The 72,089-nt window shown below is 31.9% G+C and overlaps 1 protein-coding gene across 1 annotated transcript; it reads right to left on the bottom strand.

The window, feature by feature from the left end:
- Window positions 1–33,837: 33,837 nt before the first annotated feature.
- LOC125833938 (PH, RCC1 and FYVE domains-containing protein 1) lies at window positions 33,838–42,943 on the bottom strand. Its single transcript, XM_049513103.1, has 9 exons — window positions 42,340–42,943; window positions 41,215–41,301; window positions 39,014–39,103; window positions 38,803–38,889; window positions 38,592–38,711; window positions 35,555–37,660; window positions 35,314–35,460; window positions 34,515–35,050; window positions 33,838–34,264 (listed from the first exon to the last, which is right to left on the bottom strand). The coding sequence occupies exons 1-9, from the start codon at window positions 42,385–42,387 to the stop codon at window positions 34,105–34,107; spliced, it is 3,381 nt and encodes a 1,126-aa protein (XP_049369060.1). The 5' UTR covers window positions 42,388–42,943; the 3' UTR covers window positions 33,838–34,104.
- Between the last annotated feature and the right edge of the window lie 29,146 nt (window positions 42,944–72,089).

The raw sequence follows: 72,089 nt of genomic DNA, 5'->3' as shown, positions 1-72,089 counted from the left end.
TTTGAAATTTCAAACTGATTTTGGGGAGAAAATTTGGGAGAAATTGAAGGAAATAGGAGATATAAACGAGAAGAAGAGATTGTATAAAAAGGGAATAACGTCAGTTTTTTTTAACTTATACAAATCGGTGGGGCCCATTAATAGCAAACTAACCAAGACTTTGCTCCTTAAAGGAAATAAATGAAACGATAGCTACTTTATTTATTTCACATTAATAGTTTGCTATTATGTACAATTATCCCTAAATTATATTATAAAATTTAGTGTTAATGCTGAATAGGGAAAATTGTATGAAATAGCAAACTATTAATTTAAATTAAATGTTATACCCATAGTTTATTTTATTTGTAATTCGCAGCAAACATCTCATTTTTTTGCCATTTGGTTCGGTATACAATTACCCATTCGTTATACAAATGTATAAAATGTGTTTGTGTTTGTATAAAGCGAGAGAAAAGTGTATATACAAATACAAATACATATATTTTTGTCCTATACACTTATAATTATACGTACAAATACAAATTTTATTATACAAATTACAATGTATAAATGAATTTATACAAAGTTGAACAATTTGTATAAAATTGGATGTATCTAGCAAATTATACAAATCAAAAGCTCCATAGCAAACATAAAATTTGCTATGGAGCACAATTATACAAACTTAACATACAAATATGATCTTTATGTTTGTTATATGTAAAAGTTGCTCCAATAATAATAGCACAAGAAAACATCTATATTGCACATTGTCTTAACCGAAGAGAAAGGAAAATAGTTTTTTTATTTGACTGTTTTGGTTGTTCTTTCAATAATCCAATTGATTAACATGATTCATTTTATAACGTAAGATGAACTTCTAAGAATAAAACAATTGACAATACTATGAACCAAATTTAATTTAATATTTGTAACAAAAAATATGAAGACGTGACAATTTTTTATATAACGAGAAATTTATTTTTAATATAAATGCGATTGACTAGATTTTATTCTCAATTAGCTACTCGATGCCTGAAAGGTTAATTATCTCCATTTTTTGGTTCCATCTTTCAACGTTTTGTGTAATATTTCTGGTCAAAAAATTATACTCCATGTTTTCTCATTGTCATGTTTGAATTGACTTCTAATCAATTTTAAAATTGGACTAACAATAATGTTTTTGCGTGACAAAGACGATTATATAATTATATTTATATATAGACAAGTTTTCAATATATGGACGTAACCATACAGACATTATTGCTTTCTAATTTCAATTTGTGAGTTTTAGTCTACATAAAAATAGTCAAACCAATAATACTATATGAAGACAAATAAACAAGTTATTGTTCTTCTTTCTAATTTTTAATAGTTCAACATAATTAGAAATTCATTAGTTTGTTTTTAATAAATCAACAAAATCAATGAACCGAATAGTTGGTAAATGTAATTTTTTTCTGTTATTAAATTGCCAAAAGGTTTTCATAACTCCACAACTAGCACGAATACCAAAATTAAATAATTTACAAAAGCACTTATAATGACTAGCATCTTTCTATTGAGCCTAATTAAAATTTCTATTTATACGTTTTCATTTATGGTTCTTATGGAGCTAACATAAAAAAGTTTTTCTTGCATTGTTCAGCGGCGGCTCAATGTCTTTAAAAATGATGCATTCGTCTTAGCCCTCAACTTTGAGGGGCCTATTATTAATAATATAGAATTATTACAAGTCCTTTTTAATAAAAAAAAAAGTTGTATTGAGTCTTTCATTTTATTTGTCATTTTTTTAGTTCATTTTGTTTGGAATAAACCCGCAATAGAAATAATATTTGCGGTAATAAAAAGCAATAAAAGCGGAACACAACAATACGGTTAATCAACAAGAATAAAAAAGAGTAATAATGACACCAAGATTTTACGTGGAAACCCTCTTGAATAAGGAAAAACCACGGCCCCCGAGAGGAGCAACTGATATCACTATAGTAATGATTTTTACACTTGTAGGTCTGAGTAAAAACTCCAAAGACCACTACAGACTCAAAAGAAATAACCCTCATCTGATTTTTCCACCTCACTACAATATCGCTCACACTCTCTATTTTTCCTCATAGACTATTTTCCTTTATGATGCCTCACTCTTCTTTTCTCTCCTTTGTTTTTGGTGCATTTGAGAATGAAGAATGACCCTCCCTTTTATAGATAACAAATGCAGCAACCTCCAAATATGCTAAAGAAGAAAAAAAAATTCTTCTTCACACGTTACCAACATTTGACTTTTGAGGAAAGCTGAAAAATAAATCAGCACGTGTATATCCAAATCTGTCAACCTTTGAAATTGTGAGATTTAACAAAGTTTGGCACATGGGGATGGACCCCACAATCTCCCCCTCCAGACCCATTCGCTTGAAGGAGGTAGCTCTAAGTTTCTAGCTTGAGTGCATGCCGACAAGTTCTTTGCATAGCTCGAACTTGTCTCTTGATACCACCTTGGTTAGCATATCTAAAGGGTTTTCACTAGTAGGGACCTTCATGACCTGCATAGATCCGTCCTCTATCTTTTCACGAATCCAGTGATATCTCACGTCGATATGCTTTGTCCTTGCATGATACATGGTGTTTTTGCTCAAGTCTATTGCACTTTGACTGTCACAATAGACGACATACTCCTTCTGATGCAATCCATGTTCTTGAAGAAATCGTTTCAGCCATGCCATCTTCAGTAGTTGCAATATACTCTGCCTTAGTTGTAGAGAGTGTGACACACTTCTACAATTTTGACTGCCATGATATAGCTCCCCCTGAAAATGTAAACAAATATCTAGTAGTGGATTTTTTGTTATCGAGGTCACCTGTCATATCAGCATATGTATAGCCCTACAAGATTGGATCAGATCCTTCAAAACACAAACAGTCTCTTGTGATGCCTCTTAGGTATCTGAGTAATCCACTTAACTGCCTCCCAGTGTTCATTTCCAGAATTTTTAAGGAATTTGCTAACAACACCAATTGCATGAGCAATATCAGGTCTTGTACACACCATTGCATACATCAAACTCCTCACTGCTAAAAAATAAGGAACTTTGGTCATTCTAATGTACTTCTCTTGAGATAGCCACAACTTTCTTTTTGTTCATTCTCAAATAATTTTCATCCTTAGAATTTGTTGTGCTGGGCCCAAGTCCTTCATGTCAAATGACTTGGACAAATCTCTCTTCAACCTTGCAATCAACTTTTTGTCTTGTCCTACAATTAACATGTCATCCACATACAACAATAAAATAATAAAATTGTTGTCAGAAAATCTTTTGAAGTATACACATGGATTAAAATAGGTCTTTGTGTACGTTTGACTTTTCATGAAAGAGTCAAACATTTTGTACCATTGCCTTGGTGCATGTTTCAACCATAAAGACTCTTATTTAATTTGCACACCATGTATTTCTTTCCAGATACTTCAAATCCCTTTGATTGCTCCATATAAATCTCCTCTTCTAAATCTCCATGAAGAAATGCAATTTTTACGTCCAATTGCTCCACTTCAAGATTTAGGCTAGCTGCTAGGTTCAGAATAGTTCGAATAGAAGTCATTTTGACAACAGGTGAAAAAGATTTCATCAAAATCAATACCTTTCTTTTGTTCGAAGCCTTTTACAACCAATCGAGCTTTGTACCTGACTAACTTGTCATTTCCATCTTTCTTGAGTTTAAAGACCCATTTGCACTTAAGCGGTCTTTGGCCTTTTGGAAGTTCAACTAGCTGGTATGTGCCATTTTTCTGTAGAGATTTCATCTATTCTTGCATGGCTTTCATCCATTGGCTCTTTTCTGGATGAGACAACATCTCTTTAAGACTGTTTGGCTTCCCTTCATCAGTGATGAGGACATACTTTGAGGAAGGGTACTTGGATGACTCTACCCTTTGTCTTTCTGATCTCCACTTGCTCGGTATTATCACCAAGTTTCTCCCCCTGCTCAACAATCTCATTAGGTTGCTCTTTCTGTTCAACAACTTCATCGATCATACTTTCTGCATTTATGGGATGGTTAGAAGTAAAAGGAATGGTAACAAGATTAGGGACTGTATCATTCTTTTTCTTGGCCTTCTCAGATAGATCATCAACAGTCCCACTTCACTTTCTCGAAAAATTACATCTCTGCTTCTGATGACCTTTTTCTTTACAAGATCCCACATTCTGTACACGAACAATTCATCTCCATATTCGATGAATATGCAGGGAATTGATTTATCATCTAGATTGGTTCTCTGTTCCTTCGGTACATGTGCAAAAGTTTTGCAACCGAACACATTTAGGTGTGAGTAAGACATCTCCTTGTTGGTCCAAACTCTCTCCGGAATGTCAAACTCCAACGAAACTGATGGACTACGATTGATAAGATAACATGTTGTCTGAACTGCTTCACCCCAGAATGACTTAGGTAATTTAGCCATTCTAAGCATGCTTCTCACTTTCTCAACAATGGTGTGATTCATTCTCTCAGCTACATCATTGTGTTGTGTGGTTCCATGAACTGTCTTTTCATGTTTGATTCCATGGTTTGAACAATACTCTTCAAATTCTCTTGAAGTGTACTCACCTCCATTGTCAATTCGGAGACGTTTTAGCTTCCGACCCCTCTCTTTCTACCAGACATGAAACTTTTGAATTACTTGAAACACCTGATCTTTGGTTTCAAGATATAAACCCACAATTTTCGTAAAGCATCATCAATAAAAGTAACAAAGTATTTATTACCTCCCATCGATTTTATATTCATTGGACCACAAACATCAGAATATACCAAATCAAGTATATTCAACTTTCTTTCAGATGATGTCTGAAATGAAACTCTATGTTTCTTACCAAATAAACAGTAGTTACAAAGTTTTATCGTTGCACTTTTGGCAAAAGAGATGAGTAATTTTTTGGAAAGAATTTGCAATCCTTTCCCGCTCATATGACCCATTCTTCTATGCCACAAATCTGAATGAATCTCTTCGTGAGCCGTTTTCAATTCACCTTGGTATATTTCTGTATTTGTCTTGTACAACGTGCCACGAGCAACTCCTTTTGCAATCACCAATACCCCTTTGGTGAGTCTTTATTTTTTATTTGTAAAGTAGTTCTCGTTTTCGTCTCGGTCCAAAACAACTCCCGAGATTAAGTTCATCCGCAAATCAGGTACGTGGCGCACATCTTTCAAAACTAATGTGCATCCAATATTTGTCTTTATCCAAACGTCTCCGATCTATGCAATTTTTGAGTAACTTGTGTTACCCATTTTCACATTGACAAAATCACCTGCTACATATTTGCAAAAAAGATCTCTTACCGGTGTGGCATGGTAAGATGTTCCTGTGTTGGCCACCCATTCCGACTCTACACTTGCCAAATGCATGCATTCCTCTTCCTCGTTTATGAGAAGAACAATATTGTCATTATTTTGCACCATGGCAGTTATGTTGTCATCATTCTTATGGCCGCTGCTTTCTCCTTTGCCCATTTTTAGATTTGGGCAATCTCTTTTGAAGTGAGCTGGTTGATTGCAATTGTAGCAATTTCTGGCCTTTGATTTTGTTCAGACCTTGGACTTTCCACGAGCTCCGGATCTACCATAGTCCTTGAGCTTCATTGGTAATTTCAGCCTCTACTTTCTGTGATGAGAGCATGTCTGTGATTTTCAGGCTTTTTTCTCATCTTCTCATTAAGCAGAAGGGATGATGTGACATCCTTCAACTCAATAGAGTCCTTACCATGTAAAATGGTTGTTACCAAATTATCATAGGAAGATGGAAACGAGTTTATGAGCACTATGGCTTTATCTTCCTCCTCGATCTTTACTCCGAGTTTTGCTAGCTGTGTGATTAGTCCATTAAGCACATTTAAATGAGACAAAAAATTGTACCTTCACCCATATGTAGGGCGTATAACTGCTTCTTTAGGTACAATTTATTTGTCAGCATTTTGGACATGTATAGATTTTCTAACTTTGTCCAAATGTCACATCACTCTCTTCATCGATGATGTTATTAATCACAACATCAGTTAAGTGCAACCTGATTGCACTAGCAGCCTTTTCATCCATTTCTTCCCAATCCTCAAGTTTCATAGATTCGGGCTTTTTGGATTTGCCGTCTAGTGCCTTGTGTAAACCCTGTTGGATGAGTAAATCCCTCATCCTTCTCTGCCACATTGAGAAACCGCTATCACCGTTGAATTTTGTTACCTTGTACTTTACTCCAGACATTTTTTTTGTCACTGAGTATAGAACGATACACTGCAAAAATATTTCTGTAAATGAGCAGAACTTGTGCTCTAATACCAATTATTGAGAATAAACCCACAATAGAAATAATATTTACGATAATAAAAGCAATAAAAGCGGAACACAACAATACGGTTAATAAGAATAAAAAAGAGCAATAATGACACCAAGATTTTACGTGGAAACTCTCCTGAATAAGGAAAAAATCACGACCCGAGAGAAGCAACTGATATCACTATAGTAATGATTTTTATACTTGTAGGTCTGAGTAAAAACTCCAAAGACCACTACACACTTTAAATAAATAACCGTCTTTTGATTTTCCCACCTCCCTACAATATTGCTCACACTCTCTATTTTTCCTCACAAACTATTTTCCTCTGTGATGCCTCACTCTTCTTTTCTCTCCTTTGTTTTTGGTGCATTTGAGAATGAAGAATGACCCTCCCTTTTATAGATAACAAATGTAGTAACCTCCAAATATGGTACAGAAGAAAAACAATTTTTTTCTTTTTCACAAGTTACCAACATTTGACTTTTGAGGAAAGCTGAAAAATAAATCAGCACATGTATATCCAAATCTGCCAACCTTTGAAATTGTGAGATTTAACAAAGTTTGGCACATGGGGATGGACCCCACACGTTTCAGAACATTAAAGAATGTTTCTTTCCTTTTTATCAATTTTTACATTTAACTCTACATGACATGCTTAAGATTACAAGATATATATTAAGACCATAGAAAAAATAAAAAATTTCAATTAAAAAAAATAACTTTGCATCTGAAAAAAAGTACAAATAAAAATAATTAAGAGTTAGACCTCCAATTTATTTTTTGTTTTAGCTCACTAATTAGTTTGAACCGTCATTAACATTGTTACCTTTATAATCTAAGGTTTTCTGTTTTACCCTAAGAAATTAAATTTTTTATTTAATTGTAAGAAAATGATAGAGGTTAAAGGTGTATTTATAAGGTTGAATTCGAGGATTTAAATTTTCAGTTGAATTTTAAAATTCAAATGGTATTGGATGAATTGTGAATTGTTAGGTTCAAATTTTGATTGGATGAATTGTGAATTGTTGGGTTTAAATTTTGATTGGATTAGAAGAATTCAAGGATTGAAAACGTTAAACAGACGGTTCAGATTTATAAGTTGAGAAATTCGATTGTTCAAATTTTTATTTGACTGAGGAGTTTGTTGATTTACTTGAAGAAATTAGAAATTTGATTTAAGAAGAAAAATCAGTTTCTCGTTATGACTTAGTCAATAGTATTAGTGAAATTTCAATCCTCTAAGGCTTTAATAATAAGCAAGAAATAATAACAATAAGAAAGATTTCTAAGCAACTTTTGAAGTATTCGACAAACTGTCAATTTGTTTTGACTTAATTCCGTGTATATGAGTCAAACTAATTAATGTTTGAAGTAAATGCAGTTATAGAAACATAATTTTAAAAAAGTAAAATTTGCATATTTAGAATATGATAAGTTATAATAATTAATAGAGAAAATGGTCTAAAACCCCCCCAACCTATACCCGAAATCCCAACTACACACTCCAACTTTACGGGTGTCCTATTACCCACCTGAACTTTATATTTCTCTATTTTTTACACACCTAAATACTGACCTCAACACATAAACCAAATAATTAGGCCTGCGTGATTCCACGCGCTGGGTCCCCCGCCTCTTCAACTCCCATTTCTTGTTTTTCCTCCATTCCCTCCTAAAACGTAAAAGAACAAAAAAAATCCCCTTTTCTCATTTTCAATCCTACTCCATTAGCAATGCATTTCTGGTGATCATCAAACAAATTTGCTATCATCGGACGATTTTGCTGTGTATTGTCAACTTCATTTCGTAGTTTGTTAACTGATTTAGTAAAAAGTTAGTTCTTTATCCCTTATTTCAAGTTTGTGATTTATCCCCTAGGGTTTCTGTTGATTCGTGAAATTAAGAGCAACATTGTGTGAAATCTTATGTGTGGCTTACAATTATAGTGTTAGGTGTTCATTTACACCATATTATACCACATTTTTCATGAAATTAGGTTTTTCCCTTTCTTGTCTAAGTCGCGTAATTTTGTATTATGTTCGTCTTAGTATTATGTCCATGGAGTGTTGTATTTATATTCTTCTTAGTATTATGTTCATAGAGAAGCAGCTAGTCTGCTACTGTGTTGTATTTATGTTCATAGATTATATTCATAGAGAAGCTAAGTACTGTGTTGTATTATGTTCGTTTGCTAATGTGTTGTATTCTGTTCGTTTTTAAGTACTATTCTATTTTTTGAATTGCCCTCAGATTAGAGTATGTCTATAATTACTATTCTGCTTTTTATTTATTGTCTTCAGGTAAGAGATGAATGGGTTTACTTTGATTACTCTAAGGTGGTACCATAGTGGGGTGTTGGATTTAACTAATGGGGAACCAATATATAATGGTGGGAAAGTTACAGAATTTTTGGATGTTGATATAGATAAAATGTCATATTTTGAGTTGAAAGACTATATTAGAGAATTGGATATAGTACAACTTGCACCTTTAGTATTAAAGCACCTAACAGTGGCATTTTGGTAGATGTTAATAATGATAATGATATTTTAGACATGATGTGTTCCTTGGAAGATGGGGATGAAGTGGAGGTATTTGTTAGGCATTTGGTTGATGAGGCAATTGTGGGGGCCATGTTAATAGAAAATGGTAGTCATGTGGATATGGGAGAATCTGGTTCAACTTTTAATACAAGGTCTAGTGAGAGTGAAAACTTTAACTTTGGGGTAGGTGAAGACCATTTAAACAGTGAGGACCCTGTTGCTACTTTTTCAACCTCACCTTCTTTCAATACTGCTACTGCAGATGGTGCTATTGCAGATGATGCTAATGATGATGATATAGATGTTGGTCCTGCTGGACCTGATTTCTCAGAATAAGATGTAAAGGGTTCTGATTATTCAACTAAGGATAGTGTTGAGTCTGAAGTTGAATTAGTTGGAGATGATGATGAGGAAGAGTATGGTAGTGATGTACCTGAGGAGGTTAGAGAGTTGAGGGCTGAAAAGAGAAGTTTTCAAAGGAGGAAAAGAAGGGAAAAAGTAGCAACTAACAATGAAGAGGTACCAGTAGGTGAAGCTGGACTAGATCTAGGTTTTGATGAAACTAAAACAGGTAAAGTAAGTCATGAAGGAAGGCTAGGAGGTGATGAGCCTTACTTTGCAGGTTCTGATGAGGATAGTTTTGAGTTAGATAAAGATGAGTGTTGTAATGATGATGAACATGAATCTGGTAGATCAAGAAAGGTAAAGTTATTAAGAACAAGGAGTTCAAAAACTCAAAAAATCTTTCATGATCCTACCGCAAAGAAATTTGTCTGGCAGTTAGGCATGATGTTTAAAGATGTGAAAGAATTTAGACAAGCAGTAACTAAATATGCAGTTAGAAAGAGGGTTGAGGTGGAGAAGTGGGTGAATGAGCCAAAGAAAGTTAGAGTTAGATGCAAAGATGGTTGTCCATGGCTTTTGTTTGGATGTCTTGACAAGACAACAAATAATTTCATGATAAAAACTTACAACCCAAAGCATACTTGCAACAAGACAACTAGAAATTACTTGTGCAATGCAAAGTTTTTATCTGAAGCTTTCAGAGAAAGAATAACTGAACAACCAAACATAAGAGTTTTCAAGTTGCAAGAGATGATTAGGAAAAAGTTAAAACTTCATGTTGGCAAGACTACTGTGAGAAGAGCAAGAGCTAAAGTATTGAAAGATATAATGGGTGATCATGTTGTGGAATTTGGAAGAATACTTTACTACAAGGATGAATTGTTGAGGACCAATCTAGGGACCAGTTGTGTTGTAAAAGTTAGTGAACCTGAGCAGAAGGCAAATCAATATTTCAGAGTTTTTACATCTATTTTGATGCTTTAAAGAAGGAATGGATACATTGTAAGAAGTGCATAGGCTTAGATGGTTGTTTCCTTAAAGGTGTTTGTAAAGGCCAACTGTTAGTTGTTGTGGCCAGGGATGGTAACAATCAGATGTTGCCACTTGCTTGGGCAATAATTGAAAAGGAGAACAAACACACATGAACCATGTTTGTCAAGTGCATAAGGGATGATCTGGGACTTTGGAGATGGTGAAGGTCTCATCTTGATTACAAAGATGCAAAAGGTATGTGAAGTTATTTTGTAATTTTCAATTTATATATGTAATTGTGACCTAATCATCATCTATTGCATGGAATGTCTATAGCAATTACAAATGTATTACCTAAGTGTGAACATAAAATGTGTGCTAGACACATATTAACTAACTGGGGTAAGGATTGGAGGGGTCTTCAAAGAAGACAACAATTTTGGAAGATAGCTAAGAGTACATTTGAGTCTCAATTAAGGAACAATTTAGAGAAGATGAAGTTGTTAGGTCCAGAAAAAATGATGGATAACTTAATGTACTACAACATTAATTTTTGGTGCAAAGTTTACTTCAATACTGAAGTAAAGTGTGACTCTGTAGACAACAACATGTCTGAGTGTTTTAATGCATGGATCTTGGCTGCTAGACACAAGACCATCATTACTATGCTTGAAGAAATAAGAATGAAGATGATGACAAGAATAGCCAAATTAAGGGAGTTCCCAATTACTTGGAAGTGTAATTTCTCTCCAATGGCTCTGAAGGTTTTAGAGGTGAACATTAGTAGGTCTATGGATTGTACCATTGAGTTTAAAGGAGCTGCTGGATTCGAAGTGAAAAAAAGGCTTTGTCAACACAAAATGGATATTGCTAGGAAAACTTGTAGTTATAGGGTATGGCAGTTAAGGGGCATATTATGTGTACATGTTGTGGATGCATTATACTTTAAGAAGTTTTATCTTTATGACTATATAGACAGCTGCTACAGTAAGGAAACTTACTTGAGGATTTATGCCAATGTTATTGAACCACTCACAAACATGGAGATGTGACCAGTTTCTACAAACCCCACAATTGAGCCACCAGAAATCACAAAAATGCCTGGTAGGCCACCTAAGGCTAGAAGGAAAGAAGTTGGATAAACTAAGAAATTTGGGAAGCTTCCTAGGACTGGACTTGCAATGACATGCAGTATATGCCATGTCAGAGGCCATAACAAGAGAGGTGTCCTCAAAGAGAAGATGTTGAATCATCAACAAGACAAAGTGCACCATCACCTACTGCATCAGTAAGGCAGAACCAACAGGTTCTGGCAGGGGAAGAGGTAAACCAAAGGTAATATTTGAACTTGTTTTACTTTTTCTTAATTTATGACCTACTTTTTCTCTTATATGTATAGAAAACTCCATCAGCACCATCAGAAGGTAAGCCTCCACTAAAAAAGGGAAGAGGAAGATAAAAAAAAACATCATCAGTAGCACCTAGTGCACCTCCCCTACCTACTGCTTTTCCTGCATCCTTTTCTGCTCCTCCTACTTATCATGCATCATCTTCTATAGTTGGTACTACTAAAAGAGAAAGAGGTAGGGGCAGGGGAAACACATCTCCAGAGAAAAGACCAAGAGTCATGGGAATGGGTGTGTTCTAAGCTGCAAATGGCTTCAAAGTCATGAATGTGAGTCTTTGATATATGTTAACAACTTAAATATTGAATTATAATCCTAATTTTGTTTAATTAAACAACTTAAATATTGATATAATCCTAATTTTACTGTAGCCTAGCATGCCAAGTAGTAGGATCTACTCTGTTGGACAAGCAAAAGTGACAAGATCATCTGATGTAACTAGTGACATTGGTTATACACCAAGTAATACAACTAAGCTGAAATGGAATGGTAAAACAGCAATCTCAACAAGCAAGCTTCATGAGCTTAGAGAGAAGCAAAGAAAAAAGACAATGGGAAGTAGTTCAAGTCAAAATGACACTTCTTCACAGTCAAAGATGCCATGGAAATTGTAGTGGTGTTGATGTATTTAAGCACTTTTAAGTTAGTCCATACATCTTGCATTAATGGCCTGCTATTTTGGATTTTGTTTGTTGGTAAATTTTACCTTATGTGAGGGCTTTTGAATATGACATTATTTAGGTAAATTCTGCCTTCTGTAAGGCCTTGTAAATATGACTTTATTTTGGTAAATTCTGCCTTATATGAGGCCTTATGAATGAATTGTGATGTTGTGTTTTAAAATGGTTGTTGTGTTGTCTATCGAATTGTATTGGCTATTCAGGCGTGCTTACATATGTTGTGTTGGTTATGTGTTTTACAAATGGTGTTGTGTTGTCTATGTTAAAGTATGAATGGATGACTAGGTTGTTGGTTGTTGATGAAGTGTTGCATATTAATACAAGCTTCAATTGACATCATAGATACAAAATGACACACATACATTGACAATTTTAATTAAACATAACAACAATACAAATCAAAGAGAAATCCAAATATGCAGCACTTGAACTACTGGTTGTTGATGAACATAGCAACAACACAAATCAAAATACACAAAAGTATCTTCCTATTGAACCTATACCATTTCAACCTTCTATTGAGTCTCCTCTCCAATAACAAATTATAGTTCCTCAAGTTGTCAATATGAACCTGTCTAATACAAATTCTTGCTCCAACTCATTGATTTTGTTCACCAATCTTGGAAGGATAAAACTTGATCTTGGATCCACTTCTTCTTTGTCCCTCTATTGAAAAAATTGCAATTTTTAGACTGAAAATGATTCAAAATAGTACATTAGAATCATTCAAAATAAAGTGTATCAAGAATACAAGAAAAAACACATACACCATAGCATGGGCAAGACCAAAATCTTCTTCCCGGATTTAATTTTGACCAAGAAGTTTGCAAATTCAGTAAAATTCAGTGTTTGCATCTCACTACAGCGTTGAGCATTGGGTCTGATTCATCCATACAAAGTTTATTCAAGTTTTCATTTGCCATTTTTGATGAATTTTGAGAAAATTTAAAATTCAAATTAGAAACCTAAATAAGAAATTAGAGCAGATTACAAACCCTAAATTCAAGATTTGAAGTAGAAATGAATATTAAAAACTAAACACTTCTTAATTTTGAGAGGAAATTGTGAATTTTTTATTAAAGGAAGAGAGGGTTAATGGTGGGGAAGAAGAAATAATGGTTTATTTAAAGGTGGGAAAGATGACCGTTGGAGAAGGAGTATTTTTTCGTCAAAATTAACCTTCTAACGCGCCTAGAGGAGGTGAGAACACCTCCCATGACAGATCAACACTTAGGTGTGTAGAAAATAGAGAAGTATAAAGTTCAGGTGGGTAATAGGACACCCGTAAAGTTGGAGTGTGTAGTTGGGATTTCGGGTATAGGTTGGGGGGTTTTAGACCATTTTCTCTAATTAATAATTCAAAATATTTTTAAAAATATAGTTAAAAAAAGATTTTTTGATTATCTAAATAATAATTAAGACAAACAAATTAAAATGAAAGGGAATAACACAATAGCGAAGAAGCAGTTTCTCGTTGGATTTCAATCTTGGAGGAAAAAACAATGCGTGTGTGTTTAGCGTGGGAGTGTTCGTGTGAATATATGAAAATTCTACAATAAAGTTTATTGAGTTTGACTAATTAGTAGTCCAATCCTAAATTATATTCTTCATGTTCATGGATGGCTAAGGATAGTAACAGGGCGGGGCGGATGTGGGATGGGGTGGATTTAAGGTTATGCGGGACGGGGCGGACCATGGGCTTAAGGTGTGAAGATCGGGAGGGATGCAAGGCAGGTTGAAGTGGGTTTTTAAAAAAAATTAATGTGGATGGGGCAGGGCAGTTGCAGGTATATGTGATTTTATGTGGGTTCAAACTTAATTTGAATTTTTTACATGTTATAAGAGTGATTGAACATTATTTATTAAGATAATTTCTTTAAAGCTATTAAAATATTCAAGATAGTAAATGAAAATGGTTCAGTAAAAAATAATACAATTTCTTACATGCTTTTTCAATTGACCTCTAAAATTAAATGTTTAAGTCATTATCTATTAAATTAATATAGCTTAATGAAAAAATGAATTTATTTTTATGAATTTTATTTTTAATATCAATTTTAACTAGAAAAAGAAAATATTAAAAAAACTATGCGGCGAGGTGGAGCGAGATGAAAATGAAAAAAGTTGTTATGCGAGACGGATAAATAATTTTACGGGTTAAGCTTAACCTGCCTCGACCCCGCCCCGTACCGCCCTAGTGTCATCCATATGGATTGCTCATTCACACATGTGTGTACTATCTTTTCTTCTTTTGAAAAAGGTACTCGTTCATCTCAACTTATGTGATTTTTTTTGTCTTCAAGAGTCAAATTGATCAAATTTTGTTATTTTGGATTAGATCAACTCAATATTTTAAAACTAAAACTTAGACATTTAAAATCTATACAAAAAGTACTATAAGTAACAATTCTTCTAATGTCAATAGGATGAAAAATAATAATTTAAAATATCGATTAAACTTTACATAGTTTAAATTTGATAAAGCGAAAAATGTTACATAAATTGAAATAGAAAACGCATTATAAACAAGGTTCCTCTTTTCATGTCAGACCTATCTCTTAGGTATTGAATTATTATGTTAATGGTTCGAGCCTCAGTTTACTGTCGTATAATAATGTTTATTGGGTTATTGATTTGGAACTTGGGTTTGGCCAATTTTTTAAAAGGGTGAAACAATAACTTGATAATAATTTAATTAATTACCATTCTACCCTCACTTAACTAATTCACTTAGGAATGGCTATAGATTGTATGAGAAATATGTTAATATCAACTATACATGTTTGAGAAATTGGTTTGGACTTTACAGTTACCATTGTAAAAAGTAAAAATATAATTTGGTTTGCACTTTTTCACTGTTTATATAAATTCAGAAAATGATTTATGAGAGATTCATAAATTCACTATATATATATCCAGAAATCCTTGCACTTTTTGTTACACCTTGTTTAAGTGGTTCTCAATGAAATTTTTTCCGTGTGAAATGTTAATGGTTAACCTGATATCAACCAAATCGATAAGGATCACTAACCGATAGGCAATAACCCACTAATCGATATCTTAATGGTTTTTTTTATTGATTTAGCATAGCTACGAATCGATAACTTTCAAAATCGAACCGAACCCTGACCTCAATACTGTAATAGGAATTTTTTGGTAGATCTTCTTTTCTTTTCTCATAGTTGGATTTCAAAACACACAAATAACTCTAAATTTAGAAGCAAAGTTAAATTTTGTAAGTGAAAACTCTTGTTTCACTTGAAACACTCAAAATATTGAACAATTTGCATGCATTGTTTTTGCTATATATGGATATGAGTTGATTATACATTATAATTCAATGAATATACACCATTTGACTAGGGTCTATTGGAAACAAACTCTCTACCTTCAAACTAGGGATAAAATTTGCATACTCTCTACCTTCCTCGTATACATTGGGTATGTTTATACTGTTGTTGTTGTTGAATCTACGCTATTTGAAGACAAAAATTTCAATCACTTACTCCACCATTTTTTATATTGTATAATCATGTATACCAATGTATAGTCATGTATAACAGTCACTGTATACACAAATATACATGGTTACACACGGGTATACAAAGTATATACAATAAATATACATAATTATACATTAGATAAATAAGGCTCATACACATCATATAAACCTCTTTCCGCCCCATCAAAATTCAAAGAAGAAGAACAAGAAAATAATATCTTACAACTTAAAACCATAGACAAATAAAAAAAGAAGAAGATAAACAGTAGTAATTTATGGATTCAAATCTTTGTTAGTTCATACTCAAGAAACAATTTATGAGATTCTAACCTTTATAAGTTCAAACTTAAAAAAGTAATTTATGGAGTCAAATCCTCATTTCCACATTAAAGTATGACTATTTTCTTATTATTTCTAAACAGTGTCTAAAAATTCATAACATGCTCGAAAAGTTATCATTCAATCAAATCTTAAAGATATTTTTCAATTTTCTCATGTTTGATTGGTCAAAATTGTTATTTTAGTTTCAGTCACCTAACAAGAAATAAAGTGCGAAATGTAATCAATACATGAAAAACTCCTTACTCTACGGAGGGCCTAGTTCTTTTGTGTAGTGCATAAAACTTTTTGCAACCTAATTTCTCCAATACATATACTAAAGACCCGATTCTTATGTAGTCTTTGTCAATTATAAACGCGAACCTGCGAAGGATCTTATTCTTGTGTAATATTTGTTAATCATCAAACTCGAATTCCATATAGCTCAACAATTTTTTCCTTTTGGATCATGATGACAAACAAGTTCCCTAAGCAACATTCCATGTTTATTATGTCCTTCCCACCCACTCACCCAACACTCCTAACCCTTGGCCACTATTCCACCCTTGTCACCCCCATTCTCCACCACATATTCAAACCCTATAAAATTTCGCTAGATTACATATCAATATATCATTATTCTAGGAATCATATCTTTTTAACTTATATTTATCAAACACTAAAATATAAATAAGCAATTGATTGATGTTGTACCAAACACACCCTATATTTAATCTCATTTTTAGTTAAGTAGTTGTAGAACGGTTATATATATTCTTACAATACAATCAAATAATTGCTGCTGTACCAAAATGTGAAATTCTAAGGTCATCTCATGGTAGGCCATAGTGTTGCAGAAAAAAAGGGGTAAGGTGGAAGCATGCATCCTGCTACATATTACAGACAAATTGGCTACACCAACTTCAGTATTTAATATAGATTTGGGCAATTCTTGTGATAGTAGTATATTTAGGGGTTGTTTGGAACAAAAATACATAATGCAGGAATTAGTAATGCAGAGTTTAATAATGTATGAATTAGTTTTTATCAAAGTGTTTGATTCATTGTTTCTCACTTAATCTTGTGTTTGGTTTAAAACTCTACAAAAAATTTCTATCCTATTATACTCTTGAGTTATTATGGGATTTTCTATTTCATTTAATACTAAAATATAAAAAAATAATTATTAGTATTAATTTTGAGGTGTGAAGTGCCACTACGGAGATCCTTGATAGCACGGTGTATTTCTATTTTTTTGTTGATTAAATATAAATATTAGTTTGGGAAATCGTCAAATTACACTGAACGGATTTGAAAAATTAAAAAAGAACATTTATAACTATTCCAATATAAATAATGAAAAATGACATTATATTACAAAAGAGATTTAGGAAAAAAGATTGGGGGATAGCTTAGTCATTTAGAAAAAATGATTAGTGGATAAATTAGGTTAAATAAAGTAACCAAACAATGTTTTGTTGGACTAAATTTTAATCCAAGACTGTTTTGATTAATACCTCCTACCAAACGGATCCTTAATAGTTTTGAATATAGTGTATTAATAAGGTAGAAATTGATAATATTGTGATTATTATGTTGGCATTATTTTTTAAAATGATTTTTATATGAAAAGAATAGGGGTGTATTAAAATAAAAATATTATGGAATGTAAGTAGTAGTATAGGGGTAGTACTATGTATTACTAATGTCATAATTTACTAGGTATAAGAATAGTAATATATATATATATATATATATATATATATATATATATATATATATATATATATATTAGTTTTTCCAATACTTTCAGCCAAATGACCCTTTATAATATGAGTAAATAACGCAAATCTCACTCTTTGGTGAGTTTTCGAATTAACAATTTGTGTATTTTGGTCGCTAAATATATGTTGTTGGATGCGCCAGATTTTGTCCCCAGATATACGTAGTTGGACATGCCAAATATATGTATCCAAGTGTATCTATATGTCATGATGTATCTGGTATTTCAGATATATGTATCCAATGTGATTCACATGTATTTGGTATACACATACCCTCTCACTCATTTCCCTCCTATCTCACTCGCCCCTCTCTCTATGTATCTGTATTCAGAATGTATTTGATAGCAAAAATATATATATATAGGTGTATAACTTAAATTTTGCTATAAACTTATTAATTAGTGAGACAATATGTAATTATTTTAAACTATAGAGATGAATTAGTAAATATCGTAGGAACGTTTGTGTAGGTAATTTTTTTTCTAATAATATTGTGTGGTTTGACCCAATAAATTTCACGTTTTAATTGGCTCATTCTCGAGCCCAAACATACGTTTTACATCATATTGGTTCCAAGCTTTCCTCTTTAGTTCATGCTCCATATTATTATTGAAAACTTTGTTATATACTAATAGCGTCACACCAATTATGTAAGCGAACTAAATTTAGTTTGGACACCATTATTAAAAAAATTTAAAAATTGATATTTACCGGAAAATAGTACTATACTATATAGGTTAATTATACAGATGAAACTGATGTGAATACTCTGAACTATTTTTTATTTAAACGTATGTCCGAAAGTAATTTTTACAACAAACATACTCATTGTAATTTTATAAACTTGGTTCGAGAATGGTAGGATATTTATGTTTATGGTCAATAGACTTGGCTCAAAAGAGAAATCATCGAAGGTACACACAATAAAAAATGACAACAAAATAACAAAATAAAAATAAATGAAAGTAACTTTATAATAATACAATCAGAGACAGAAAGTAACTCTATAATAGTATATTAATGTAAACGAGTGGATTAAATAAGGAAAGATTTTGAGAAAATAGATATAGTTTTGATAAAACTTAAAATGATCAAGAACCTAGCATGTACCTTTATCAAATTATAAATGAGATGATTTTATTTACGTTGTTCTTTAACTATTTTTTCTCAAGAAAAATTGAGAGACAAAAATATGTGAACTTGTCCCTCCTTCATTTAATGTTTCTTCTTTCAATAAAACCTACTCTCTTTGCATTCAATGCTAGCATTTCCCTTTAGGTATTGATGGTGATATTTTAATTTCGCAAAATAAAATATGATAGTTGAAATAGAATTAGAAACAAAGACAGGGAGCGAAATTTTCTCTTTATTGTTCCTTTTTATTGAGGCCTAGGCCTTAAAGCGATTTTTGCGCATAATAGACTTGAATCGTGTCAAATATGATATATATATATATATATATATATATATATATTGGGGTAGTACTCCATCGCTATGGTGTTGGAACAAAGTTATTTGAGGATGTTGATGAGTTCCTCAGATTATATGTGACGATCTTGATGAAGGGCAGATGACGAAAGTGGATTTAGCAGGGAACTTACATAATTTTTGACTGTTAATCTTCTGAAGATGAAGTGCATGTACATGATATCTTAAACGAATTCCACAATAGAATAGAGGAGGAAAGTAAAGAGTTTCAAAAGGCACAATTCAAGATAATGTGTTTTGGAACCTAATTGTGACTTAAAGTCTATTAACGAATATCTTGATTTTTCTATATCGTAAAATTTTCTTAGTTAAATCTGCGCATAAATAATTAACTAAAGTATTCACCAATATATTGACCTCCCAATATATATATATATATACACATACTAGAGGATGATTCATAACCTTGAAACCTACCAATATCATTCAACAAATAAAGTGCATTTTGTTAAGTTGTGTGTTTCTAGCATGTATATGATGAATAATTAATTGATAGAAATAATTAGTGAAGATTGTCTCATTTTGTGATACCAAATGCTGCTAGTCCAAGAAAACATGTGTCTCTGCCCTCCTTCATTTAATGCTTCTTCTTTTCAATATCTCTCTTGCATTCAATATTTTCATTTCCCTCTCTTCTTCCATTCTTTGGTCATTAAATGGGGTGGACCATTACATTGCACCTAAGATAGACTTTTTCTTTTTTTTGGGGGGGGGGAGTTGGTGTTCAAAATTCTACTCCCTCCTTCCACTATTATTTGTCAGGGTAAGATCATGTACAACCTTTAAGAAAAATTTAATATAAGGTGCAATTTGACTAACATAACCCTATTATCAATCATTATTAAAATGGTTTGTCCTTTTTGAAAACTGTAAAAACAACTTTTTTCACATTAAAGTAGTCTTGTAACTTTAGAATTGTTACTTTTTGAAGCTAATAGTTATGTAATTATTAGAGGCAGAATTGGAAAAAAGTGACTAATTGTTTCTTGATTGTTTAAATTGACAATTAATTTTGGACAACTATTTTTAGTATACCTGACAAACAATAGTGGACGGAGGAAGTATTAATTTTTTAAAATGCGTCCCAAAGTGACGTATATTTTTTGGTAATGTAAACCATGAAGAAGTTGAATGTATATATTTGTAACTTTATAAAATTTATTTTTTTGGAGTTTTACCCTTACTAAGAGATTATATCAATATGGAATGTGGTGTAATGGGCAGAGTGTTTCACCCTTAACCATATGTCTCGGATTTGAGTCTTGAGTATGGAGAAAATTCAATTGGAAGCGTCATTTCCAAATGAATTTTATAGTGTGTGATCCAAATTCAATCGAGGCTCCAATGCGCGTCTAAGATTACCTTATATAAGGTCTAACTCCATTTACTTGTATAATTCGTTCTGGTGTGAAATTTTATTTTATTATTACTAAAAGTTATTGCTAGGCACACTGCCTAGTGACATATTCACTAAAAAAAAAGTTTCGTCTTGACTATTCAAGAATCAAGAGCATAAAGTTATTTCAGTAATTACCTATTTAAAAAAGAGATGAAGGTAATGGTAATTTAATGGAATGTCCTTGGTTAATCTATCAAATCATTTTCCTAACGAGTGTGTCAAAACATTAACCTTCATAATATTTCTTTCACAAATTAAATAAGATTTATTAGGAAAAATTTATGGAAGGTAATAAAGACAAGAGTCTTGCCCCCCACTCCACCCCACTTCCTACTAAAAATGTATATTATTTTCTTATTAATTTTTGTATGGATATTTTAATTGAAATGATGAGAAAAGAAAAAATAGTAATGTTTTTATACGGAAAAATTAGAAAATTTTCATTATTTCAGTAAGAATCTGTTTTTCATCATGTATTTTTTCAGTGAGCTAATTTAATGAAAAATAAGTGGAAAAACTATGTTTTATAGCACAAATTCTTAGCTGATTCAAGGAAAAACCTTATTTCTAGGAATGGCCACACACACAAAAACTTAATACACAAGTCACCCCACTCTATCCCCTCCCACCCACCACTCCATTTTCCTCTTGCAACTATATATATTTTAAACACATAACACACACAAAAAAACATAAAAACCAAACAAGATATTTCCACCACCAACTCATAATATACTAGTGTATACTCAATCCCCACACCAAAACATCACTTCTTTTTCCATTTCAAATCTTTGGCCCTCTCCACACATCTCTTCCCTTTTCTTTCAAGCCTTATAACAAAACCTTAGGGAGATGGAAAAAATGAGCATAAAAAACACAACCACAATATCAATCATTTTTGTCCTTGTGATAATTCAACATGCTCATGGTGCAAGTCACACACAATTTTTCAAGGTGAAGACTTTGCCAATTAGTAATAAAAACAATAATTCTCCTTATTATGAGTCTTTGCCAAAAGGGGTTCCAATTCCACCTTCTTCTCCTTCTAAAAGACACAATGGAATCAACCTCAAAAGGTTTTGGCCATGATGAAGCAACCAAAGAAAAATCAAAATCAAAAGATTTTATTTTTTTGGTAATTTCATTGAATTTTTTTACTTCAAGTTTATTTAAATTGTACAGTATTCTAGGAGTATAAATTAATTTTATTATGATACATTAATCTCCTTGTGCTTTTTTTTGTCCTTTTTAGTCTAATGCTTTAGAGGGCATTGAGTATTATTGACTCACAAGCCACATATAGAGTATACATTTAAGATTTGTAATCTTGAGGATTTAAGTTATATATACTAATTGTGTAAAAAAAAATTACGTTATCAGATCAATATAAGAAGATCACGCCCTTTTAATTTTTCGAGTTATATGTAATCCATGCTTTTGGAACCCTTTAATATACTATGTATTTTTTACAAGTTATTTGTCCATGATTTTATTTTATTTTTGTATTTTGATCATTTGTTATTTTCGAGATCCTAATCATTTAATTTAACTATGAAAAGAATGTATGATCGATCTCTTTCTTCTTTTCTTTCTAGGGTTTGGTTCTTGGTGGGGTGAAAAGCAATAAATGAATAATATATACATAGTATATAATATAATTTAGTTGTTGTACGAGATTCCAAATTTAATATTTTTTCTTCTTCATGATTTCAAATTTATTTATACTATATATAGTTTATTCTAATATATAATTATTGCATATTCCTGAAATTCTACTTGAATTAATCCATTTTATTTATCTTACCGACAAATTACATGTGCTCGAAAATCAAATATTTTGAACACGGTTTTTTTGTTCAGTGTAATTGTCCTTGAGATTAAGCTAGCGTTTGGCCATAGATTTTCGAATATTTTTGGCAAATATTATTTGGATAAAAATTTGGGTGAAATTTTACCATGTGTTTGGCCATAGTATTTGGGAAATATATTTCACTTTTTTAGAAAAAATATGATTTATACCCATAAGTTTTAAAAACTATCAAAACTAACCATAAGTTAGTAAGTCAATTGGATCTTCGTTGCAATAAATAACAAGAAGTGTCCAAGACACTAGAGCAATGTGGTAGTTTGGAGTGAGTGCAACAATCATCATTCCATACAACCCTAAGCCAATTTTTCATCATTTTCATCAACAACCATATCATCACTTTCATATTCACTAAATATTTCATCACTACTTTGGTGTTCACGTAAAAAATTATGTAATACAACGCAAACAACTACTATATAGGGTGTTTTTGTAAAAGATAAAAGTTTGGTGTAAAATTTCAATTTTCAAAAAATTTCAAATAATGAGATTTGGTCCAAATACTAGAAAAAACTAGTATTTGAGAATTTGGGATATTTGCCAAATAATGACAAATTGTATGGACAAACACTATTTGCCAAATTTCCCCCCAAATATTATTTGGGAAATCTATGGCCAAACGGATATAATTATCCTCTTTTTTTTATATTTGCGGATTCTTTAATTTTCTTTCTCCATAGAGAAAATTGGAGTATCTTAACTCCTAACGACTTATGTATTTTGTTATTATTTTCAATCAAATGTATTTCATAATTGATTGCTACGCCTTTCCTCCTTTGTGAGTGTTTAGGTATATACTAGTAAAATTACCCGCGCCTTGTGCGCCTTGTGTGGAATTTAATATCACAGAATTTGTTTAGGTATATACCACTATAAAAGGAACCCCAATTACCAACAAAAAAATTCGTTGGTAAATTGATCAAATTGGTTGGCAAATTGAGTTACCAACCAAATGCCAACTTATACTAATCCGTTGCTAAAAGGCTTGTCGGTAAATATTACTAACCGATTTTAATTTGTTGGTAAACTTACCAACCAAAAATCAGTTGGTAAACACCCAAAGATGTTGTTACAAAATTTTGAAACATGGCCCTGAAATTTCCGTTAGTAAATTCACCAATTAATTTTTGGTTAGTATATCGTTAGTACCTTTACTAACGAACTGAAAAGGAGTTAGTAAAAAATTTTCTTCATTATTCGATTCCGTTGATAATACATTGGAAAGTAATTGGTTGGCAATTTTAGTAACAGAAAATTTATGTTGGTAATTTACCAATAAATTTTAAATAGCTTTTTTATTGTTTCCCATCCGGTACTTACATTGGAGCCCGACTAAATCCGAAAATTTATGTTGGTAATTTACCAATAAATTTTAAATACTTTTTTTTTGTTTCCCATCCGGTTTCCGGTACTTACATTGGACCCCGACTAAATCCAAAAATTTATGTTGGTAATTTACCAATAAATTTTAAATACTTTTTTTTTGTTTCCCATCCGGTGTCCGGTACTTACATTGGAGCCCGACTAAATCCAAATTCACGCCGGGAAGTCTCACATTGGGGGATAAAGCGCTCCCTAACAAAGACGACTCTATATCCAAAGGGAATCGAACCCAAGACCTCTTGGTTAAGGATGAATGAGTACTTACCACTCCACCACAATCCTTGTTGGTAATAAATTTTAAATACGCTAGTATGATTATTTGTTTTTCTAATAAATTTACTAATTGATTGTTAGTTTGTTGGTAATATATCATTCAAGTTCAATGTTAGGTTAGTAATTGATTGACAATATGTTCAAAATATTATTAACTGAATGATTATTCAATAGTAAAATATTTATTAATTTATTGCATTTAAAAATCTAAGAGCACGAATATAAATCCAAAAATATTAATATCAATTTTATAAATCATATTTGAGTGAAACAATGCAAAATCTATGATAACAAGTTAAATTAAGCTCAATATGACACATATCATTATATCAAAAAATTTAACTTGAGCACGTTTACCAAAAATATTGACCAAATCTAAATTTTGGCCAAAAGTTAAAAGTTAAAACACCTAACAGCACAAACTGAAAATGGAAGCCTCAAAACCTGAACCAACCATCCTATCAGATATAAAAATGACCTTCCGAAGCTAATCGCGCTGACGGAATTCTTATCAGAGCACGTTTACAAAAAATGTTAAGCACAGTCAAATTTTGGCCAAAAGTTAAAAGTTAAAACGCTTAGCAAAATCAAAACCAACCATCCTATTAGACGAAAAATGACCTTCCAGAGCTAATCGCACTGACGAAATTCAAATTTGAGCATGTTTCCCAAAAAATTAACCTAATTCAAATTTTAGCCAAAAGTTAAAACGCTTAACGACACAAACTGAAAATAAAAGTCTCAAAACCCAAACCAACCATCCTATGAGACCAAAACTGAACTTACATGGCTAATCGCGGTGACAAAATTTCAATTCAAGCACGATTACCAAAAATATTGACCAAAGTGAAATTTTGGCCAAAACTTAAAAGTTAAAATGCCTAACGGCACAAACTAAAAACGGAAGCCTCAAAACCCGAACCCTCTATCTTATTACATAAAAAATGACCTTCCGCATCTAACTGCACTGACGAAATTCTCATCTGAGCACGTTTATCAAATATACGGACCGAAGTTAAATTTTGGCCAAAATTTTTAAGTTAAAACACCTAACGGCACACACTAAAAATGAAAGACTCAAAACCCGAACCAACCATCCTATTAGATAAAAAATGACCTTTGGAGTTAATTACGCTAATGAAATTCTCATCTGAGCACGTTCACAAAAATATTGACCAAAGTCAAATTTTGGCCAAAACATAAGATTTAAAACACCTAACGGCACAAACAAAAAACAGAAGCCTCAAAACTTGAACCAACCTTCCTGTTAGATAAAAAATGACCTTTCGAAACTAATGACATTGACAGAGTTCTTATCTGAGCACGTTTACTAAAAATATTGACCAAAATCAAGTTTTGGCTAAAATTTTAAAGTTAAAACGCCTAACGACACAAACTGATTATGAAAGCCAACACTAGACGCTGATTTACCAAAAAATTTAACTTCAATTGGTAAATTTATCAACTATTCAAATATAAGTTAGTAATTAATAATTTACCAATAAATTTTATCACAGTTTGTAATAGTTACTATGCAACTAAACATTCATATGTAATATTACCAACTAATAATTAATATGTTGGTAAATTTTACCAATGGATTAATGATCGGTTGGTATATTACCAACTATTTTAATGATGTTAGTAATTTACTAACTACAATCTTTATTCGTCGGTAAAATTTCCAACTAATTGGATATTGGTTGGCAAATTTACCAACAAATTACATTTCGTTACTAATTTACCAGCACATTTATATATGGCTGGTAAATTTAGCAACACAATCTTGCCGTTGGTAAATAATTGGTTAGTAATTCATTGGTAATATGTTAATAAATTATATAAACAATTTTTTTGTCATATTTACCAACCGATATATACTTCGTTGGTAATATTACCAACAAAAGATGTGCGTTAGTAATATTTCAGTTAGTAATCCATTGATAGAATGTTGCTAAATTTGGCGCCATTTTTTCCCGCCATATTTACCAACTAAAATATTTAGTTAGTAAGATTTTGGTTGGTAATCTGTTAGAATTTCGTTGTTAAGTTTTAAAGTATAATTCAGTTAGAAATATGTTGGTAATTTGTTAGTAGAATACTAATCAACTTAAGTTGTTAGTAAAATTTGTTGGCAATTTGGGGGTTTTTTGTATTGAATTCTCACCAATATTTGTGTAAATTCTTGCCTTTTCATTTTACCTTTTGAAATATTCCACTTTCTTGACTCTAATATGTATTGTGGAATGTATTAAGCATTGATTAAAAGTTTAATCTCACATTTGTTTTCGCATTTAAGCCCTAGGAATGGAATTGCTTTTGTACAAAGCATTTTACCTTCCAAAAAGGGATTTTGTTTGCGTGAATAAAAATTAGTCGGATTTCGAAGTGAGTATTGGATACCCCATAAAAATATAAGAAAGGATTAGTTCTTTAATTTGCTAATATGGAAGGATAATAAAATTTGAAATTTCACTAAGGATGTACTTCAGATTTTATATATATATATAATCATCTTTGCTTATATATTGATAATAATTTTCAATATACGTAATATAATTTTTGATAAGGAATATTCAATTAATCAGCCTACACTATTGATATAGAATCGACGTAATAGCAACCTATGTTTTTCTTTTGTCAAAAAAACAAATTAGGGCACATAGAGTACTGAAGTAAAAAAAGAAAAAAATCAAATAAAACAAGAGAAGATGCATTTTATTAGAAACACTTTAATAATGTTCTAATTAGCTTGAAAATTTTATGATTTGACAAGTCAACATCTATTTGACAGGACTTAAAAGAATTACTATTACTCAATAGCTAAAATTAAAAGTACATTAATTAATCATTATTTTAAATTATTAAAGAGCACGAGAGTTGAAAACTTTATTAGGGTTAAAGAAAGTCTACGTATAAATGTCCTTGCTGGCAAAGGACCTTTGTAAATAAACCAAATCTGGAAATATTGCAACAAATAATAATTTCTAAATTATTGGCATTACATGAATAATTAGCACAATGTCAAAGGTCGTTAAAAATAATTGAAATTTGGTTGTCGTTAGGAGGGAAAATTCATGATGGTTTGGTGGGAAAAAAGTATAATAGAGTACTTTGAGATGTTTGGTCAAGCTTTCCGAAAATACATAATATATATTGATTAGTAATCGAAGTTGTTTAATTTGCAGAAATTAATTTTAGAACTTTGATCGAATATAAATTATTCCTTAAGTACTGACAAAATTAATTTTTAAATTGATAATTAAACACAAATTCCTACTCTTTAAATGTATTTAATTCTAAACGCAATTCTAAGTACAATGAAAAGGGTCAAAAATCACCTACATATTGGATATGATTTAAAATTGTCCTCCTATCTTTTGGATCGTAATTGTGCTTTAACATTAATTTTTGGATTAAAAATACGCATTCTTTCCCCTATTGGATTCAATTGCCCTTTATAGTTAAAAAAAATATTTTTTCTTTATATAAAAAGTCGAAGGAACTAGAAATGGACAAGTGGTTTCTAGTTATTTTGAATTAACTTGGATGTGTTAGGTTATTTATTGTTAAGGCCATATGGACCAATAAATCAGTGTCATCTACTTAATTATAATTCTACATGTGTCGTCTCATCATTTTGTTCAAATATGGGTCATTTTTAACTCCAAAAATTAACATTAATTAAGAAAAAATGGAGTTCAATAGGTAGAAGAAGTATTTATCAAAATAAGCAGATTTTGAAAGCTTAACTAAACAGAATACTATTAAGGGAAAACTATGCAACTAAGCAAACATATATTACTTAATTAACGCTCTACTAATTTATTGATTGACAGAATATATTTTGTTGCTAAATTATCATGAGATCAACGTAATAAGTTTTTAGATTATTCGATATTTGAGCTTTCAAGTTTCAATTACAAGAATATAGTAAACATAGTTAAGAGTTGAATAAAAAATAAAATAGACTCAATTACCCCCATGGTGTCTTATTAGTTGTTTGTCGTTTAATAAGTTAGTCTATTTTGACTTATCTCTTGCAAGGATTTTCAAACTATGCAAATTGGATGTTGAAAGAATAAGACGTTATAAAAAGTTTTGAGTTTAAATTAGTCAATGAGAAACATAGAAAATCATATCGTCAAAAAAAAAAAAAAATCAATATTCCAATACATTCAACTCCTACTACAACTACTACAAAATCACTATTTCATTATTTGATTTCTTCTACCAATTATTAAGTATTTTTGGATCAACATTATTATTACTCCTATTAATTATAACTCATGACAAACATATAAAATAATAATACTAACTAATCTTGTGCGTTGATTTATTGTCTCATCAAATCTAAATCAAAGGGAATATCAGACAAATATACACTTTATTTTACATTATTCTATTAGAATATTTTTATTGACGACTTTAAATAGTTTGTTATCACATTTACAAAAAAATAAAAAAATAAAATTGTTCCAAAAGTTACCATTTCATTTCAAAAGAAAAATCTTTTGGGACTAATAATCATGGAATGTTAGGTTCTAAAGATCCTTATAAAAAGAACTAGTCATTCTGGAATATTTTTAATTTTCTAGCTATGTTTGTTTTTATATTTTATTTTGGGTAATGAAGCACAATATCTCCTATATCTAGGCGTTTGTTTTTTCTCTTCTTCATTGAATGCCAATTTCTACTGTTAATTATTCTTGTCCATGTTACTATTACTTAAGTCAACACCTAATTGAGACGCTTAGATGGCGGTTCAAGATCAGCCTCATGAACACCTAAGTTTATGTTTGATCATAGATTTTAGGAGTAATCTTTGAAATTTATCTTCAAATATTTGTTTGATCATAAAATTTGATTAATTTTTAAAAATCTTATCTTCAAATATTTGCGAATTCCCAAGAACCAAATTTTGGAATTTCCACTCACAGAACTTCAATACTTTTCTAACTAAGCTTAATGAAATGTATATATCCAAACACAATTTTAAAATTCTAATTTTCGAATTTCAACTACAAAATTCTTTTATGGGTAGACGAGCATAGGAAACTTGTCATTCATGTATATAATACAAAGAAAGGGCAAAATGACAAAGTGAAATTTGATACAACAGATTGAGTTGAAACTATACTACCAATAACCAACTACTAATAATAAATGCTTTAAGTTTAGTTGACGTATTCTTTAATATTTGACCATTTGATGCATGGCCTATGCCTTACTTCCACTTGTCAACCTTAAGTAGAACAACTTCATTATTCTATAATTGCTCTTCTTTAATTATTATTATTATTATTATTATTATAAGCATCATGGTTTCGTATAGATTTGCCTCACTCGTAAATTGAAAAACTATTGACTAACAGAAGGAAATTGCTCAGGTGGTAAACACCCTTCACCTTCAATTTTAATGTTGTGAAATTTAGTTACCAAATGAGCGAAAAGGAGAGAGCGAGTAAATAAAAACTATTGCTTTCAAGTACTAAATTATCAAAGGAAAATTCACGTCATATACACATTTAAGAGTCAATTTTATGGGTTTTAAACATACTTTTAAACAATTCTTATTTATAACAGTTTATTTACGGGTTATGACATATCAATTAAATTTAATTTTATTTAAAAATCAATTTCAATTTATTTAATAAATAATTAATCTATTTATATTTTTATATTATTAATTAATAATAAGTAATTAATTTGATTTCAGTTCTTTTTTTAAAACTGAAATTATCAGTTACACATATTTAGGGATTTACATAGATTAGACTTCCTTGTTTACTGTTACACTCCAAACCTCCCATACGTCAATCCCAGCCCCCTCCCCCCACGCCTATCCAATTCTACACGCCACCACCCCATTTGCCCACTTTCACCTTCGTCTCTCCCATCTTTCTCACCACCCAACTACACCAACTTCACAATCGTCCCTCCAATTCAGTCTTTCAACAAAATCATGTCGAAGAAAACGGTTGTAACTCCTCGAAAGAGCCCTCGATTAGTTGAAGGAACTTCTACAGATGAAGTTCATGCCCCATCTTTCAACATATTGACTCAAACACCGTCGTAAAAAATTGTTGAAACTCCGGCTAGAGGTGGTTCCTCTCTTTTGAAAGATCAAAAGAAGAAAAAAAACGAAGCAAAGAACAGGGTGAGTCCGGTAAATCAAAAGGGGAAGAAGAGGAAGGGGAAAATTGTTGAAACCCCTTTTTCTGATTCTGATTTTGTTAGTGAATAAAAAAAAATAAACAACAAATGTAGAAGTTGCTCAATCTTCAAAACCATCAACAAGAACAACAAAAAAGAAGGAATCAAAAATCCCAAGATCTAAAAAAGACAAAAAAGTTGTTAGGGTGAGTATTATATTTAATTTATTTTCACATTATTCAAACTACTGCTTTTTTTGTAAAAATATCATATTATGTTTATCTTCTTTTCGAAACATTTGTTTGGATGAAACGTGTATGAAATCTGATTAATAAGTGTATGACTCTAACTTTAATGTTTGATTGTTGGATATTGTATGACTTTAATATGCGTTCTGTTGATATCGATGCAAAGCACCATTGTCAAAGGTATGCCACAATCATATGGCATTATGAAAAAACAAAGAATGAGGATGGCGCAATCAGTGAGAGTGAAGTTACTGGTACGGTTGCTAGCAAATTTGGTAGACCTCGCATAGCAAAAGAACATGTTCCAGATACCACCAATTATCCTACATCAAGACCACGGACAAGAAATTTGAGATAGTTAATTGCACCTTCTACTTTTTTAGAATTACATGTTATATATAAACTTTTGGACAATTTTTTTTGTGTTTAAGTATTTGATGATATAGAATATCATATGTTTTCTTCTAGTCAGATACCATCTACATATGAATTACTGATTGACTATTATAATTTCAGGATACTTGTAATATACAGACTTCATACCATTTGGATTCACTATTTGGGAGATATATTACACATTGAATATAACAGTTTCGGGATGACAGTTATATACAAACTGCATACAAATTGGATTCAATATTTAGACTTAATGATATTAATGTGTATTACTAACTAGATTTAAATAGAATACCAATTTAGAGTTCATGAACCAACTTTGTCTTGTAGTTGGTATCCAAACTGTACACTTATTGCATCCAAAGTCATTCATGATTGATTTTGTTTACTTCATATTCTAAAAAAATAAAATGAATCAAGTTGGTATCCAACATGTATGAAATAATGATCATTATATTTTCTCACAACCTCAATTACCTCTTGTTTTATATTTATTCAAGTTGGACACCTTATGGATACCAAATTATTACTAATTAAAAATTATATTCTCGTAACAAGCATGTAGTAAGTGCTTTAAAGATGTATGAAATTGATATACACTTTGTATAAATACTAGAAGAAACGAATCTGACAATCTGAAACAACGATCATTAATTTTTGCACCAACATCAATTATATCTTGTTTTAATTTTATTTATAGTAGGATACCAGTTGAAAATCAAATTAATATTCATGATAACTTACATTAATTACTCAGGATACCAAATGCATACCATAATTACCTTGTATAATTATCACTAATATTAACAATATATTATATATTAAACTGGAATAAATTTTATTTCCAACAGTATGCAATTTGTATGATTAATGAATGAATCGCGTATAAAAAATGAACAATATATTAAACACTTAGTTATAATGCATTTCACACCAATTATGTTTCATATCAAAACAAAACATGAGTATAAAAGACAAAATAAAATAAAAAATTTATATAGTCTAAACAAATAAACAATCATTTTTTTTGCACAGGATAATTTGAACATGTCGTCCTGTTGTGGCCAACTTGACGACATCTACTGCAAGTAACTTTAGACTTTTTGAATTTCACATCAGCAAACCCCTTCCAGTGTTCAAGTTCCGATCTTCCTACCGTTCTCTTTGGACCAAGCGGCATCATTATTTTTTCATACAAATATTATTCAGATAATACATTCCAAAACAAATTTCACTTAATACACATTTCATACAAACAATCATCCTCCATACCAAATTTATACATTTCTCATACCAAATAGTTCATTCCTCTCACACAAATTTATACACACTCGACAAAACTTATATAAACAATAAAATTTCAAATTTCATACCAACTTAAAACACTTTGCATACAATTCTTCAAAATTCTAAATAACTATTTTTACACATTAGTGAACACACTTTCATACCAATTTCATTCCATTCATACTACCAAATTCATTCAAAACTATACATTTAATTTATATTTTCAGGAAAAAAATTAGTATTCAATATTATAATTTTAATCTACGTACCCAATCTACAACAATAAAACTATTTCTATTCAAACATTGATACTCAAATCATTCATATATTGCGCCAAATTCTCACGAAATCATGGTTTTGACAGTATACAAAATAACCAAAAAACAAAAAAAAAAAAAATACAGAAATGTACCAACAAAATCACTAATATTATAGTTTCACAACAATTAATACGTATTATAAACAAAATGTATTGATTATACAAAAAAACATCTCATCTTAATTATAATGACGATTTACAAAAACAAAATCACAAAATGTGATTTACAGTTTCATTGCTATTTTTTTTTCATTTTACTGAAATACAAATACAAACAATAAACCATAATAATTACTAACATGGAGGATCCCATCTTCCACCATGTTTAATTAATATAGATAAGTAGTTGTCCATCACAACAAAATCAAGATTTTTCAAACAAAAAAAAAAAATCAATTAATCGCCAGGCCAATGATAAGATTTCTAGAAAACAATCGAAGAGAGAGATGTGGAAGAAAAAATGGATAAAATCAGAATTTTTAATTAATTTTAACAAATTAGAGTGAATTAAGGAAACTGAATATTCTTAATTAATTTGAATTTCCTTAATTCATGCTAATTAATAATTATCTTCAATCAATTCAAATTTAATTAACACCCCTATTTCCGTTTTTTTACCTTTTTTTCTTAAGAAACGATTTATTATAAAAAAAATTCTTTTTCAAAACAAGTGTTTTCAATTATTAGAAAAAACTTTTTTTTTATAAACTGTTACAACCTGAAACTTTTTGATGTTACAACTTGAAAGTTTAATTTTACATAACTTGAAAATATTAGATAATAAAAGATTAACCAACGTGTGATGAACGCTTATTTTTTTGTAAAATAGAAACATAAGTAAATGAGCAAATTTAAATTTCTAAAATCTCAAAAGGTAAATACGAGGCAATTAGCTAAGTAAGAATATCACTTGCCAAAAACTATAATGGAGACGTCATGAAAGCTATGATACTTCTCAGCAAGACATTCTCTTTTTTTGTTTTTTTGGACAACCGTGGTGTCCAAGCCGCACACCTTGACTAATTGCACTGGATACCACCTCCGGATTCTCAACCACTTCATTGACTACTGGGTCACACTCTTGGGTGCCCTCTCTCTTTCTTTCTTTTTTCACCACAACTCATCCAAAAAAGAAAAATAAAAGGGAAACGAACACGAGTCATGTTGGGCAACAAATATAATTGATTGATACTACTATTATATACACTACAATACAACAACAAATAAGTTAAAATGGTGAACCCCCTAAGAAATAAGACTGAACCAAAAAGTAACACAAAACAAAAAGGCTGAGGAATTTGTGGAATGGGGTCAGAGTGGAAGTGAAGGGTTTTGGCTCTCTCCCCTCCAATAATTTGACTAGCATTCCGCACCACAATAATCAAAAAAGGTAGAGAAAGATTTTGCTAAAACAGATTGACTAACGAATTTCTAAATTTGGGAAGATGGAGAGAGACCCCCTTCAGACCTCCGTGCAGCCTGGCCTGTAACCGATGACTTGTCTGAACCACGAACATTATATCTCTCGTAAACTTTGTCACGGTTCTCTGACCACCAAGTCTCCGCTTGGTGCTCCCCGAATCTTCTGCGGCTGCAGATTCAATTACAACAGAACCAAGTATATCAGAATAATTGGAAGCAATGTGTTATCTGAGCACAAAACAGATTAGGCAAAAATAGGCAACACTTGCAAGTTTTCCAAGGTAAAAAATTTGAATATTTTAAAAGAGGATTATTCCCCGATGGTGTAGTTCTAGATATAAAATATTTTGTTGTACGAGGGGACCATGGAACCGTGGTATATCATTAGTAAGTTGAGCAAAATCAGTCAAGCCAATTACCTGAAGCGAACTCGTTTGAGATCTCTAGTGCCATCTCGAAGAGCCATTAGGGTAATATACACTCCAGGCTCGTATTGTTCAATCCATTCAGCCTCAATTTGGTTAGGGTTGCCAGAAGGCAGAGAATTTCTTGATTTCAATCCATTTCCATTGTCTTGTAAGGATTCAGCGTCTTCATTATCGACAGCTTGAGATGCACTATTGATGTTCACCTGTGCCTCGCTACCATTAGGCAGTCTAACTTCACCTCGATCATCTGTACCATTGGAGGTCAGGATTTGATTGTTTGTAATTGCTTCAATGCTACCAGAATCCCTTTGGTATCTGGTAGGGCTTTGCATTCCATATGTACTAAAGTCCATGCTGGTTTGAGAGGCCATGTACGAGCTAGTGACAGAATCAGATCTCGAATGGCGTTCCACATTAGCGTCAGGATAGTGAATGCCATTTGAGTCCAAACCATTCGGTAGGTAAGCTAGTTTGAGGCTCTCTACGTCATAAGCCCCAGGTGGCAACCTTTCAGCCATGTCTTTGAGCTGTAAAAAGAGCAAATAACAGGGGGAGAAACACCTTCACATTCAGCAAAATAACAAGGGTCCGAAAAGATGATTCTAGTCGGTCAGCAATAGACGACTTAAATAAATTTGAACCAACATTACATTTCAATTTGAAAAGTTTGCATACAATATATATATATGTGTGTGTGTGTGTGTGTGTGTGTGTGTGTGTGTGAGAGAGAGAGAGAGAGTATAAGTGTCTGTTGTGAATGTGTTTGTATGCACGAAATGTATGAGCATACCTGCGCCATCAGCGACTTCATAGCTTCTTTTGCAGCTTTGCTTTTAGCAGATTCCTCGGCCGCCAAAGCCATTGCTTCCTGGGCTTTTTTTGTTGATTTCTGCAGCTCCGACTCCTGAAGTTCACAACGATGTCTCAGGTTCTCAACCTAAATCAACAAAAATTACATCAGTTACAAGGAACTAGGAAATAGTATATAACTCGAGCAAAATGTAAAGCACAAAAGGAAAAACTTAACATACCTGAGCCCGTAGTTTGTGAACTTCCTGATTTAAAAGCTCATTGGTTTTCTTCAAACTGTCAGCAATGCTTTTGGAGAATGAAAGTCCTGCAGTGGTAGGTACGGGTGTTGCTGAGCGTGGTGGACTTGGCTTCCTAGAGAAAGGTGACACAGATCTGGAACTAACACCCGATTGGATCATAACTGGTTTTGGAACTGCCCAACGCAGATCTCCAGTGGTCGACACTACATCTTTCAGCTGTAACAAAGGAGCTTGAGAGGAACGACCCAAGGAAAACGTATCAGCTTTTTTCCCTTGTTTGACTGCTTTACTATCTAGCTGCTTGATCAAATCAATATTGGGCGGCATTCCTGATTTTGCTGATCGTATATCAGCCTTGTCCAGCCTGTCCTTGTTCTCACCAGAAAGGCGAGGTCCGGCACTTCTCCTGTTATTGATTCCGATCTCAGCAACCTTACTCAGTTTTGTAAAACAAGAATCACATACACGATATGGTTTGTTTGGATTTGGAGCCAATGCTGCCCTTATTGCTTTTCTTGAAGTACATGCATGGCAATGCACAAGCCCGCAGTTGTAGCAATTGTGCCGTTTCCTTGTGAAGCCAAAAGCCTGTCTACAGGCTGAACACTGGGACTGCTCAGCACCAGAAACCCATTTGTGAAGACATATCGCAGCAGTGTAATTAGAACCACAAGAAATATATTTCACATGTCTATCTTTCAAAGCCTCAACCAAAGTGGGGGCTTTCCTGTCCTCTACATCCCCGTGCCCCAATCTCCCATTGGCTCCCTTGCCCCACGTATAAACCTCATTTTTGGATGTCAAAACAGCTATATGGTATGAACCGCAAGCAATATCTTCAACAATTTCCCCCAAAAGTTTGTCTTCAACCAGACAAGGCAACTTCCCATCAGAATAAGGATTTCCAAGTTGTCCATATACGGTACTTCCCATTGTAAAAACATGGCCAGATGTGGTCAAGCAGACAGTTAAACTATGCCCACAAGCAATTTTGTGAAAATTGTAATCAATAAGTGCAGGTACACAAGTAGGTTCCAGTCGAGGTTCTTTATCACCATGTCCAAGACGGTTTTTATCTCCATCTCCCCAAGTAAATAATTTTCCAGATGAAACACTAGCACTAGACTGCGTCACGATAACTTCAACTACAGCAGCAGTATGCCATACTCCACATGCAGCGGCAATTGTCCTCAGACCTGACAAAGACTTCACCTCCCTGGGGAACAATACATTTTCCCTATCACCATGGCCTAAAACACCAAATGTTCCATCCCCAAATGTGAAGAGCTGCCCAGTTGATGTTATTAAAGCAGTATGCCATGGACCGCATGTTACTGATGCAACTTGAAGTCCTTCCAGAGGGCCTGATATTCTCTTTGGTATCCAGTGGCTGACATCAGTGCCATTACCTAGAAGCCCAGCATTGTGTGTGCCATCCCCCCAAGTATATAATTCACCAGCCATTGTAACAGCACAGGTGTGAAACTCACCACATGCAACAAAGTCAATGTTGCAAAGGGACAATGATTCAACAAACCGAGGTTGAGTGACATCTTTCCCAACACCATGGCCGAGTCGGCCACCAGATTCTTCACCCCATGTAAAGATTTCACCTTGCCTGGTGACAAGGGCAGCATGCTTGACCCCACAAGCTATATGATGAACATCCAAAACTACATTGGATTCCAGTGGTCTTGGAACAAGCACATCTGCCCTTGTGCTCACCGTACTGGAATTTTTTTCAGGTCCAACCTTGACAATATTATCGCATATTACCTCACCCCATATATAAACATCACCCAAAGCATCGCAATCATCTGGTGCAGAACCATGACTAGAAGTACTGGGGGCACTGGAAACACTAACTCGGAACACGTCTGAAGCAGATCCTTTGGCTTGAATATTCTGCATATTTGCTTGATCCAAAGCTACATGTGACCTTTCAGACTGCACAAAGTTATAGGGTTGATGGCTCTTAGGAGAAGTATTAGGGTTGGAACTTAAGGAAGCGTCTGGAGAGCTAATTTCTTTTGTAGCACTAACAGAACTAGAACTTGGACTATTTGATGTCAAATCTCGACTATCCTGCAAAAATGTTCAGTTGGAGGAGTGAGGAAATTTAAAATTTGATGTTACTTGCATGTCTAATGTGCCCCAATGGGAAGTACTACAACAAAAGAACAATTAAGACTAAAGGAGACGGATTTTTTTTTTCTTTATTCATTTTGAAAAAATAATTCAATTATTCTTAAATTAATCAATTAGATAATAATTGAATAATCTCTGATGAGATGAAATCAATTCAAGTCATGAACTAATGCCAATCCAAATGAATCGCATTCCTCATTAGGATTACAAATACCAAATTCAGAACAACAGTCCAAACAAGTATCATCTGTCACCTTTCCCTAAAAATCAATCCAAAGAATACCAGTCACTTCATTGCTCACACATATCACTACCTCTGTCAAGTGTCACTTCTTACATATTATTATAACTTTATGCAGATTGCAGGCACATCCCATGCCGAAGACATCATCACAAACATCAAACTAAAGAAGCAGATAAACACAACCAGTCGCTAGTCAGTTTGCCAAGATAAACCCCAACGGGAACTAGACAATGGCATTCATTGCTACTTGGTAACAGTAGGGAACTGCTATCTTGTAATATGTATAATCATGATCAGTTATACGGTAGATTCTAAAAGGACTCCCACATTATAATTGAGAGGCTGTCCAGAACAACAGAGAAAAAGGAAGGATTTTCCATTCTGCAACTAGTGTTATTTAAAACTGGAAGAAGCCGTCCTAAGATAGTGACAATAGAACCAGATGGAAATATTACTTGCAATTCAACTTATATTCCAAGCAGGATTATGCACAGGCAAATGATTCAAGGTCAATAAGAAATGTGATTTCTCAATACTCAATCATTTAGCATTCACATTAAATAAGAAATATGATAAACCAGTCCTAAAATTGAAACAAAGAAGTTGTTAGGTAGGTAGTGTTACATCAAAGTAGAGGCCTCCATCACTCCAACCGTCAACCTTTGAGCGTCCACCTTGTCCAGAAGATATCAAAGCTTTTAGGCCAGTAATCCAGAACTCTGCCTCAACCTTGTCCTTACAGATCTGAAACAACAGGATACATGTGTAACTAAATTAAAAATAGAGATAAGACTACAAAGTTGCAGGGTAGATAAACTTGGTCCATATAACTAACCAGATCAAGGGATCTTTTTCCGTAATTGTATATGAGAGAGAAGGACAAGTAATCCTTTTCAGGACGAAGATAACGTCGAAAAACAGCCTGGAAGTTAAAAGCATAAGACTTAAAGAGTTAAACCCACTTGTAGAAAATTTTAAGGTTATTACGAGAGAGGCATTCATCATAAATTCAAAGTGAGGTTTGATAGAGAAGAAGATAATCTCACAGTTCTTTGCCCAGGAATGATTCTTGATACTGAAGCTAACTTTAAACTCTTTTCACCACTGCTAGAGATCCAAACTAAAGATAATTCATCCTGAAAATTTTCCATAAAGACCAACATGAGCACAGTGTTGTCAAAGAAAAAAAATCATAGAGAATCCCCAAAATCTGCCAAGGGAAAGCACAATTGAAGAGACATTTTAGTGGAAAAAAGGAAGTTCCAGAGGAACAGCTCATGGTGCCAACACTGGAAATGTAATCAAAGTAAACAAATCATCAAGCCTATATTGCACCCAACTTCAGGGCTTTAAAAAATAGTTTCTGATTGGGCACAAAAGTTGCTGCATTTTTTTTTTGATAACCGAGAAACCGTTTGTGACCCGCCCTTTGGACCAATCACAGCCTTCTAAACTCGGTGGATAATGGGCCCCCCCCTCTACCCTTCTCCACTTAAATACCGGGCTTCGCTTTGCATGGTGTGGGGCTTGAACCTGCGACCTAAGCCACAAATCCTCCACCTTTTGCCACTTGAGCTAGGCCTTGGGGGCCAAAAGTTACTGCATTTTGTCGCCAATGTTAAGAGTGTCTGAAATATACTATAAAAGTTCAAATGAAGTTCCTCCCAGAATGGTGCCTTTTAATGTATATCAACCCTTGTCACTTCAAAGACTAAAAAGCCTGAACGAACGACGGATGAAAGTTGCAGCTGAAGAATGAAAACAGTAATTCGTTTGACATGAAAGGGGAAACGCTATCCACCATTTCATCTTTTTCTTTCTTCAATAAAATACGGCCAATGTTACCATACTATACAGGATCAAGAAGATTCTGGGAATAAATTTTATAGAGAAAACAGATGATTATGATGTAATCCTTTTTCTTTTTACTAAATGATAATTGTGGTGTACAGGTCTGCTTATGCGCGCGCACCTTGACCAATTCCACCGGATACTTGCTACTTCCGACCAACACATATACCATGTAACTCTGCCCACCAATGCTTGGACAGATGGTGAGAAATCATATGGTTCTCACCCCCAACCACAAAGCCACACCCTTAGGGTAGAAGATGTTGATACTCAGAATTACCACAACTCACTAGTCCCCTACTGAACTGTGAATCAAAATTTGACCTTCTGAAAATCATTCAGTATCAAATTGAAACATTATTTGATTAATTCAGAATGCTTATACCACTAACTGTGTACATTTTTTAAATCATATCGTAGCTAATGCAAATTCCTACCATTTCATATCACATTACGGTACTAATTTCTGTCCCTATTTCAACTCCGTTTTTTATCTTGAAAAGATAAAGTAGTTGCCTCCATATCCAACTTAATTGAAAAATATGCAATTACAACAATATCTGCTTCCACATTTTCTATTATACTTTTTAGATTCTTTCTAACATACGAAAATATTATATTTTAATAATTTATTAAGTATGCCGACATATGACCTACGCAAGCCCATCAAACCAGATAACATTTAGGCTAGGCAGAGTTCCAGTTCCCATTCCATGAACTGAAAGATCTACATATTACTAGTGGTTTTCATGAAGCACACACCTTTATTTGATGTTGAATTTCTATGTCACAAAATATCAGTTGATGCAGTAATGGGCAAAAGAGCAAGAAGAGAAACCAACCAGATCAAGTTGCGGGTTAGGAAACACACATGGCACAGAAGTTTTTGAGCCAAGACATGATTATGAGTAAAACATTAAAGAGCATAAAAATATAACTAATTTATAAGTAGTTTGAAGTAAATAAGAAATTCGTTAAAAAAAATTACGGCTTCACTTAGGAATAAGCTCGCTTAGTTTTATTGTTTCAATTCCTGCTGAAAAAAGTTGTTTATCAAGGCTTAGATCAATAACCCTACAGAACCAAGTATCGTATGAACAATGGGACCATACTCCTTAGAGTTCCAACTTTTTGTCTCCCTATTTCCATTATAATTATATTCAGATCTCCAATTCACTAAACCAATATAGAGGTAGAGAGTTCCCGAGAAATGTTATACTAACATAGCAGAAGACTCAATATTCAATCAAAAAGACTATGCAGCATCAAGAGAATCATAAGATCGTGGTGAAGCTAAATAGCAAGTATGATGCACCTCTAAATCTATACACTCAGCAGTCCTACTTCATAAAACCCTAATCAACTAAAATGTGTACACATGCTAATGTCAACTTACATTAGAAAGTCTAAATGGATAGAACTTGGGCTTCCCTTTGCGTCCATATTTCAACAGTTGAGCTCCTTTCTTTAAAGCAATTAGTGCCTGCAAATGGTAATAGAAATGAGTCTAAAGAAATTTCTTCTGGAACAAGATCATAATGCATTAGGAATCTATGACTAGACTTAGTTTTTCTTTTTCTTTTTTTATCAAGAACTGATAACAAGATTGAATCCTTTCACCTTCGAACACACGACCTCTGTTGGACAACGAACCACCAACCGCTGAGCTAACTCCCTTCTCTATATGACTCATCATTTAAAAGAAGGAACTAGTAATCCACATGCTTCGGGCAGTAATTTACAACAAATAGACTGGTGATATGTGCAATTGTGCCACTAATTCCAGGCAGTTTTGCTATCACCATTTATCTCCCCTCTGGAATAGTAGTTAAAGGTTAGAGGAATCACATCCTACCGGATTAATCTTGCCCTAGGCTTTCGATATGCAACTAATTTATGAATACATTTGACAATTTTGGGGATACTCATTTCAGTCTATACCTTTATTGATCAGTGTAAAACAGGTTCCACTGCTTCTTAATACAACCTATTAAGGCCCTGAAGACTGTAACTTTGAACCACGGAAATGCGAACAAACTCAGGAAGAGCATAATAAGCATGCACAGAAACATTAGGACCTATAAAATGTCCCCTCAACCACACACTGCCAACCCCTCGCCCCCTCCAAAAGAATCTTCAAAATTCAAAGATTAACCAATCATTCTTCTTTCTTTTTCTTTAACAGCTACTTCAAGAATCAATCAAGTTCATTTGAATCCCAAACTAGCTGGGATCGACTATATGCCCATTTCATTGGGATAGTGATAATTACTTCTAAAAATGCACCATAAAAGAAGGTTTAATCAACACTTTGGTGAAGTGCAATATGCTTCTAACAAAGATGCTTTTTTTTGTGCATCTGCACTAAGAAAACTTACCTACTGTTTTTCTAAATTACCCAAACAGAAAAAAGTGAAAGAAGATTAATTAAAATTTTCATGACAAGAAGTTTGATGTCATCAACGGGAAAGAGAAGCAAAAACAGAACCAAAAGATCTCATATTTAACAAGTAAATCCCACCTGCTCAATATCACGGTCGGCATCACCATAGCTAACAAGATCTGCCATTCCATGTGAAAGAGCAACCAATTTCACACCACCGCCACCTCCGCCACCTTCTACTCTCAACACCTCCGCTCATCATCAACTCCTCCTCCAATTCCGGCGACGACGACGACCACCGCGCTACGCCGTCCGTACACTACCATCCACACTTCAAAATCTTCGAAAACACCCTAACCTCAAAAACTTTTCAACATTCACTCAAAATCAAACCCTAGGAATAAATCCTCACAGATCTGAACAACTTCACTACCTACCGTTTCTCACCACCGTCCGTTCAATGCTTCAAGTCAAACAAAAGTCGTCTAAGTCAAACAATAATCGTAGTGATTCTGTATTTTTCAACTGGAAAACAATACTCTTCCGGCTGTTTTCCAGTGACCGGAGAAAGGTGGCGCCGCTAGTGGAGCAGTTACCGGCGCCGGAATGTAAAAAAAAATGGAAGAATTGTGTGTGAGAGAGAAGAGAGAGAGAGGAAAATGGAGTTTTAGAGAGAGAAAATTAAAGAGGAAGAAGAAGGTGGTGTCCGCGTAAGTACAGAGAGAGTCAAAGAAGAACACAAAAGGCGTCTGAGATGAATGAAGAAAATTAAAAGGAAACGCATTTCCAATGCTTTTTTTTTCTTTTCTTTTTTCTCTCTTTTTCTTTTTCTCCTTTTTAAACAGTTTTACCCATGAGAAAAAACTGTACAAATTCACCCCCAAACTAAAACAAAAATAAGATTTTTTTCAGAATTATGATCCGACATAGAATTGTTAAAAAATTTTGAGATTTAACTTTGAAGTTGAAAGGAATTTTAGTTGTTTAGTTGGTTGGCTATCTGCACTATTATTTTATTGATAAAGGTTCGATTTCCCACATTATAATTTTCTTTCTATTTTTCGTACCAATAATTTTTCAAAAAAACAAAATTATCTTCACGTTTTCGCTTCAAAATCACTCATAGAAATTCAAATAGAATCATTATTGCTTTTTGAGTTGAATATAGAAATATTTCAAAATTTTGAAGCATCTCAAGTGTTTATTTTCATTTTCTACTTCAAATCACTTACAAAAATTTAATATTTTTACAAATTATATTCATATCCAAAACAACTTTAACTTATCTTTGAGGGGTGATTCAAATGGTCTAATTTGGGACTTTCACGATGAAGATCTTAATTACCTGCAACAATAAGGAGTACACCTCCTGAGTCTACGAATTTACCTTAAGCGCACTAAAAAGTAGAGATTTTGAATCTCTCATAAAAAAAAAAAAGGATAACACATGAATGTATCCTTTAACTTAACCTTAAATTACGTTTATGCCCTCCAATTTTTGGTGTGCACATGTAGACATTTAAACTTGTATAAAGTTGAACATGTAGACACATGAATCATATGTAACATAAGACACGTAGGACACCACGTAAAATACAAATTGTGTAGAATGACACATAAGAGGTGTGCGTCTATTTTTTCAACTTTACACAAATTTAAGTGTCTTCTTATACACACTCAAAGTTGAAGGACATAAATGTAAAATATGTTCAAGTTAAAAAACATATTTATATATTATGCCAAAAAAAAAACAGACAACACAACTTTAGTTTATTAGTATTGTTATTATTATCATGTTTTAACTTTATTTCCTAATACCATTTTTATTCAAATTTCACATTTTTATATCCAACCGACCACTTTTAAGTTGTTATTAGAACAAAATGTTTCTCTCATGGCCCCATGAAATATTATAATTTCTATGTGTCACATAATTGTACAAGTATTTTTCTCTTAGGGTGTGTTTGGTATGAAGGAAAACATTTTCATTGGGCTAAATGTTTTGGAAAATGTTTTTCAAATCAACTCATTTTCCTCAAATTTAAGGAAAATGACTTCCCTTCTAAACCTAGGGAAAACATTTTCCAAAACTCTCTTCCAACTTCAAATTACAATTATTTTTTTGTTGAAAAAATCAATTTATTTTGTCCCTACCCTCAAACCACCCCCAACCAACCCCCCCCCCCCAAAAAAAATAATAATTTTAAAGCTTGTTTTTAAATTTAATTTTTTTACCCCACCCTCACCCCTACCCCACCCCCTCCCAAAAAATATTAAAAATTGTTTTTAAAAGATATTTCTAATTTCAATATTTTATTTTTTTACCCCCCACCCACTACCCTCGCCCCCCCCCCCTATTAGCCCCCAACCCCCTTCAAAAAGAAAAAAAATTAAGTTGGTTTTTAAAAAATATTTTCAACTTCAAATTTTTATTTTTTCATCCCGATCCTCGATCACCCACTCCCCAAAAAAAAATTGAGTTTGTTTTTAAAAAATATTTACAAATTAAAATTTCATTTTTTCACCCTACCCTCGACCCCCCCCCCCCTTCACCCACCCCCACCCCCCCAAAAAAAATTAAGTTTGTTTGTAAAAACTATTTTCAATTTCAAAAATTATTTTCTACTCTAGTAAAAATAAAAGATATTTCTCAAAAATATTTTTCATTCATAAATCAAACACTAAAAATCTTTTCCGTAAAATATTTTCTACTTCCCAACCAAACATGAGAAAATAAGTCAAAAATCAACTTGTTTTCCAGGAAAACATTTTCTAGGAAAACATTTTCCATGGAAAACATTTTCCTTCATACCAAACACACCCTTAATTTTGGCTTTAGTTTGATTAATCTCCCTTGGGAGTTTTAGACCCATTAGACATACTTGACATTTGATTTTTATATGAAGAAAATGACGGAGACACCAATATTTAATTTGATTTAATCCGATAAATGTTAGTCAATTTTTGAATTGATTATTTAATCATCATTCTTTTTAAAAAACAAAATAAGATAAGATCAAAAAAATTAAATTTTAGAGAATAAACATGAAGAAGTCGTTGATATTGAAGTATGAGGTTTGCTTTTATTCTTATATTGTTTTAGAATATTGTTTAATAATTTCAAATTAGATTTGAAATCACATTTTATCAAACCTAACTTTATTACACTGTTATTATTTTTTAAAAATCAATTTAAATTTGAAAATAAAACACAATTTTTTTAAAAATGTTCACTTGACATGTAATAAGAGTAAAACGTTACTTTTATTTATTTAAATAATAATGTAAAATATCAATACAACATTAGTTTTAACTTTGGGATAATATTATGAAGAAGATGAAATCAAATGTGCTTTGTTTGAATTACATATTAAAGATTTAAAATATTGTTTGAATAAAATATTTATAATCCCATTAATTCAAGTCAAATTTATAAATGGAAAGAAATTTCATTAACCATGAGCAATCTCTAATTGTATTAGAAATTGTAAGATAGAAACTAGAGAAAAAAGTTTTCTTATCATATTCATACGTATATTGCTCCTATTTATACATCTTTATGCAAACACCGCATAATCCTTATAATCAAAATGATACAGTAGTGAAAAGATATAAATACTATTTTTTGGTGAAAAACAAGATAATTATTTTTCGTGACACGATTTTTCTAATTCAATAATTTAGTGTTTCTGTTGAAGTAACGTAATTGATAAATAGTTTTGTTTCTTTTTATTTCTATTTGGTGCTTCATGTCCTGTGTTAGAGTTTGACTATGTTCGATTGTATTTTTAAAAGAAATTTCTTCATATTCAAAATTCGAATCCAAAATTAATAAAAGATGGAATAGTTTCACCACTGGATCCAAAAAAAAAACTTCCTTTTTCTCACTCCTATTTGTCACAAAGCTGAAAAAAACTAAAGGGCTGAATAAGAGTTCTCTTTTCTCGAAATGACGGAAATACCCCTTTGTAAGTTGACGTGGCATATTATGATTTATCGGAAAATGTTCCTGCCTACGTGGAACTTTAACTTTTGTGTGATCTGTAATGCCACGTAGATCTAGTTTAAACCATTAGAATTTCACAATTTTGCTTATATGGTGTTTGATTTTACTTTTACTCGTCCACTTTGAATTTAATAAATTCTTTAAAAATATTAGTAGTTAGTTTTTTATTATAATATTTATATTAATTGACGTATAGACTTAAATCTTGAGAAGTAATTTACAGAATAAGTAGTTAATTTTGAAGTTAAACCATGAAATGGCAAGTAAAAATAGATATTTATTTAAGGTGAACGGATAAGATATTTACTAATTTCTTATCCCAAGGTTAAGTTATTAATATGTGAAGAACACAATTAATTATTTAGGAACCATTTATGTTAATTTCTTAGATTAATAATTTTCGCTAACGTTTTAATAACTTTAATCCAACCCTACTTAGCACTAAAAACAGTTAGTGGAGAATCGACTAAAATAATCAGTTTTATTGAAGAAATCATGAGAAATTTAGCCCTAAAATTTTAGTTAACTAAAAGCAAACAATAGTAGTGATTATTGAAACTAATTTAGTGAGAAAAGAAATAAGTAACTCGTTATTCAAACTAAATAGAATCTTATTGCTTTACTTTAATTTTAATTTATTAGAATCACCACTAAAAAACTCACTATTTTTTTTATTGAAATTCTTCATTAAGATAAGTTCAGAGTTATTTCCACAAATATTTTAATTAATACCGTGGGGAAGGAAATAATAGTATTTCACACGAAAAAATTAGAAAGTTTTTCAGTATTTCAATGAAAAATTGTTTTCACCCAGCATATATATAGATTGATTCGGTAAAAAATGAATATATTTTATCACACAAATTATTAATCCACGAGAGAAAAATATTTATTTCTAATAGTGAATTATCGTCCTCAATGCTAAGTAGGGTTATATTAAATCCATTGGCTTGTGCAGAAGAGAATCAGATCGTTATAAAGTTCTTTTGAATCTATTTTTCCAACATTTTGCTGTTTTTAAGATGAATTTTAAACTATTTTAGATTGCGTATGGTTACAATAGGTTATGAACAAAAAAAAAAAGTATTTTTTAATATTTCAAAGACAAGTTAAAAATAAAATTTGGGAGTAGAAACAAAACAAAGAATTAAAAAATATATACCTCCCTCTATGTGATAAACATTATCGATGGAATTTTCTTGTCTATGAAAGAAAATGATATTAGTTTAATTCATTAGTATCGTAAGAGACGTAACACAATTTTGACCTTGATTTTTTCAATGCAAATATTTTCTAATGACATGTACTTTTCAATTTATCAGATTATTTGGCTGGATGGAGTCGTAAACAAGAGAGACAAAAAGAGAAATTCTTTATGGGATTTGAAGGTATGTTATTGTTAGGTAATTAGATAGGTCATCGATTGTGGTGGAGTGGTAAGTACTCCTTCAATCTTAATCAAGAAGTCTCGAATTCGAGTCTCCTTGAATACGGAGTCGCCTTTGTTAGAGAGTGTTTTATCCCAATATGAAATTTCTGGCGTGAATCCAAATTTAATCGGGGTCAAAACTCAACACAAATACTAGTAGGATGGCTAGTCAAAGAATAATAAAGAAAATTCTCAAATACCATCTTTTCACTCTTGAATAAAAGGTTTAAAGTTTGAGTTCAAGACTTTTATAATATGGAAGAATTTATCTTCCTTATGCAACACAAATTTGATTTAAATTAAGATTTTGATGAAAATATCAAATATGGAATGAAAAAACAAAAAAACAATATATTCCCTTCTTAAGAACTTTGATTTTTCTTCATGTATTTGTCACAATTTTTTTTATTCTCTTTGTCTACTTCTACTTATTATATTTGGACTTGACACATCCATTAACAAAATATTTATTGACATGATTATTTTGTCATACTATTTTTATTAATTGATGTTTGATTTTAAGTCTTAAAAAATGATTTCTTGATATGTTAAAAAGCAGTAAAAGTGATGACCTATTTTTGAATAGTAGACAAATAAAAATAAACCGTGTGAACATATTATAGATTGAAAAGTACTAAAACAAATAATATTATGATGAGATGAATTAAATCACTTCACTCCTTAATGATGTCTTGAGTTTAAATACACAATTCAATGTAAAGAATTATATTATTTTTTTCCAATACAAACTCAAATTACATCTAAAAAATACAAATATCGAACAAAAAAATAGTTAATACAACTTGACAACTTTGGTTTTTCTCTATTAGGTATTTGGCACAATATTATTATTATTTTTAATAGAAGTAAACCCAAGAACGGATATATCGGATAAAGATGCGGGGTCAAAATCCAAATTTTCAGAAATTTAGGCTAAAATGGTGTGGTTTTTAAGGTAACAAATTGGAATTTACTTAGCTAGTAGTAAGGGAGAGAAAAAAATTGTAGAGTTAAGGTAATTATGAATGTAATCTTTCTTTGCTTTTGGAAGTTTTTCTAGAAATTAGAGATTTATTTTATTTAATTATTGAATAATGAGCCCTCCATCTTGGATTTGGTAGGTGAGCAACCATTGTAATTTGTAGGTTTAATCATCATGCATCAAACCAACAAGGGTAAGGTCCCACTAGGTACAAAATCATGTGGGCCCTCTTTGTTTGGAAGATCACCAACCCCTCCTCATTCAATGCAACATTATGTACCTAGGTTTTTTTTTCTATATTTTGGAATACAATTCTTAAAATGTGTCTCTTTGTTAGCAAACACTTGAACTTATATGTTGTTTATTTATGGGAAAATTGTAATTTTGGTTAACAACTTAAATTTAGGGATAAGAGTCTGAAATTTTTTTTAACTTTGGTCGGATTTGCTGTTGCGATACTAAACTTTCATAATGATCTATTACCTCCATAGACTATTTAATACCGTATTTTTTATCCCCTGAACTATTTAATAGTGTATTTTAAAGTTATATATGTGCTCACATGAACACATTACTATTTATAATTTCGTATTATTTTTTATGTCCCTATGAACAAATATATATATTTAAAATACGGTATTTTGCGTCCGTTGCTTCACTAAAAATTTTACCATGAATATTCATCTTGATTAAGGAAAAGAGTGCAACATGTGACTTCGACTTCTTTAAGAGGTTCGCTACCCCTGGGCATACAATTAAAAGTTTGTTCTCCTCAAGTAACTATAAAAAGAGACTACAAAGGAGGAACATATCGTATAAATAAAATAAAGGAAATATAATTTAACTTCTTTTTTAAAAATAAAAATAATAAAAATGAGGGTATGGAGAGGAGAAAATGAAAACTACTAAAATTTTCTATTATAGTTTAACTAATAATTTAACTAAATAGAAAAAATACGAAGTGTGACAAGTTATTCTCTTGGTAATGCAAATAATATATTTCACATTATGTTATTTTACATTTTTGAACATTTTTATTCTTTTAATTAAAAAATAGAAAAAAAGTTAGTTTATTTTAAAATTAAAAAAATATTATAGACTTTTTAAATTTCTGGCTAAATTTTCTAACTATTTAGCAATACCCTAATAATTAAACAAAAAACTTTTTGGCCAGAATTTGACCAGAATCATATTTTATCTATGTTATTTTACCTTTTAAAATATTTTTACCCTTTTAACTTTAATACCTTTTAACTAAAAAGTGGAAAAAAGATCAGTTTATTTTAAAATATAAAAAAATATTATAATTTTTTTAATTTTCTAGTTAAATTTAATCAAAATTTCTGATTATTTAGCACTTTGATAATTAATATGTGAATGAAAAAAGATGTGAGAGTTGCAATTACAAGATGCCAATATTATCATCATGGCAATCATAGTGGAAAAAATGATATAGTAAGTTGAAAGCCGTCATTTTGGTAAATGCAAATAATTAATATGTGAATGCAAAAAGAGAAAGAAAAAAAAAGTGAAAACCAGACAAAAATAATAATGAGACTAGAGATAGAGGGAGGGAGAGAGAGAAGGAAAATGGAGTAGGAGTAGGAGAGGAATTTAGTACTCATTTGGACTCGCGATATAAAATTATTATTTCAAAATTAGTAAATTATGTGATTTAGTTATGATTTTATATTTTTATTTTTGAAAAAAAATATGATTTAAATTTTCTAATAATGTATTTTATTTTTAAAAGAAATAAGACTTGACTGATAAATTTATATTTTATATAAAAATTATATTATTTTAAATTTTACGAAAGATCATATCGGATGTGAAGAAATTGTTCATGCCGATGTGAAGGAATAATATTAATGAATAATTGATTTCTGCTATTATTGACGAGTAGATTTTTATAGTGTGTTTGAAAATTTATCATCGCAAATATTTATTTATAAAAAAATATGGCGATATATGATTTATCAATGTAACACCTTATAATATTTTGATTTCTTATTTATGAACTATGGTTTGTTCATTTAGTAAGATGGTGTAAAAAAATTTAAAAAAATTGGTAAGTTTTACAACCTACAAGATATGATGTCCATGAGAAAATATATAATTTAAGAAATTTTAAAAAATTACATGTTCAAATAAAACTTTAATTTCAAATCAATATAATTTTGTATCTCAGATTGAAATAAACCTTAAACTCCATGCTTAACTACATAAATAATTTGTAGTATATTAATTACTACTCTATCTGTCCGCCAATAGTTGTTCATTATTGACTTTGTACATTTTTAAGAAATTATAAATTAATATGAAGATAATTTTATTATATCACCTTTGAATATAATAAATATAATGTCTTAAAAAGTGCAATAGGGAGATAACTATAGTTTGGCTAGAATTTTAAAAAAACTATAATATTTTTTTAATTTTGAAATAAACTGATCTTTTTTCCATTTTTTAGTTAAAAAGGTAAAAATATTTAAAAAGATAAAATATCATTCTGGCCAAATTTTATTTTTCATTTTTCATAATGATAAAAATAATTATGAACTAAAAGTAAAATTATTTATTAATTTCATAAAATAGCTAAGTATTGTCAGATATTCTAAAATAATAATAGTACGATGAATTATTATTATTGGACGGAGCATAACTTAAGTTTAAAGAAGGCAAAAAGAGTTTCTTTGATTTGACACAACCTAACAGTGTTGGTCGGCTTGTGGATGACAATATGCAAATATCAATGCTACTTTTTGTTCCACTTTATTAATGTTGGTTTTTTCTTTTTTGTTTTTCTTCCAGCTATTTTATGTCCTACAATTTTGTTTCTTTCCTATTCAACTTTTCTAAATTTGGTCTCCATTTTTAAAAATATCTAATAATTTTTATATCATAGCGCTTGGTTATACATAAAGTTAACATATTAACTTAAAATTACTTTAGAAACAATAATAACAAACATAATATAATTTAACAAGTGAGATTTAAAATAACAGGATATATATGCAGACTTTTGATCTTTTTGATAAAGTAAGATTATGTGATTCTTCAAATCTACTCATAGTTTTATATTTAGTGAAATTAATTGAGGGTATTAAATATAAATGAAAAAAGTTGTATCTGAAGTGGTGATTCACCTTTTATGTTCCTACTTTTATCTTTATATAAAATAAATAGGTTATTTACGATAAATTTTCAATTAAATGAAGAAATATGTTGGTAAAAAAAAAATGATGGTACACTAAAAAGTACAAAGCAACTAAACAAGAAATAAGGTAGACTAAAAAGAAGAAAAAAAAATAGGAGCAAAATGACAAGATGAACGCAACCAAAAAAAGTAATAGTATGTAACAATGGATGAAGTAGAGAAACTATGAATACTACTAATAATAATGAGAAAAGGGAAAAAAGAAGACTAGCCCTTATGTCGCTGTTATAACACTCAATTATTTACTAATCATTCTATTATCTTAAAACTTTTTCATTTAACATTCATGTCTTCGATCAGCAAGTTAAAAGTGTATCTTGTTTAATACTTCTTCGATCTACTTTTATCTTTTGTGATATGACCACCAACCTTTCACACCTTTTCATGAGTGTATCTGTACACTTTCTTTTCACGCATTCAAATCATCTCAATCTCGCTTTTCTCATCTTCGTTCTCCTTCATGGAAGCCACTCCCACCTCGCCACGAATAACTTTGTTCTTAAGCATATTTCTACTAGTAAAGCATGTACATACATCCATCTAAACATCCTCATTCCTACTATTTTCATCTTCTGAACTTGTGTGTTCTTGAGTAGCCCACATTCGATCCCGAAAAATAAAGATCTAGCCACTACTTTATAGAACTTACCCTTAAGCTTTGTAACACAGTTATGCCTAATTGTATGATAATAATCTTACATTAATATCATTGGAGTACAATATTTTTATTTTTTAAAACTTAAACCCATTGACTTATTATTTAACTATGTTTCTGAATAAAAAAGTGAAGCAATGTAGTTTCATTATTTATCAGGGAAATACTCATCTACGATATGTTAAAAATAGAGTAATTTAATTACTTGACATTTAATTAAGTTTTTATATAGTGAGATATATTAAAGTCCATATTGAAATCATGAATGGTAGGACCATTACATTTGTGTTTGAAATAATTGTTATAAAGTTATAAAAGGGAATTAATCATTGAGACAATTTTATTTCAAAGGGTTTTTTCATGCATAAGTAAGCACATAAAATAATAATGTTAATAAAAAGGGAGGATATCTTTTCTTGGAGATTGAAGAATGTTTTAGTTCATTTCCAAGACTCCCTATATAATAATGCATCCATAGATAAGTTGCAATTCTTTATAAGTGATTTTTCTCCTATATGTAAAAAAAAATTAACATATCTAGAAAGATATATATATTGTTATAAGTTAAAACAAAATAAAAATAAAAATGGTGATCTCAAGATTGCATTTCTTAAGGTTGACGCAATCACAATGGAAGGTAAAATTAAAAAGTAATTTATGTAGAATATAATTATTAGTCCCTTAACGGTGTTCCATATATATATATATATATATATATATATATATAGTAACTCGTATATAAGCCAACTAGTGTTAGAAAAATAAATAATTTGAACAAAATAAACAAAGAAGATTTAGAAGCGTTAGATCGATTTTTTTTTAAGAAAGATATTGTCCGTATATAGATTTGGAGAAAAATAATTGAAAATCTTCTTTATGATATAAGTTATAACAAGCCACTAACAGATACTTGCAGATTATTTTGTGTTACTTCACAGAAAATTATTGTTGTTTGTTGAGCAAAGATCAAACCTTCTTGGAAGAGACACATCTATTGTTGAATAATTATATTCAATTTTATTAAATTCAAACAAAATTAAATTTTAGTTTAAGCAAATAATTTAAAATAATTTTTTATTTGAGGTCTGATAAGTCCAAATATAAGTGCCCGTTTGGATTGACTTATTTTAGGTGCTTTTAAGCCAAAATAACTTTTAAACAGTTTTGAAGTGTTTGGGTAAAGTTAAAAAGTGCTTATAAACACTTATTTTAAAGCCAAAATAACAAAAAATAAGCCAAAAGTCATCAGTTAGAAATCCTAACTTATGGCTTTTGGCTTATAAGTCATAAGCCAAAAGCCAATCCAAACAGGCCCTAAGTCTTTAATATTTAGTATATATATTAAAAAAAACTCTTACACAAATACGTACGAATATCCTTGATTAAATGAATAGAGTGGATAAGGGTTTAAGAGATCAAAATTCCACTTTTTAAAAATACATAACAAATTATACAGCATTTTTTTGTTACACAAATACATGAAAATATACTTAATTAAATAATTAAAATGAACAAAGACTTAAAAGATCAAATTGATGACTATACATCATCGATCGGGAGAATCCCACTTTTTCCAAATAAATAACAAATTATTAGTACTATGTTATTGAATAAATAAGAACCAAAAGATTCTTATATTTTCGAAATGGAAAAGAAATTCTTAGAATTGAATTTTATATATCGAAAAAGGGTCAAAATTATCCTTGAACTATTCAAAATAGTTCATAGATACTCTTTATTTATGTTTGGGATCAAAACTACCCTTGCCGTCTATGTTTTGGACCACAAATACCCTTAAAACATTATATTTGCCATATGTGCTGACATGGTAGTCCACCTAGGCAGTCCAACATGACAAAAATCATGTCCTCTCAATTATGTTGTTCTTCCTTGTTTAACTCTATCACATTTTTATTTATTTATTTATTTTTATCAAAAATAGTTCTTTTATTGTTCTTATTTGAGTTATTGCTTGAATTTTGAAATTTCAATTTCGAAGTGCGCTGAAATTCGTTTGAGATAGTAATTGTGTGCTGACTGATCGAGTTCATTGTTTGGATTTTGATATCATCGAATTTGTTCACAAAGCTATATCAGGATGTAAATTCATAGTTCTTCACAAAGTTAAAAACCACAAATGTTAAGACAAGAAGTCACCTAGTAATACAAAAGGGAATAAAATAAGATCTAGGACCTCTAAAGGCGATCATCTATTTTTATCTTTATAGGTTTCATATCATTTTCAATCCAACATGTATAATGGAGAGCCTAACTATAGCCAATAGGCTATATATTAGTTTCTTTTTGTATGGTAGCTGTAACATGCAAACAAGGACCACTCTTTAACACCAAATAGAACAAAATGTTGTGATTTTCTTTATCAAAATCTTATATATATATATATATATATATATATATACACACACAAGTTAGGTCCTTACTATAGAACCAAAGTTGTAATCAAGACATAAATTAAAGAAGAATTATGTCTATGTAGATTTAAGAAGTGGACCCTTTTGTCTTCCCTATTCTTGACACAGAAATCTTTTTAATATAGATATTGATATTGATTTTTACTCATTTGAAGGAACACTGCAGGTTACTTGTATTCTTCATTCTCAACAATATATATGTTATTTTTATAATTATGGTATCGGGGCCTTGCACGCAAAAGACAACTTGAAAAGATAAAGACAGGATTTCAACATAAAAAGCGGTGGATGAGCGGTAATGGCTGAGGAAGGGGGCAAGTACATCCTTTTGTTCTCAGTTTGTGGGAACTACAATTCCATCACGAACCAGTTCAACTTGGCTAGTGGACTTTTGTGTTCGAACCACTTCCACTAAGTGACCCGTGATCTCCTTGTTGGGTATGTAGCAAGAGTTAATGGGAAATGGAGTGAAGATGAAAAGAGAGGAACTTGGAAAGTTGGGAACTTGAAGAGTTGAGAACTTGAAAAGTCCTCTTATGCTTTAGTGAAAAGGCATTTCTCCCTCATCGGTGATGGAAAGAAAAATAGAAGAGTTTAAATATAGAAACACTCCTATTAATTGTTAAAATGATTGGAAAGAGGGACTCCCCTCGCGCTGTCGTCGCTCGACTTTGGCTTCGGAAAATGATCGACAGATTATTTTTTGGACAAAGTTTGTTTTAATTATTTAGTTAATTAATTAATTAAATTAAATTAAATGGCCAAAACGTTTCAATTAATTAGTTAATTAACCGAAACGTTTCAATTATTCAGTTAATTGTTGACCGATCCGAGTGGACAAAGTTTGTTTTAATTATTTAGTTAATTATTTATTTAATTAATTAAATTAAATTAAATGGTCAAAACGAAGGGTTGCAACCTTTCGGAACCAGTTCCTCTTGCCTATATATATATTGATTCTTCAGATTTTTTCCTTACGAATTTGTTTGATTTCTTCTTTTTCTTCTGCACAAAGTTTCTTCGTGTACTTTATTGTTGTTGAGTGATTCACTGACACCAGAGTTTTGGGTATCAATACACTGGTGATTGGGATCATTCTATCCTGGGAGGACATATTTCAAATCAGACCTCGAATACTAGAGGGGAATAATTTCCTTAAGGGGACACTGTGCATTCAGTGGGCTTGATCTTTTCCGTTCTGTTTATTTTCCAGATTCTGGTATGTTTTACAGATTTTAGTTGTTTTGAATTAATATTTGTTCTTCTGTTCTTACTGGTTCATTAAAACTTTGGTTACTTTGTGTTTCTGCAAAGTTTATTGGATCTATAAAATGTCAGATAGTAAAACTGTTGGATCACAAGTGCAGGAACTTCAACTTATTTTTCACGATCTAATTGCTGAGGATATGGTAGTAAATGAAGTTTTTCAAGTGGCTGCAATGATCGAGAAGTTGCCTCCTTCGTGGAACGATTTCAAGAATTATCTAAAGCACAAACGTAAGGAAATGAAGCTTGAAGATCTTGTGATTCGGCTCAAGATTGAGGAAGATAACAAGACCGCCAAAAAGAAGTCTCGTAAGAGTTCGACAATAATTGGAGTTAATATTGTTGAAGAAGCTCCTACTAAGGGCATTTGTTACAACTGTGGTAAGGCTAGTCACAAGTCTTCTGACTGTCGTGCTCCAAGAAAAGACAAAGACAGAGGCAAAGGCAAAAGTCAAGCAAACATTGTGGAAGAGATGGAAGATGCAGATGACCTATGTGGGATGATCTCGGAGTGCAACTTCGTTGGAAATTCCAAGGAGTGGTTTCTCGACTCAGGTGCCACTCGACATATTTGCTCTGCAAAAGAAGCCTTTGCAACGTACACTCCTACTGAGTTCGATGAAGATTTGTTCATGGGGAACACAACAACAACAAGGATTGTAGGAACTGGGAAAGTTATGTTGAAGATAACATCCGGCAAGGTGTCGACTCTGAACAACGTTCTGCACGTTCCTACTATTAGGAAGAATTTAGTTTCTGATGCACTGCTCATTAAGAACGGGTTTAAGTGTGTCCTAGTTAGTGACAAAGTTGTAATAAGTAAGAATGAAATGTTCTTAAGAAAAGGCTATCTCACTGAGGGCCTCTTCAAACTGAATGTAATGGTTATTGATAGTATTATTAAGAATTCTGCTTCTGTTTACTTATTGGAGTCAAATGATTTATGACATGCCCGTTTAGGACATGTAAATTACAAAGCTTTGCGAAAATTGGTTACTTTAGAAGTATTACCTGATTTCAAATGCGATAAATCAAAATGCGAAATTTGTGTGGAAAGTAAGTTTGTTTAACATCCTTATAAGTCTGTTGAAAGAAATTCAAAACCTTTAGACTTAATTCACACAGATAAATGCGATATGAAGTCGACACTATCTCGTGGTGGGAAAAAGTATTTTATAACTTTTATTGACGATTGCACTAGATTTTGTTATGTATATTTGCTCAACAGTAAGGATGAAGCAATTGATGCATTTAAGCAATACAAAAATGAAGTAGAGAATCAATTGAATCTAAAGATAAAAATGATTCAAAGTGATAGGGGTGGAGAATACAAATCACCTTTTGCAGAGATATGTTTGGAATATAGCATTATTCATCAAACTACTGCACCCTATACATCACAACCAAATGTTTTGGCGGAATGGAAGAACAAAACGTTAAAAGAAATGATGAATGCCTTGATAATCAGCTCTGGTTCACCGTGAAACCTTTGAGGGGAAGCATCCTTATGGCTAACAAGATACTCAATAGGGTACCCCGTGGCAAAACACAATCAATTTCATATGAGTTGTGGAAAGGAAGGAAACCCAACTTGAAATATTTCAAAGTGTTGGGGTGTCTAGCCAAGGTAGAGGTTCCTTTACCGAAGAGGGTGAAAATTGGACCCAAAACAGTGGATTGTGTATTTATTGGATATGCTGTGAACAGTAAGACCTACCGATTTTTGGTTCACAAATCTGATAATCCAGAGATTCATGTTAATACGATAATTGAGTCAGATAATGCTGAGTTCTTTAAACATATTTATCTGTATAAAACTGAATGTGAGTCAATAAGTGAAACACCTAAACAACCACGGGAAGAATCAACGGAAAATACACTACCTAGTGAGGATCCAAGACGTAGTAATCGCCAAAGGAAACCCACTTCTTTCGGATAAGATTTTGTGGCATTCTTGCTTGAAAATGAGCCTCAAACATTTAAAGTAGCTATGTCTTCATCTGAGTCAATCTATTAGAAAGAAGCAGTCAATAGTGAGATCGAATCAATTTAAAGCAATCATTCTTGGGAATTGACTGATCTACCTCCAGGAAATAAACCTTTAGGATCAAAGTGGATCTTCAAAAAGAAAATGAAAGTCAATGGGACTATTGACAAATATAAGGCTCGACTTGTAGTCAAAGGATACAGACAAAATGAAGGTCTGGACTACTTTGATACATACTCTCCAGTAACAAGGATAACATCAATTAGGATGTTAATAGCACTAGCGACAGTGCATGATCTTAAGATCCACCAAATGGATATAAAGACAGCCTTCTTAAATGGAGAGTTGGAGGAAGAAATTTACATGGAACAACCTGAAGGGTTTGTGGTTCCTGGTAAAGAAGAGAAAGTGTGCAGACTTGTGAAGTCATTGTATGTGCTCAAGCAAGCACTCAAATAATGGCATGCTAAATTTGACCAAACAATGTTGGCAAATAAATTTAAGATTAACGAATGTGATAAGTGTGTTTACATTAAAAACGTTCCAAATCATGAAGTCATTGTTTGTCTGTATATTGATGACATGTTAATAATGAGTAAAAATATTGACGCTATAAATGCTACTAAGTGCATGTTGTCCAGCAAGTTCGATATGAAGGACTTAGGAGTTGTTGATTTGATCTTAGGAATCAGGATTCCCAAAACTCCTCAGGGACTAGCATTATCTCAATTTCATTATATTGAAAGAGTATTGGATAAGTTCAAGTACTTGAATTTCAATGTTGTCAAAACTTCAATTGATTTAAGCTTTACATTTCAAAAGAATGTAAGTGAAAGTGACTCTCAATTGGAATATGCCAGAGTGTTGGGAAGTTTGATGTATATTATGAATTGTACGTGACCAGATATAACATGTGCTATTAGCAAATTGAGTCGGTTCACCAATAATTCAAATCAAACTCACTGGATGGCAATGAAACGTGTGTTGGGGGTATCTGAAACATACACAACACTATGCTTTGCATTATAATAAATATCCTGCAGTGATTGAAGGATATAGTGATGCAAATTGGATCACCGGGTCAAATAAAGTAAAATCCACAAGTGGTTATGTGTTTACACTTGGTGGAGGAGTAGTCTCTTAAAAATCGTCCAAACAAACATGTATCGCTCGCTCCACAATGGAATCTGAATTCATTGCCTTAGATAAGACAACTCTTCTCTAGTGGAATTATCACAATTGACTATGTGAAGTCAAGTGATAATGTGTCAGATCTACTAACAAAAGGCCTAGAGGCAGTTGAAAGGTCATCAAAGGTAATGGGTTTGCGGCTTAGGACAAGTCAGCATGGCGGTAACTCTATCTAGCAGGCTGGAGATACCAAGAGCTAGATTCAAGGAGAAAAACAAAGTTATGACTGACGGTTCGACATTGTCAATCAACTTAATCCATTATCATGATGAAGACAATGTTCAGGAACAAGGTTAAGACTTTAAGGTTTGTTAATGAGTTAATAAAGCTTAAAGTTTTTAATGATTTGCTAAGTTTGACATATTTGACCAAATAGTGTATCTATGAGATAACACGGTTAGAAATCACCTATGTGAGTGTGAAGTATAAGCCGCTTCAAAGAGAATTTTATGTCAAAAGCCTATTCTTTATACACTCATGAAACCAGAAGGTGTTCATGGCTGAAACGAACACAAATGTAAGAACCATAAACGGTAAAGAGTTAATTGTGTGACATATGGTTGTCTAGGTATACACCAAAGCTCGACGGTTCAAAGATATCGCATCTACCGATTGACCGAGTATATCTGACATATGTTCACTACGGAAAGTCCAAGGGGAAACCTACTTATCCAGATGCAATTGATCCTTACTTGTAAAGTACACACTTTCCTTATGTTATAACCATTTCCCATTCATGTGGGGGATTGTTGGGTATGTAGCAAGAGTTAATGGGAAATGTAGGGAAGATGAAAAAAGATGAACTTGAAAAGTTGGGAACTTGAAGAGTTGGGAATTTTAAAAGCCCTCTTATGCTTTAGTGAAAAGGCATTTCTCCCTCATCGGTGGTGGAAAGAAAAATAGAAGAGTTTAAATATAGAAACACTTCTATTAATTGTTAAAAGGGTTGGAAAGAGGGACCCCCTCGCGCCGTCGTCGTCGTCGCTTGCTCGGCTCGGCTTCAGCTTCGGCTTCGGCTTCGGCTTTGAAAAATGATCAATCGAGAGATTATTTTTTGGACAAAGTTTGTCTTAATTATTTAACTAATTATTTATTTAATTAATTATCTTAAAATAAATGGCCAAAACGTTTCAATTAGTTAGTTAATTAACCGAAACGTTTGGATTATTCATTTAATTGACCGACCCGACTCGAATCCCCACGCGTCCCATTTTATTTAAATTCTTTTCCATTTTATTTGAATTTCCCGTTGGAAGTGACTGTTCTGAAAGGTTGCAACTTTCAAAAACAGCCATGACCGATTGAAAGGTTGAAAACTTTCATGAATGGTCGTGTGGATTCTGAAAGGGTTGCAACCTTTCGAAACTAGTTCCTCTTGCCTATAAATACATTGATTCTTCAGATTCTTTCCTTACGAATTTTTCTAATTTCTTCTTCTTCTTCTACACAAAGTTTCTTCGTGCACTTTATTGTTGTTGAGTGATTCACTGACACCAGAGTTTTGGGTATCAATACACTGGTGATTGAGATCATTCTATCTTGGGAGGACGTATTCCAAATCAAACCTTGGACACTAGAGGGGAATAATTTCCTTAAGGGGACACTGTGCATTCAGTGGGCTTGATCTTTTCCGTTCTGTTTATTTTCCAGATTCTGGTATGTTTTACAGATTTTAGTTGTTCTGAATTAATATTTGTTCTTCTGTTCTTACTGGTTCATTAAAACTTTGGTTACTTCGTGTTTCTGCAAAGTTTATTGGAATCAGTAATTCTGTTTTAAACACAGATTGACAACACTCCTATCAGCACAAATATCTATAACCTTCTCTGCCAAAATTAAACTTGGAGAGATGAGAAGAAATTGTCAAACGGTTTAGGTTCCGTAAGAATTTGAAATAAAAAAACCATAGTTTCAATTCATTTCTTCGTTAAATACCAGGCCACACCCTTGAGTACGCAAAATATATTTAATTTTGATTGTTCTTGGTGGTGGGGTTTGGGACGTAGGGGAGTGATGGTTAAATGTCATGGTCGTTTTCATTATCACAAATTATGAAATTGGCTTGTAATCACATAATGATGAGTTTTGGTAAAACCCAAGCTTAACGCTAAGGTTAAGTACATAATAAACATCATTTTCATAAATTATCATCATTTCTTCACCTCTTCAGGGTAAAAAATTATGGATCGTTTTTTACATATCTAATATGTAAAAAAACCTATTAGATAAATGTAAGGTGAGATTGTGTGTAATAGATCTAATATGATATAACTTTTTTTGTTCGATCTAGCACACATATAACATAGTAAACAAGCAAACGAGGATAGATTGATATTATATTTAACAACATTAATAATAAATATAAATATTTATAATCAATACTTTGTATAAGTGTGGCTAATTATGAATGCTTCCACGGCTATGATTACAATGACATCAACTTAATTACGGCTAAAAGAAAATTTATCCCCACTAAATATATTTTTTAATCCTAATGGAACAGAATAAACAAAAATATAGCACCTCATTATAGTATTCAACATAGGCAGATTCAGTAGTTGGATTTAATCACAGATTTAAAATTTACACATATAATAATATCATTTAAAGTGTAATAAATTATTATTAATACTATATAAATTTATGTGATTTAATATCTTCAATCTGGACCATAATATCAATTGAATTAGGAAAATGGTGGCATATTAATATTATATAGTTTGTGAAAAAGTATATGTGGACAAATTAATTTATGGGACATATGGAGGGTTTTATTATCACTTTGGTATATACAGAAAAAAGTAAGGAATCCAATTAAATTTCCCAACAAAAATAAGGAGACCACATGCATGCTAAACAGTATGAAAGAATTAAAATTCCATTATTCACGTGAGTTTGTAGAATATATAGTAATGTATTTATTTCATTGCTTCTATTTATTGATGAATATAAAATATATTGGCACAAGAATTAAGAAGTAGTAAATGATAGAAGTAATTTTATCAAATTATTCTTATTAAATATAAGTTATTTAAATATTAAAAAATAATATAGTATTTAATAGCAAGAGTAAAATAGACACAACATGATAAACTTTTTTTTTTCTTTTTTCACATGATAAATTATTCATTAATTTTATAAATTGGACAAATATTACTGGACATTCTAAAATAGTATAATGAACGAGTAATAAACATGGAATAAATATCTTTATTTTTACAGTCATTTGGATCCCATGTTTTCTCTTGTTACAGGTGTTTAAAATTAATGACAAACATAGGGAATTTGTCCCAAGTCAAATTTCTTCAAAATCAAATACGGTCGAATAAAAATGTCACACCAAAGTTACTTGTCAGAATCATTTTTATGCATATATAATGGATGTTGAATTTTTTTAATTTCTTTATGCGCTTACTTGTTTATATTTTAAATTTTCTTGGTGAAAATCTTAGATCTATCACTCTCCACATATATCGTTTATATGTCATTAAATTAGTCCATAGTATTTTTTTTTTAACTAAACAGTAATTTTTCCAAAATATTACTCCACTTACTTTCATTGTGTTTATTAAAGAGGAACTCTTTCTCAAACTTTTACTCAAATATGATGAATTGATTAAAAAGAATATATAATATTGACACCAAAAATATTTTAGCCCTTTTGGATTAGTGATATAGACAAAAAAAACTTACATTTAAAATAGATAAATAATTTGGTTAATTTCTAGATATTGAAATTTAAAAATCAAAGTTTCGAAGTCTAAACTTTTTAGTTTCTACTTTGGAAAAGTTGCACACAAAGAAAAATAATCTAAATTAGTGGACACATTCATGGCCCATAAAAATCTTGACTTTTGGCCCAAGTTCTGAAATTGTTTTTTTTGTAATAAGCCCACACAATTTTTAGAGGGAAAAATTATCTAACTACACATCATTTGTTATCATATTTTCTTATTTTTCCTATCATTTCAAAAAATATCAAAAATTCCCTTTTTTGTTCTTATCATTCCTTTTTTTAGATACATCAATTTGAAATCTCTTAGTCATGATTTTCCTTCCTTTTTTTCACTCCACAAATCTCTCCACAGTTACTTTCATTAATCTATTTTTGAATTTCAAATCTTTTCTCTTTCCAATAAAAGATTTCAAGTTATTCAAGAGGTAAATTTCTTTCAACCACTTCAGTTTTTGATTTCTTTTTTTTTTTCATCTTAAAAAATTACTGAATCTTTTACTCCCGGTCTCTTTATGGAAGAGTGGTGGAAAAACCTTGCTAATGCACATAGTTCATCTTGGAGTGCATTTGAAATGGTTCCAAAAATTTCTAATGGCGGTCTTGATACACTTCATTATGTTGGTTCGATCTTTTAGTTTTTTGGGCTTAATTACTTTCAATGTATCTCGCTTATTTTGATTCTTAAATTAGTCTTTTTTAGTGTTATCACTGTTCCGATACATCACTGCTACAATACCTTTTGTTTTATGCAATGCATCATGTTCATATTTAAGGTATTGATACATAACTCGGAACAATTACATGTATAATATTTATTTATTTTTAAAAAATATAGTATTTCTCAAACAAAATAAGATACAAAGATAGTAATATATCATGCACTAATTTTTTTGGCATGATATGTAAATTCAAATTCATATTAAATGTATCTAATACATAACAATTACCAAACAATAATATATCAATCTCAATAAATACACTTGATACATAAACCTTAATGTTCTGTAGCTAAAGCAATGTGTATCAAATTAATTTGATATGTGCATGATACATAATATATATCAAATTCAATAGTTTTCAAACTTTATTACATATCATTATATGTATCAACTGATCACTACTGTTTTATGTATCCCACACAAAAAATGTTATTTAGAATAATTATATGTATAATGTTTCTTTTTATAAAATACAATATTTCTCAAACAAAATAAGATATACAAATAGTAATATATCATGCACTAATTTTTGAGACATGATATGTCAATTTGAATGTATGCTAAATCTATCTGATACATAGCAATAACCACACAAACATGTATCCATCAAAACTATGTATCTCTTCAACCTTTTTATATGTTGTTTCAATGCATAGCGGATAGACATGAATAATTTCATAGCACCAACATGGGCAGCCCAGGGCTATTACCTGAGGGAAATTTGCAAAAAGAAGATATCATATCTTTTAACCAACCCAGTTGAGTCCCCAAAGATATATTGTTACTGGACATTACTCCCTTGTCCAACAAGTAGGTAGAATCAAGTGATGTTGCCCCTCCCACTGCAAAATTCACACCTTGCCTGAATTTTAAATTATTCCTTTCATTTTTTCCTTCCAAATATGGTGGCACTTGTTTTATTAAGAAAAAATATTTGGACTGGTTTAGAGTCGCCACTTAATTTTTAAAGAAAAATCAAGAAAACTATTGTTTTCAAAAGACTAAAACAGAAATCTAATGAAAACTTAAAAGGGGTTGAGGGTTCTTATTAGCATTTCAGGAAGGAATTTAAAGCACCTGAAACGCCCGCTAATATGCGGTTATCCGGCAATTAATTAATTGACTAAACTAATTTTAACTTAGCTTGACTTGCAAAATTGAACTATTTTGTTAGTTATGACCATTTTAAGGGAGAAAAATGGAAATATGAAATGTTATCAAAGTGGAGTATTTTGTAAACTTATTTATTTATTTTTAGGTCAAGTAAAAGATGAATAGCTTAGTTAAGTAATTAACTCAGAATAGGTGTCTTTCGGGGATGTGAATTGCGATAAACTTAAGATTAAACAGGTATTGACAAGTAAACAAGCACAATAAAGAATGGAGGGAAAGATATTTGGGCCAAAGTTTGGTTTTTCTGTCTGCCTGAACCAATACCTGGGCCCATTTTCATTTTGAGCCTTTGGCCCATTTGAGTCACCTGCACCTGTCCTAGTCTAATATATACAAGACATTTTCTTTGGGCCTTTAGGCACAAATTTCCTCCGTCTGTCCTGAACTCTAACAAGACAATAATAAGTAAAATAACAAGGGGCTTAGGCCCAAATATAACAAAATACAACTTGTTGGAACTAAAAGCGGGCCTTTGGCCCAATCTTTCCAAATTTTTGATCTGCTGCATATTCTCTCAACTCTGGGACCTGTTCGTTGATTTTTGAAGGACATGTTCTTCGATTGCTATGATTGGTTGACTCGATAGAGGGTTTTGGGCCTTTATGGCCCTCTCGAAATGCAAAGAGAGGAAATAGGAGTTCCTAATAAACTCAGACAAATTTCACATGCACAAAAAAAATGTAAATATGTGAGTAGCCATCCATTAATTTAATAAAAGGAAGTCAAATAAAAATGAACTAGCATCATACAACTCTAAGTATTGCAATGAACAATTCATTTTGAGTATGACAAAAATCACAAACCAAGAAATCAACCACACAGCTACACACGGGAGCAAATAAGATTTTTTGAACTTGTTCCAAAAATGCTAACAAGAAGTGACTAGCAGAAGGAAACACAATATCAAAGATGGAGACATGAATCAAACTTTCATGATAATCATCTAATATGCAAACAAGCAAGCTAAAGAAATCTTATTAACCTATCAACAAATGCTATGTCCCGCAGTAATTAAATCAAATTGCTACACTACTCTAAGTGATCTTTTGCTAGAGAAAGGAGATCAAGTCAAGTTCAAAATATTACAGCTAACCCAAAATGGCAAATAATGCAGGCATATGTACAGATAAACACATAAAAAATCAAGGCTAATGTCAAATATCTAAGCAAAATCGGAACAGTAAGGAGAAAATAATTAAAGTAAAGCGCAAAAATTAAAATCACATACACGAAAGAAAAAACACTACCTACCCAAGTCAAGGCGCAACAACCAAGTTAAACTTATATCATAACTTAAGACAATATTATGGTCGGAGAAAATTACCTCATCAAATAGCAACTCATACTTCATTTTATTTTTATTATTCTTTGAATAAACGTTAACATCCACGGGCAATTAAATCAAATCTATAGAAATAAGAAGGGAAGGGGGAACATGGGTAAAGGAAAAAAGAAAACAGGCTCTAGACTGCACTTAGTCATTAACAACATGCTGGAAAAGAAGAAGGAATCAAAGCTAGACTGACAATGTTGTATCCATAATTTTATATGCTTCCAAATTTATCAAAATTTTAAGAGAGGAAACAAACTCACAGAGGACAACAAACAGTAAGGACAAAATAGGTTCATTTGCATTTAGAGAGCAACATTTACGCACATCCTAATACAAACTTATTCAAGACACATAATGTAAGACTAAATCAGTTATGAGAAGTATCCGGCCCCAAACAGTAAACAATATGCATATTACTAAGGAAGTACATTTTTGACTAAACATATATGGAAAAATGGTCTGGTGGATACCTATACTTGTACCCATTTGTATTGTGAACCCTTCTACTTAACCATTTGTCATCTGAACCCTTATACTTAATAAAACACAATATATCAAACCCCTCTGACCATTGACCATGCTTATGTGGCATTGATATGGTTGAGTTGGCAAGAGAGTGAGACCACACGCCTATTAAGGTAAGTGAACATCATATTTAAATTTTAAAAAATATTTAAATTAAAAGAGTAAAATAATAAACATAAAAAAGAAAATTGAAACCCTTCTTCTTCACCAAATGACCCACTTTTTTCAGCCATCTCCATTTTATTTCCAACCCTCTTTTTTTCTTTCATTCCTCTTCTTTAGGTGGTCTGGTACACCAGAGGCAGCGAGGAGTATGCTAGTACACCGGAGGCAGCGAGAAATTTCCTGGCCTTCTGGTATGCCGAAAAGGATGAAGAGCATAGGGGGTCCCTGGTTGTTCGTAGGAGTTGTCGATGGTACTGAAAAATGAAGATGGTAGAGAGGGGAATGAGGCTGGTGAGGGGTAATGAGTTGGTGCGACGGCTTATGGTTTTTGGATTTGTGGAGGTTGGAGAAGGATGAGGTGAGAAAAATGGTGAAAGTGTGCGACGAAGACGGAGACAGATGAAAGAGAGAGTATTTGTGGTCTCGCCGGCAAAAGGAGTGGTGGCAGCAACAGCAAATTTCTTCGGCGATTGGGCCTTTTCACGGTGAAAATGGCTGATGTATGGAGACCCAAAATTTTAATTTAGAAGAATAATTAATTTGTTTTTGTAAAGTTTGAATCAAAACTTTATGATTTTGGTCTAAAAAGAAATTATTATAAAAAATAAAAAATAATGTGGCAAAATTTATCTTACATGGAATATGACATCAACGCGATTGAGAGTCACGATGTGTTGAAAATGTTCAACATGTTGAGTTTAAATGAGTTCGGTGGTTCAAATGACAAAGGGATAAGTAAAAGGGTTCACAATACAAACGGGTACAAGTATAAGGGTCCACCAGACCATTTAGCCAAACATATAGAGCCAGAAACTATAGAAGAACGAGGAAACCATGTGCCCTATCTCGAAAGGAAAACATTCATGCTACATGATGACCGAAACAGGCCAAATCTCAGCGAACTGGATAAGAAACTACTAATCTAAATCAGAGAATATGCAAAGAATAGTAGAGTAATTCCTTTGATGCCTTCCGAACATATGACAAAACAATGAAAATCATTTTAACAACTAAGGACCCAAAGTATACAAATGCTATCCACAACCAGTGGGCTAAGATTTGGAGCAAGTATAATAGCTACAATCAAAGATACCAAGAAACACATTTTTTGATGACTAAAAGTAGCAAGATAACCTCAGAGTAAGCCTTAGATTATCTAAAAAAATGAAACCCACATTTCCAAACTTCAGAAAATTAAGATGAAAAAGAGTACCTAAGGTTCAAACTAATCATATAGGATCAACAAAGTGCAACGCTTCAAACCAATACAATGAACTCGAAACAAACAAAAGGATCATGAGTTTTTTACCCTTGTTACGGGCATCAAACCGAAGACAAACGAGCAGAGAGGACAGTGAGCTTCTTCCAACACCACACACAAACTTTGAGAGCTCCGACGAGCAGCAAGAATGTCTCAAAAGGGGGAAGGACCGGCGCCTGAATACACTCTATAAAATTTGATTTCCTAAGTTTGGTATTTTCTAAAATCCTAGGTATCTTTTGCCTTCTTCTTGACTCTCTTTTTTCAATATTTTTTCCCCCTTTAAAAATTGAGGAGGGATGGGGTATATCTATACGATTTTTAGGGTTCCCCTTTTCAAATTTCAAACTCCAAACTTCTTTCACCAATTAAGAAAGACAAACCTTTTATGAAAATTTCGTCCAATTCTGAAAGAGGAAGAGGAGAATCGACGTCTCAGATTCCTCCAACGTCCTTGAGCCATTGCGTGGTTCAATCCCGTAGCCATGAGGACAATCTGACGCGGCTGTCATAGAGAACAGGCAGCTGGAATCGCGGAAAAGACTATAGGAAATCGTACTAGACTGAGGAAGGAGACGTGTGCTGCTGCTATAATGTTGAACTGAAATTGACATCGTTAGTTGTTGCTGGAGTTTAATTAGGAATGAGAATTTGGGCCGGGTATGGGGTTGAAAAGTGAGTGGGCTGGTTGGGATGTTATTGTATTGTATTGTTGCTAGAAGTTTTGGATTGGAATGTTTTTGTGGACTGGGTCGGTTGATAGGAAATTGGAAAAGGGAAATTGATAGGCTACTGGAAATTGGAAAGAAAAGCAAAATGGGAGAATGGGCTGGGAAAAGCTAAACTTGAAAATACGATAATGATCATGTGAATTTTAAATCGTAGCCATTTGGAGTTAACAATCTAGCAAAATTGAATTCTTTTAGTTAATTCGACTAGTAATTAAATAAGACAAATTAATATAATTAACTAACGAGCTTCTTAATCTTAATGAAATAAAATAATTAACTTATTTATAAATTAATTAGCTCATAATATAGACCATTATATAACTAAACTAATTAACCAAATATTTAGGTAAGACTAAAGTCTTTTCGAGATAATTTTTGAATATTCGTAAAATGTACTAATTATAAACAATATTATAATATTATTATTTGAAAATTACAAAAGTGACAAACTATTTAGAATAACTTTCAAACTATATATATTTTATTATATTTTGAAATTTTACAAAACTTATTATCTTAAATCGTTTGAAATTGAGGAAGCTCGGTGATTAATTTATATTGTGGAGGTCCAAAATTGGGTGTCAACAATTGTCCCTCATTTTACTTGGATCGATGCAAGAAATTCGAGAAAAATGAAATTGACTAATCCAATTTTAGCCGACCACATCTTCATCTTTTCTGAAAAGAGCTTTTGGTGAAGACTTTAGGAATTATGGCCGAACCCCGAAAATGAGTTTTCTACATATCTCAGGCTATATGAGAATTCAAGCCACTTGTAGTTCGATATGCTCAATTTGACGCACGATTTTGAAAGAATTTAAAAGTCATCCCAAATCGGATTATAAAGAGACCGAAATGCTCGAGAATAAGATTTAAGAGCGAACAATGGAATACAACTGAGTTTTCAACATTGATCCTGCCTACATATCCCTCGACCTAGGGAATCAGGCTACTTGTAGTTCGACTCGATCGGTTGAAAAATAGTTCTATTATGCGAGATAATTTTTGGTTCTGGAAAATGACAAAGTAAGTCAAATGTGAAAAAGAGACTTGCAACCTCTTAGTCATGAATGTGGTCCGCACCTATGGTTTGTTTTTGGAGAATTCATCCTTTCGGATGCTCTCGACAAAGATTGAGATAAAACTCATTAGCATAAAAATGCAATTCAAATGGGAGACAATGTTTTTTACCGTGTTGACACTTAATTGTTCTCCTTGAACATTTGACTTGAACTCAATCGGGTTTGACGTGAAGCTAATAAAACTTGTGTCTCATATTTTCAATATAATCTTCAATGTACCATTCCTTTGATGTCAAAGTAATAAAATAAGTTGATGTAAGATGTTGACGGTTCTCTTGATGTCGTTTTTGCAAAGAAAAATGATGTCGTTGATGTTGATCTTCTTGTGATGGGTAAATCTTTCTCTTGCGATGTATGCATCTTTTGTTGCAATGCATGAATCTTTTTCCTGCGATGTATGGATCTCTCCTACAATGTATAAATCTTTTTCTGCGATGCATGGATCTTCTCTTGCAATGCATGAATCTTCTCTTGCAATGCATGAATATTTTTTTGCGATGCATGAATCTTCTCTTGCGATGCATGAATCTTTTCCCCACGATGCATGAATTCTCATACAATGCATGAATTTTCTCTTGCAATACATCAATCTCCTCTTGCAATGCGTGAATCTATTTTCTCTCGATGCATGACTTCTTTCTCTTGCTATGCATGATTTCCTTCTCTTGCAATGCATGATTTCTTTCTCTTCTGATAATGTCATCCCTGGTAACAAACAAAGATAATGTTTCACCGAGCAACATATGTGATCTTCTGGGTATCTTTTGGATGGTGGTATCGTCTTAATCGACAATATAAATAAAAATGACCCTCGAAGTAGTGGTATCATCTTATTTGACAACACGATATAAGTGACTCTTCGGGTAGTGGCATCATCTCATTCAACGATGCGATATAAATAACTTTCAAGGTAAGAATATTATCATATCTGATAATATAATGCAACTGAACGTCTCCAGGTATTTTTAGTTGCTGGAAATAATAATATTGCTCTCTTCGTGGTTTTCGTTCGTTCCATCTCTGAACATATTTGTACGTTCATTATGGACTTTGCCTTGTTGGGAATTGAATGAAATAATGTTATTCATATTCCAAAATCTTTGATATAAGCAACATAAAACATTTCTTGCATCGACAGAAAAATTGTTAGTTTAAAAACAAACTGATCTGTGTCGATCTCTTCGGTTGTCTGCTCCTTGTCTTGCTATCTTCGGTTGATTTCTCCGATCTCCCGCTTCTGGATAGATAAGACAAAATATTTTTATGCAAAAATAATTAGAACATGAAGGAAAGCTTTTAAGGAAAATAGATTTTCAAAAATAATGTTTGGAAAAAGTCACTGCCGAGTGTCAGTCACGTCAGGCTCGATGAACGCCATTTGGAGGTGATGTCTCAAGATCTATCTAATTACTTGCTGGGAAGTATTCAAAGTTGCTCTTAAAACTGTCAATGAATCTTGTCAAAATTTTGAGGCAATATTCAAAATTTATGTCCCAGTTAACTGTGTTGGCTTATCTTTAACCGTTGGTGATAAAATCATGGAATTTTTGGGATCCTCTAAAAAATTCTGTCCCAATTGCAAATTTCAAAGTAACTTCAGTCTCGACTTTGTTGGAGAGATCTTCTTCTTGAGAATTTTTGAGTCCCTATCAAAATTTCTGTCCCAGTTTTTATTGTAAAAAAGAAGAAAATAATAAAAAAGAAAAGAAATAAATAAAATAAAATATATATTTATAGAAATCTTACGGGATGTAAGATTGAGCCCTTGTGACGCATACGTATCCCGTTGAGGGAGGAATCATGTCAAACGTAGTTCCCCATCTCGAGGATTAACAAAAATAGGAAATTTATAAAGAAATTGACCGAGGCTGACATAGGCCGCCTACGTATCTCATTTCTTGAGAATTCAGGTCGAACGTAGTTCAAATACAAAGAGATATTAAAAGGGGATAAAAGAGTGACCGAAGCCGACATAGGCCGCCTACGTATCTAATT

The sequence above is a fragment of the Solanum verrucosum genome, unplaced genomic scaffold (assembly GCF_900185275.1).
Source record: "Solanum verrucosum unplaced genomic scaffold, falcon-dt-bn FXZP01000108.1, whole genome shotgun sequence".
In the NCBI taxonomy this organism is placed as follows: Eukaryota; Viridiplantae; Streptophyta; class Magnoliopsida; order Solanales; family Solanaceae; genus Solanum; species Solanum verrucosum.
Note: the sequence above shows the minus strand (reverse complement) of the source record. Positions and strands in the feature narration are given on the sequence as shown.

Bases quoted from the DNA above. Each gene is read 5' to 3' on its own strand.
- LOC125833938 (XM_049513103.1), bottom strand. From the start codon at position 42,387: ATGGCAGATCTTGTTAGCTATGGTGATGCCGACCGTGATATTGAGCAG. The intron at 37,661-38,591 runs GTAACACTACCT...ACATTTTTGCAG, and splicing joins ATGGAGGCCTCTACTTTGAT to GATAGTCGAGATTTGACATC. The intron at 35,051-35,313 runs GTATGCTCATAC...CTCTTTTTACAG, and splicing joins TGAAGTCGCTGATGGCGCAG to CTCAAAGACATGGCTGAAAG.